General features: G+C 39.1%; 1 protein-coding gene across 4 annotated transcripts; it reads left to right on the top strand.

The window, feature by feature from the left end:
* The first annotated feature begins 32,165 nt into the window (after window positions 1–32,165).
* LOC132436011 (flavin-containing monooxygenase 5) lies at window positions 32,166–61,018 on the top strand. Of its 4 annotated transcripts, none has more exons than XM_060028376.1 (9): window positions 32,166–32,264; window positions 32,495–32,672; window positions 42,661–42,849; window positions 44,812–44,974; window positions 46,518–46,660; window positions 49,406–49,605; window positions 52,770–53,122; window positions 58,939–59,011; window positions 60,578–61,018. In XM_060028376.1, the coding sequence occupies exons 2-9, from the start codon at window positions 32,538–32,540 to the stop codon at window positions 60,921–60,923; spliced, it is 1,602 nt and encodes a 533-aa protein (XP_059884359.1). In that variant the 5' UTR covers window positions 32,166–32,264; window positions 32,495–32,537; the 3' UTR covers window positions 60,924–61,018. The 4 variants fall into 4 exon arrangements, with proteins under 4 accessions (XP_059884359.1, XP_059884368.1, XP_059884350.1 ...); XM_060028385.1 differs by having other exon boundaries at window positions 32,181–32,340; window positions 32,500–32,672; XM_060028367.1 differs by having other exon boundaries at window positions 32,181–32,340.
* The last annotated feature ends 2,661 nt before the right edge of the window (window positions 61,019–63,679 follow it).

The raw sequence follows: 63,679 nt of genomic DNA, 5'->3' as shown, positions 1-63,679 counted from the left end.
TGTGCCAAGCACTCTTTTGGCACTGGAGATAGAGGCCACTGATCTCATCTGTAGAACACTTAAGTAAATTATACTTATATTAAGTTTATAGTTTAAGCTTATATTTCAAAAGGAGGAGACAAGTAATAAGCAAATAAAATCAGGTAGTGATCAACGTTAAGGTGAAAGAGAAAGTCACTTAATGGGGCTACACTGATTTCCCGCCTGGGTATTTTCTCAAAACCTTAACATAGACTTGTGCCCTTTGCTGGCTTCTCTGGAGGGGCTTCTGTTCTATGTGGCTGCGCCTGAGTGGCGTTTGCATCCTGGTCTCTGTGTTTGACTTATTTCTTCCCCTCTAGGCTCTGTGGGTAGACTTATCCACTAAAGCAGCAATATCAACCACCTGCAGCTCAAACAAAAGGGTGTTCATTATTTTTAATTTAAAGTACATTTGTTTTTGTATATTACCAGAGATAAGATACTAGCTATAAGCTAAGTGTTCTGTTGGTATATTTAGTCTGGCATCTAAAGCACAGCTAGGTAACTGTATAAAGGTAACTGAGAGACTCCAAGTCAGCTAGTTGAGGTGATGCCTATAAGTCTACTCTGAATGCTGTATGAAAAGTCTATAGAAGAGAGCAGAGTGGAAGCAGGGAGACCAGTTAGGAGACTGTTACAGGTGTCTGGGCAAGAGATGATAGTTGTTGGGTCACTGTGGTGGTAGTGGAGTGGTGAGAGGTGGTAACATACTAGATATTTTTAAAAGGTAGAGCCGGGCTTCCCTGGTGGCACATTGGTTGAGAGTCCGCCTGCCCAGGGGACACGGGTTCGTGCCCCGGTCCGGGAAGATCCCACATGCCATGGAGCGGCTGGGCCCGTGAGCCATGGCCGCTGAGCCTGCGCGTCCAGAGCCTGTGCTCTGCAACGGGAAAGGCCACAACAGTAAGAGGCCTGCATACCACAAAAAAAAAAAAAAAAGGTAGAGCCTATAAAATACACTGATTCAGGGACTTCCCTGGTGGTGCAGTGGTTAAGAATCCACCTGCCAGTGCAGGGGACACAAGTTCGAGCCCTGGTCCAGGAAGATCCCACATGCCAAGGAGCTGCTAAGCCTGCGTGCCACAGCTGCTGAGCCTGTGCTCTAGAGCCCGTGAGCCACAACTACCGAGCCTGGGAGCCACAACTACTGAAGCCCATGTGCCTAGAGCCCGTGCTCTGCAACAAGAGAAGCCACCACAATGAGAAGCCCACGCACCGCAAGGAAAAGTAGACCCCACTCGCCGCAACTAGAGAAAGCCTGTGCACAGCAACAAAGACCCAATGCAGCCAAAGATAAATAAATAAATTTTTTTAAGTTTAAAAAAAAGAAACTGACAAAGTATCTGAGAGAAGTAGAGGAATAAAGGGTGATTTCAGGGATTTGGCCTAAGAAAATGGTAGAATGGAGTTTCCATTTATGGAGAGAAGACTGAGAATGAGGAGGTTTGAGAAACATGAAGAATTCATTTTTGGACGGAGTAGCATGAAATGGTTACTAGATATTCAAATATAGATTTTGAATAGATAATCAGATTAGTCTGGAATTCAGGGGAGAGATTGGAACTGAATGTATAAATATGGAAGTCCTCATTTTAAGATAGACCTTAAGCCTTGATACTAGATGGATCCCCCTAAGAGATGACTGAAACTATAAAAGAGACTAAGTCTTGGACAACTAATATTTAGAAGTCAAGAAGATGAGGCGGAACCAGCAGAAGAGACTAAGAAGAACAAACAGCCTGTGACATAGTATAAGAACTAAGAACATGGTGTCCCTGAGCCACGTGAGGCGCTTTAAGAAGTGAGTGATTGTGTCAAATGCAGCTAAGAGGTGGAGTAAAGGTCGGATAGAGAAATAACCACTGGATTGGGCAATATGGTAGTCATTGTTGACCGTGACAAGAATGATTTCTGTATACAGAAGTGGGTTTTAAAAATGGAATAGGTGGAAAGAAAGTGGAGACAAAATGTCTCACGCCTCTTTCAAAGAGTTTTGCTGTAAAAGAGAGCAGAAAACTGGGAGCAATAACTGAAAGGGGAAATAGCGTCAAGGGGAGGGTTGTTTTGCAGATGGGTGACATTAGAGCATATTGAAAGCTCAGGGAAAAACAATCGAGAGAAAAACTGATGCTGCAGGAGTGATGTCCTTGAGTGAGAGGAGGTGGGACCCAATGCACGAGTGGAGGGGTTGGTCCAGATAGGAGCATGGACAGTCCACGCATTGGAACACACAGAGGCACAGTGTATGTACAGAAGCGGTGGGGAGAGCACATGGAAGATCTCTTCTGTTTTTGTTGTTTATGTGAAGTAAGAAACAAAGTCATCAGATGAGCTTGAGGAGGGGGAGTGGGGTTAGAGGTTTCAGGAGGGAAAGGTGTGAAATAATTGTCTGGGGAAGTGGGAGAGTGAATTGACTGGAGAAAAGTGCCAAACAGCAGCAAGGGACACTTGAGGTTTATGGTTGCGAGACCAGTCCGCATAGTGTGTGCTGGGTGCAAGTGAGGAATAGTTAGAGAACTGGATTTTACCAGGTTGGATTCTTCCGGATGAATACAATAAATAGTGGTTATGCTAGCCACATTCCCAGTGTCTGGAATGGAGGTGAACAAGTCAGAAAATGTCCTTGCACTTACAGAGCTTAGATCCTGTGTTGGAGACAGACAAAATGGTGGTGGCGGTGGGGAGGCGGTGTACAAGTGAGTTATCAGGTAGTATTAGTGCTAACAAGATGGTAAAAAAAAAAAAAAAAGGGTACTAGATTAAGAGCAGGACTGGGGAGCAGCTCTGTATTGGATGGGTTGAAGAACATGTCACTGACAAAATGACATTTGAGCTAAGATCTGAATGATGAGAAGCCAGCTATGTGAAATCAGGAAGGAGCGTGTTCGAGGCAGAGAGACCGCAAGGGTGAAACACTGAGGCAGGGTTAGCAAGGGAGTAATAGATTCTTTTAATTGGTGAGGGTACACTTGAGAGGACCGATGTAGGGCTGAGGGAAAGAGAAACACTGAGACTGACGCCCAGGGGTTTCTGCCTCAGGCAACTGGATGGATGTTGACGCCACCACTGAGACAGAGAATATGGGAGATAAAAGCTGGGTTGAGGAAGAGAAGATAATTTCACTTTTAGATATGCTGAAAATTCAACTGTACCTAGAAGATTACCTGGCACATAATAAGTATTGCTGAATGTTTGAATGAGGTATCTGTAGAACAATTCTAAAATCCAGGACCTATGATGGTGATAACCTTGAGGTACAGAGAGGATATTTCACAAATGGGTAAACGAAGGTGCAGTGAGTTTAGGCAACTTGTCCAGTGTTTTCCAGTGAATCAGTGTTAACTTCCAGAATAAAGTATAACCCCAAGTCCTGTTTCATTCATTGCTCAGGTTATAGAAGCATGGTGTTCATATTAATTCTTTGATGACACCACAGAGAAGGTACACTCTCTGCCAACGGCAACCTGATAAGATTAATAGTATCCAAACCATGTCAGTGATGGGCTTTGGCCTATGCCAACCCTACCAAAACATGCATGATGACAGGTTAGTGGACAAGTTGTGTTTGCTGTCTGTTATGTCCCTGCTCTGTTGGGTCACAGCAGGACACTAGCTGGCAGCATCTAGTGAGTCAGATTTGGAGCTTAAGTAAAAGTTGTGACCATGGGTGAACATTTGTACAGACTTCTTTTGAGTACATGGACTTAGACCTTTGGGCTCAGGTTAGGATTACGTCAGTGCCCTATATCAGTGGCCTAGTGACTGCACTAGGATGAAAGAGGCTACAATCTTAAGAACCCCCTTCTGCTGTGGTTGACAAGAGCCCAAAGCCATCTCATGCCCTAACCCCACAAAGCTGGGTCTTAGGTTTGAAAAATGAGCACACCTGTTGCAGACATGTATTCCTGAGACACTGGTATAACACTGATGCAAGGGAGTTCTCCCAACTCCATCCCCCCAAACTGCTCAAAATTGTCATGCACAATTAATACTCATAATCAAAGAGTTTTAACAATAAGAGAGTGCTTCTGGAAGGCCTATGATACACAATAATTTATAATGAGGATAAAATAGCTACCCTATAATGGTGTTGTTAAAATTAAATGAAATAATTTTTTACAAGGAACTAAACACAAATTTGAATGTCCAGGGTATTGTGAAGGAACAAAAAAGTTAAGTTGGGAATGAGCCTGGTGATCACCTAAGTATCTACATCTTTCCAGTGGAGACACAAGAAATCAGGAATTATCTCTCATTGTTGAGGTCCCATTGTAACCTCATTTGCTCGGGGAATCCACAGGCAAATGTTCCATAGTGTTTTTCTCATATGTGTGGCCCATAGATATGGATTCTGAAGGTAAATAGAAAACACACACTCACACACAGAGTGTGGGATGTCTACTCAATGGTGGGTTCGTGGGGTCATGGATAGCCAGTTTTGGTAGATGGTATTACTGTTCCCAACTATTCACTTTCTCCCCTGTAAGATGACTGTACATCCAGCCCTTAACTAATATGACTTCAGTTCCTCCCAATATGCAGGGTCCATATGATTTGCTTTGGTCAGTGGAATGCAAGTGGATGTGATGTACTCAATGTGAGCTAAAGCTTTAACTGTGCTTGCTTAGATTGTCCCTACCCTTTGCCAAGAGAGCTACAGAAACCAAACAGGGGCTGTGCTGGTTAAACTCTTTGCTAATCTTTCCATGTCAGTACAATAAATTCACCTCATTCAAAATAAATTTTTAAAAATATACATATATATATATATGTCTATAGTATGGTGTCCCGTAATAGAGTCCTTCCCCATCTTGATGAACATTTATGAAGTTATTTCAAATTTTTCACTATTAATGCCACCTGACACTTGAACTCGATGTGCCAGGCCATGTGCTGAGCACTTTACACGTATTATTTTCTTTGTTCCTCACAACAATGACACAGGGTAGGTAATATTCTATTCCTCATTTTACAGATGAGAAAATTGAGCCACAAAAATATTAAGTTGCCTGAGGTCAGAAAAGTAGTTGGGGGTAGAGTCCACATAGTCCGGCTCCAGCACCTAAGCTATACCCCAAACAATGCTACAATAAACATCTTTGTTTATACACATGTGTAACTATTTCTGTAGGAAATCCTGGAAGGGAATTGGTGGTAAAAGGAACTCACAGTTTTGATAAACTTGTTCCACATGAAGGCTTAATCAGTTTATCTTCCACCCACAGTAGGTGAGCATGCCCACTTCCATCACTTTTCCAATTCTGAATATGACCAATCTTTTTGTTTTGTTTTCCAATCTGATGAGGAAAACAGATATAATATTACCTAAAGTTTCTTTGGTTACATGTCTGATTGAAGATCATTTTATAAACGAATTGGCCGTTTTTAGTTCCTTCTATTTGAATGGACTGTTCATATCATTTGCTTATTTTTGTATTGTCTTTTTTTAATAGTTGTGTGAAGCTCTTCACACATTTTGAATTTTAATCTTTTGTTGAATTCCTTATTTATTATTATTTATATACAGAAGTTTTGAATTTGCATGTGTAAGACTTCTCCTTCACTGTTCTTGGATTTTAGACTCTTACTTATTATAAATGCCTTCCTTTTCTCCCAGACTATACAAATATTTCCTTATATTTTCTCCTAGTAGTTCTCTAGTTTTGTTTTTTATATCTATCTCTGGAATTTGATACAATGCAGAGTCAGGACTTAACTTTACCTTTTTCCCCAAATAGATAACAAACATTATTTATTGATAATTCATCCTTTTTTACAATGATTAAAAAGCAGCATCTTTATTACAAACTAAATTCCTTTATGTACACGAGGCTATCTTTTTACACAACTATACCACACTGTTTCAATCACTATACTGCTACTTTGTTTTTAAATATTTCTTTTCAATGTTTGTCTTTCTTTTAATTTTTTAAACACATTTTCTTTTCCAGTATTCAATATAAATTTGAGAATCAACTCATCAAGGTCCATAAAAATTCAACTGAAATTTTGATTGGATTGCCTTGACATTACCAATTAATGTTGGGAGACTGGCAAACTTAATAATTTGTACAATACTAAGATTTCCTACCTGGGAACAAGATATTCATTCAAGTCATATTTTATGTCTTTTAGTCAGGTTTTATTGTTTTCTTCAAATAGGTCTTGCATATTACTTTTTTGTTTATTCTTAGGAAATGTTTAGTTTTTCCTGCTATTGTTTTTCTGGTGTTTTTGTTTGTTTGTTTGTTTTTATAATTTTTATTTGAGCTGCTACTTTTTCCATTGCACCTGCAAAGATAGGGACTCATTTTTTTTTCTTTTTTGGCTGTGCCGCATGGCTTGTGGGATTTTAGTTCCCCAGCCAGGGATCAAACCCAGGCCCTCAGTAGTGAGAGTGTGGAGTCATAACCACTGGACCACCAGGGAATTCCAGGGACTCGTTTTTTTTTTTTTTCTGGCTGTGTTGGGTCTTCATTGCTGCGCACAGGCTTTATCTAGATGCAGCGAGCAGGGGCTACTCTTCGTTGTGGTGCGCAGGCTTCTCATTGTGGTGGCTTCCCTTTTTGCAGAGCATGGGCTCTAGGCACACGGGCTTCAGTAGTTGTGGCATGCGGGATCAGTAGTTGTGGCTCAAAGGGTCTAGAGCGCAGGCTCAGTAGTTGTGGCACACAGGCTTAGCTGCTCCGCAGCACGTGGGATCTTCCTGGACCAGGGCTCGAACCCGTGTCCCCTGCATTGGCAGGCGGATTCTTAACCACTGTGCTACAAGGGAAGCCCCCTTTCCTGCTATTGTTAATGGGATCTTTTATTCTCTTACTTTTTTAATTGATATATAGGAAAAAACATCAATTTGTGTATGTTGATCTTATATTCTGCCCCTTTATTGAACTGTCTTTTTAGTACAAATAGTTATTCAGTTGATTCTTCTAGATTTTTAAAATTTCCACTTATAAAAAATATTACTGCATGTTACTATGACCTTTAGTAAATGGCTTAAAAGGTAAAATAAATGTGTTTCCAGAGTAAGAATGAGTCAGTAATGCCTAACAGAACCATAGATAACCATTAAAATATACTGGCATATATGGGGCCAGGGAGCATAAATAGCAACTATCTTATTTTACTGCACTACCAGCCATAAAATTGTAGGCTATGTGGACTTTCAGTTTGACCCAAGATGATGAGTCCAACCTCTAATGTTACCGAACCCACATCCGACTGCTCACTGTTCAAAAGCCAATTCTCGAGAGACAAGTGTTGGTAGGAAGGAAAGCTTGCTTTATTTCCAAGGCCAGAAATCAGGGGAGAGGGTGGACTCCTGTGTGAGAACCAACTCCCAACTGCTGCTCAGAGGAAGGGGCTTTTAAAGGGGAATTTCAGGGCTGTATAGGCAGAGGGAGGGAGCAGAACAGCACAGTCAGCTCTGACAGTCATCTGGAAACCGGTAATGTGGTGGTCTGATCAGTGTCACCTTGGTTGTTTTAAGTACAGTTAATCTTTAGTTCCAGAGTTTGTTCCCATTTCTTTGAGGCCAGTTCTCGGAACTGTGGCAGCTTATGTCATGGCTTCAATTTGGTCATCATGTAGTCATCCTCCTCCACCTGGTGGGGGCTTTGGTATCTGCAAAACAGCTCACAGGACATGGCTCAGAATATTGCCTATAGCCCTTAAGGAGGAACTAAAGGTCCTTGACTGTGCTTAATGATTAAACTATAATTATTTGGTCTCCTTTGACTGTTTTCCTTGGTTTCTGCATTTCCTCACTTCTCTGATCAAACCTATTCTTTGGCTAAAGATTTTCCACAGACAAAAGGCAGGCTGAGGACAAGGGGTGGGGCAAGGACCATAGGGTCCTGCTCCGTTTCACTAATATATCTCAACTTATTTATCTATTAAGTATTTTTAAGTTTACACACAGCAAATTCACTCTTTTTCTGTTTTTTGGTTTACTGCTTTATGAGTTTTAATAATGCAGAGATCCTTATAACCACCACCACAAGAAAGAAAAAGAACAATTCTAACGCTCCTTAATCAGTCTCTCAACCCACCCCTAATCCCCAGAAACCACTGATCTGTTTGCCATTACTACAGTTTTATCTTTTCCCGAATGTCATATAAATGGAAATATACATTATGTTACATTTTGAGACTGACTTCTTCCACTTAGCATAATGCATTTCAGATTCATCCATGTTCTTTGTGTATTAATAGCTTATTCCTTTTTACTGATGAGTAGCATCCTGTTGTATGAATACACCACGGTTGTTTATCTATTCATCTGTTGAAGGCGATTTTGGGTTGTTTTCAGTTTTTGACAGTTACGAATAGTACTGCTATGAACCTTTATGTACAAGTTTTTGTGTGGACATGTGTTTTCATTTCCCTAGACTAAATACATAGAAGTAGCATTGCTGGGTCGCATAGGTATTTGTTTAACTTTATTAGAAACTATCAACATGTTTTCCAGGATGATTATTCCATTTTGCATTCTCACAAGCAATGTAGGAGAGTTCCAGTTGCTATAGATCCTTACCAGCACTGGGTATTGTCGTTATTTTTTATTTTAGCCATTCTAATAGGTGTGCAAGAGTTTCCCATTTGGTTTTCATTTTCATTTCCATAATGACTAATGGGTTCATCATGTGTTTTTTGCCATCCATATATCTCCTCTGGTGAAGTGTCTGTTCAAATCTTTTGCCCACTTTTTTTTTTTTTTTTTTGCGGTATGTGGGCCTCTCACTGTTGTGGCCTCTCCCGTTGCGGAGCACAGGCTCTGGATGCGCAGGCTCAGCGGCCATGGCTCACGGGCCCACCCACTCCACAGCATGTGGGATCTTCCCAGACCGGGGCACGAACCCGTGTCCCCTGCATCGGCAGGCGGACTCTCAACCACTGCACCACCAGGGAAGCCTTCTCTTAATGTCTTTTGAGGAGAAAAAGGTTTAAGTTTCAACAAAGTCTAATTTATAAATTTGTTCTTCTATGGATTATGCTTTTGGTTTTGTATTAAGAAATTTTTGCCCCACCCAAAGTCATTTTCTCCTATAAGTTCTTCCAAGAGTTTTATAGTTTTACATCTTACACTTAGGTCTGTTATCCATTTTAAATTCATTTTCTATGTGGTGTGATATATAGGTCAAGGTTCACTTTTTTTTTGCATACGGATGTCTATTTTTTCCAGGATCATTTGTGCAAAAGACTGTCCTTTCTCCATTGAATTGCTTCTGTACCATCATTAAAAATCAATAGACTGAATTTGTGAAGGTCTATTTCTGGAGTCTATTCTGTTCTACTGATCTATGTATCTATCCTTTCACCAATACCACTGTCTTCTTTACCGTAGCTTTATGATATATCTTAATGTGTAATGTGTCTTCCAACTGTGTTCTTGTTTTTCAAAATTGTTTTAGATACTTCAGTTTCTTCACATTTCCATATGAACTTTAGAATTACCTTTTCTATATTTGCAAAGAATTCTGCTGGGATTTTAATAGGGATTCCATTAAATCTTTATATCAACTTAGGGAGAATTGACATCTTAACTATATTGAATTTTTCAATCAATGAAAAGGGTATGTCTCACCATTCATTTAGGTCTTCTCTGCTTTATTTCATCAACATTTTTTGATTTTCAAAATAAAGATCCTGCATGTACTATTATAATTATACCTAGTGCTTCATTTATGAAGATCTATTGGTACCGTTTTTAACTTTTGGATTCCAATTGTTTATTACAAATAAATAGAAATGCAAGTTGATTTTTGTATGTTAACCTTTTTTATACTGTGACCTTGCTAATCACTTGTAAGTTCTAGTAGCTTTTTGTGTAGATTCCTTGGAATCCTCTACATGGATAAAGGTGTTCTCTGCAAGTAGGGACATTTCTTCCTTTCAGTTTAAATACCTCTCATTCTTTTTCTTTAAAAAAATTTACTTATTTATCTATCTATCTATCTATTTATTTATTTGGCTGTTCCGGGTCTCAGCCGTGGCACACAGGATCCTTGTTGCAGCATGAGGGATATTCAGTTGCAGCATGCGGGATCTTCGTTGCCACATGTGGGATCTTTAGTTGAGGCACGCGGGATCCAGTACCCTGACCAGGGATCGAACCCAGGCCCCCTGCATTGGGAGCGCAGAGCCACAAGTACTGGACCACCAGGAAGTCCCAGTTCTTTTTCTTATTATACCATCTAAGATTTCTAGTACATTTATGTCTATAAATTGGAATTAGTATTTTGTAGAATATGAAGTAAGAATCAAGCTTTGTGGGTTTTTTTCCACCCAGCACCATTTATTGATAAGCTATTTTTCCAAGTGCTTTGCATTGACAACTTCATCATAAATCAAATGTCTTTATGTGCATGAACCAGTTTCTGGATTCTCTATGGTGCCCTATTCATCTACTTGACTATTCTTACACCAACACAACACAATTGTAGCTTAGTACAGCAAGTCTTCCACCTTGTTTTTTTTTTTAAAGAAGAGAATTATTGAAAAAAAATTTTTTTGATTCCATTTTTTTAGACGTTTTTTAAATTTCAGAGCAGTTTTAGCTTCAAAGTTAAATTGATAGGAGGTACAGAGACTTCCCATGTACTCCCAGCCCCACACAGGCATAGCCTACCACATCATCAGCATCCTCCACCAGAGTGTTACATTTGTTACAATCAAAGAACCTACACTGACACATCATTATCTCCCAAAGTCCATACTTTACATTAGGGCTCACTCTTGGTGTTGTATATTCTATGGACTTGAACAAATACAATATAATAACATAAATTCACCATTATATTGTCATACAGAGTATTTTCACTGCCCTAAAAATCCTCTTTGCTTCACCGATTCATCCCTCCCTCCCCTCAAATCCCTGGCAACCAGTGATCATTTTACTGTCTTCATAGTTTTGCCTTTCCCAGAATGTTATATAATCAGAATCATGTACTTTGTAGCTGTATTAGTCAGGGTTCTCCAGAGAAACAGAACTAATAGGATATATATATACACATAGATAGATAGATAGATAGGTAGGTAGGTAGGTAGATAGATAGTAAGAGACTTACTATGAGGGATTTGTTCACTGATTATGGAATCTGAGAAGTCTCCTGATCTGCCATATGCAAGCTGGAGCACAGGAAAGCCAGTGGTGTAGTTCCAATCCCAGTTTGAAAGCCTGAGAACCAGGGAAGCCAATGGTTTAAGTCATAGTCCAGTCCAAAAGCCCAAGAACCAGGAGCGACCATATGTGAGGGCAAGAGAAGATGGATGTCCTAGCTCAAGTAGATAGCAAATTTGTCCTTCCCTCACCTTTTCGTTTTATTCAGGACGTTAACGGATTGGGTAATGCCCACCCACAAGGGTAAAGAGTGATCTTCTTTACTCAGTCTGCCAATTCAAATGCTAATCTCATCTAGAAACACCCTGGAAGACACACTCAGAAATAATGTTTTACCAGCTACCTGGGCATACCTTAGCCCAGTCAAGTTGACACTTAAAATTAACCATCACAGGTGCAGGTCCCGTCCCTATTCTTTTGTCTCTATTTTTTCTTTTTTCTTTTGCCCTACCCAGGTACGTGGGGAGTTTCTTGCCTTTTGGGAGGTCTGAGGTCTTCTACCAGTGTTCAGTGGGTGTTCTATAGGAGCAGTTCCACGTGTAGATGTATTTCTGATGTATCTGTGGGGAGGAAGGTGATCTCCGCGTCTTACTCTTCCGCCATGTTCCTCTAAGTGTCCATCATCGGATGAATGGATAAAGAAGATGTGGCACATATATACAATGGAATATTACTCAGCCATAAAAAGAAATGAAATTGAGTTATTTGTAGTGAGGTGGATGGACCTAGAGTCTGTCATACAGAATGAAGTTAAGTCAGAAAGAGAAAAACAAATACTGTATGCTAACACATATATATGGAATTTAAGGAAAAAAAAAAGTCATGAAGATCCTAGGGGTAAGACGGGAATAAAGACACAGACCTACTAGAGAATGGACTTGAGGATATGGGGAGGGGGAAGGGTAAGATGTGACAAAGTGAGAGAGTGGCATGCACATATATACACTACCAAAAGTAAAATAGATAGCTAGTGGGAAGCAGCCGCATAGCACAGGGAGATCAGCTCGGTGCTTTGTGACCATCTAGAGGGGTGGGATAGGGAGGGTGGGAGGGAGGGAGACGCAAGAGGGAAGAGATATGGCAACATATGTATATGTATAACTGATTCATTATGTTATAAAGCAGAAAGTAACACACCATTATAAAGCAATTATACTCCAATAAAGATGTTTAAAAAAAATTAACCATCACAGTAACCTTTTCATTTTAGTTTCTTTCACTTAGTAACATGCATTTAAGTTTCCTCCATGTCTTTTTATGGCTTGGTAGTTCATTTCTTCTTAACACTGAATAATATTCTGCTCTCCAGATGTACCACAGTTTATTTATCCATTTGCCTACTGAAAGACATCCAAGTTGCTTCCAAGTTTTGGCAATTACAAATAAAGCTGCTATAGAGACTTCCCTGGTGGCCCAGTGGTTAAGACTCCATGCTCCCAAGGCAGGGGGCTAGGGTTTGATCCTTGGTCAGGGAACTAAGATCCCACATACTGCAACAAAGCCCACGCACCACAACTACTGAGCCTGCACACTCTAGAACCTGCACGCCGCAACTAGAGAAGCCCACATGCCGCAACAAAGAGCCCACGTGCTGCAATGAAGACTCAGCGCAGCCAAAGTAAATAAATAAATAATTTAAAAATGAAAAACAAACAAATAAAGCTGCTATAAACATCTGTATCAACAAAAGACTCCAAAGAGCTAAAACAACCTTGAGAAAAAAGAACAAAGCTGGAGGCATTACACGTCCTGATTTCAAACTACATTAAAAACCTCTACTAATCAAAGCTGTATGATACAAGCATAAAAAACAGACACATAGACCAATGGAAGAGAGTGGACAGTCCAGAAATAAATGCATACATAAACAGTTATCTAATCTTTGACATGGGTGCCAAGAATATAAAATGGGAAAAGGATAGTACCTTCAATAAATGGTGTTGGGAAAACTAGATATCCACATTGCAAAAGAATGAAATTAGACCCCTATCTTATACCACTCACAAAACTAACCTGAAATGGATCCAAGACTGAAATGTAAGACCAGAAATGATAAAACTCTTTGGAAAAAACATAGGGAAAAGCTCCTTGACATTGGTGTTGGCAATGATTTTTTTAGGCCATCCAAAATCGCAAGCAACAAAAGCAAAAATAAACAACTGGGACTACATCAAACCAAAAAACTTCTGTACAGCAAAGGAAACAAGGAAATGAGAAGACAACCTACAGAATGGGAGAAAATATTTGCAAATCATATATCTGATAAGGGGTTGATATCTAAAATATAAACTCATGTAACTCAATAGGAAGAAAACAAATAATCCAATTAAAAAATGGACAAAGGATGTGAATAGATATCTTTCCAAAGAAAATATACAAATGGCCAACAGATAGATAAAAAAGGTGCTCAACATCAATAATTATCAGGGAAATGCAAATCAAAACTATGATGAGATATCACCTCATACCTGCTAGAATGGCTATTGTCAAAAGAAATATATGTAAGAAATAACAAATGTTGGCAAGAATGTGGCATAAAGAGAACTCTTGTACATTGTTGGTGGGAATGTAATTTCATACCACTATTATGGAAAACAGTATGGAGGTTCCTCAAGAAATTAAAAATAGAACTGTGATAAGATCCAGAAATCCCACTTCTGGGTATGTACCTGAAGGAAGCAAAATCAGTATCTGGAAGAGATATGTGCACTTCCATATTCATTACAGCATTATTCATGATAGTCAAGATATGAAAACAGCCTAAGTGTCCACCAAAAGATGAATGGATAATGAAACTATGTTATATAGACATACAATAGAATATTATTCAGCCATAAAAAGGGAATCCTGTCATTTGTGACAACATAGGTGAACTTAGAAGGCATTATCCTAGGTGAAATAAACCAGAAGAGAAAGATAAGTACTGTATGCTATCACAAATAGTAGGATGTGGAATTATTATATGTGGAATCTGAAAAAAAAAGTTGAACTCATGAAAACAGAGTAGATCAGTGGTTACCAAGGGCTAGAAGGTAGGGGAAATGAGGAGATGTTGGTCATAGGGTGTAAAATTTCAGTTATAAGATGAATAAGTTCTGAGGACCAATATACAGCATGGTGAGTATAGTTAATAATTCTGTATTGGATACTTGAAATTTGCTAAGGAAGTAAATGTTAAGCTTTCTCACCACACACACACAAAAGGTAACTATGTTAGGTGATGGATGTGTTAATTAATTTGATTGTGGTAATCATTTCACAATGTATAAATGCAGAAAATCATCGTGGTGTACACTTTAAATATATATAATTTTCTTTGTCAACTATACCTCAATTAAGCTGGGTGACGGGGCGTGGAAATCTGAGTGCAGGTTTACATATGGACATAAGTTTGAACTCCGTTGGGAAATACCAAGACTCACGACTGCTGATGGCTGGATGTATGTAAAGTTTGTAAGAAACCTTCAAAGTGTCTGTACCATTTTGCATTCCCACCAGCAATGAAAGAGTATCTGTTGCACAATAACCTTGCCAGCATTTGGTGTCATCAGTGTTCTTGGTTTTTTGTCATTCTCATAGGTGTGTAGAGTTATCTCACTGTCACTTTAATTTGCGTTTGCCTGATGACATATGATGTGGAACATCTTTTCATATGCTTTTCAGTCGTGAGTCTTAGAATTTGCCATCTATATATCTTCTTTGGTGAGCCTTGTTCTTTTTCAGGTGCCTTGGCTAAGATTTTAAAATCAGCTACACACACACAGACACACGTGTACACACACTACACATTGAGATTCTGATTGGCATTGCACTGAATCTGAAGACTAAATTGCAGTGACCTGACATCTTTGCAATATTGACTTATAACGCATAAACATGGTATCTCACTCCATTAATTTAGGTCTCTTTAATTTCTTCCAATATTTTTTTCCTACTTTCTGCATAGAGGACTTGTATATCTTTGGTTAGGTTTATTCCCAGGAATTTGATATCTTGATATGGTATAAATGGTAGAAATTTAAAATTTAAAAATTTTCACTTCATACTCTTTTTAAAAGACTATTTGCTGTTTAAAACAATAATACTGTCAATGTATTATGGGGTTCATAACATGTTAAAGTAACATATATGACAATGATAACAAAATTCAGGAAAGATAAATAAAATTATAATTATACGGTTGTAAGGCTCTTACGTTGTTTGTGAAGCAATTAAGTACTAATTCAAGATAGTAATAAATTAAATATGTATATTGTAATCATTAGGGTAACTACTAAATCTATCAGAACTATATGTAAAAAGACAACAAAAGAGGAAAAATGAAGAACTAAAACATACTTGACTAACGTGAAAGAAAGCTGGAGAAGAGGAACAAAGAGACAAGTAACAGATGGAACAACTTAAAAACACAAGTATGATATACTTAAAGCTAACCATATCAGTAATCACAAAAAATTTAAAGGGACTAATGACTCTTTAAAAGAAAATGATTGTCAGACTTTATTTTAAAAGAGAGCCAACAATATCCTGACTACAATAGATACACCTTAAACATAATTGATATAAATAGAAGTAATTGGAAATAAAACATGGGAAGAGATACTCCGTGGAAACACTAACCATATGAAAACTGATATGGCTATATTATTAATGGTCAAAGTAGATGTTAAGGAAGAAGTAACAGAGAAAAAAAGAATACTCATAATAATTAGAAGATCAGTTCCATAGGAGAAATACATAATCCTAAATGTATATGCACCTAATAATATAACTTCAAAATTTATGAAGCAAAAAATTGACAGAACTGTATGGGAAAGACAAATACAGAATTAGAGTTGGAGATTTTAACATATCTCCTCAGTAATCAATAGAACAAGCAGACAAAATATTAGTAAGGATATAGGACATTTGAGCAACAATACTAAGCAACTTAACTGACACTTGTAGAAAATTATACTCAACAGCTGTAGGTTGCGCCATCTTTTCAAGTGCATATGGAACAATAAACAAAATATATCATATGCTGAGCCATAAAACTAGCAATCAATTTCAAAGGATTAAAATTATACAAAATATGTTCTTTAACCACAGAAAAATTAAACCAGAAATCACTAACAATAATATATCTGTTACCAAACCAAAACGTGGGTCCACTTGCCTGGTGGGTTGTGGTGAGGGAAAGTGCAGCATTTATTGTAAGGCACCATATAAGGAACCCGGGACAACTAGTGCTTAAAAAGCCTGACTTCTCCAACAGGTTTCAGCAAGGCTTTTTTTTTTTTTTTTTTTTTTTTTTTTTTACATCTTTATTGGAGTATAATTGCTTTACAACAGTGTGTTAGTTTCTGCTTTATAACAAGGTGAATTAGTTATACATATATATATGTTCCCATATCTCCCTCCCTCCAACCCTCCCTATCCCACCCATCCAGGTGGTTATAAAGCACCTAACAGCAAGGCTTTTTTTTTATTTTAACATCTTTATTGGGGTATAATTGCTTTACAATGGTGTGTTAGTTTCTGCTTTATAACAAAGTGAATCAGTTATACATATACATATGTTCCCATAGCTCTTCCCTCTTGCGTCTCCCTCCCTCCCACCCTCCCTATCCCACCCCTCCAGGCGGTCACAAAGCGCCGAGCTGATATCCCTGTGCCATGCGGCTGCTTCCCACTAGCTATCTACCTTACGTTTGGTAGTGTATATATGTCCATGCCTGTCTCGCGCTTTGTCACAGCTTACCCTTCCCCCTCCCCATATCCTCAAGTCCGTTCTCTAGTAGGTCTGTGTCTTTATTCCTGTCTTACCCCTAGGTTCTTCATGACATTTTTTTTCTTAAATTCCATATATATGTGTTAGTATACGGTATTTGTCTTTTTCTTTCTGACTTACTTCACTCTGTATGACAGACTCCAGGTCTATCCACCTCATTACAAATAGCTCAATTTCATTTCTTTTTATGGCTGAGTAATATTCCATTGAATATATGTGCCACATCTTCTTTATCCATTCATCCGGTGATGGGCACTTAGGTTGTTTCCATCTCCGGGTTATTGTAAATAGAGCTGCAATGAACATTTTGGCATTTTTAAAGGTAAGGTAAGGGAGGGGCATCCCAGTGTATGTGATGAGGTCCTGCCGAATTCTCTGATTGGTTGATGGTGAGGTAACAGGGCGGTGTCACAGGGGTTAACATTATCAATCCTCAGGCTCCAGTAGGTCTGCGGGTTATGTGCTCACAGTCATCAAGTAGTTAATTTCATCCATTTGATGGGGGGTTTAGCATTTATAAAACAACTCAGGAACTGTGTGTCAGATACAATCATCTAAGTACAATACTTCAGAGGAGCTAAAGCAGAGGATATAGGGAAGAGGCCTGTCAGGGGAAGGACCCATAGGATCCTGTTTGGTTACATATCTAGAAAATCCCAAATCATCTGGAAATTAAGTAACTTACTTCTAAGTAACTGATTCATCAAAGACGAAATTACAATAGAAATTAGAAAATATTTTGAAAGTAACAGTAATGAAAATACAGCATATCAAAATTTGTGGGACACAGCTAGAGTAGTTCTTAGATGTAAATTTGATGAATTAAGTATCTATCTCAACAAGGTACAAAAAAGAGAAGGTAGAAAGAAAGAAATAAAATCAGAGATTAATGAAATAGAAAAGAGATATAAAACAGAGAAAGTCAGGGACTTCCCTGGTGGTGCAGTGGTTAAGAATCTGCCTGCCAATGCAGGGGGCACGGGTTCGATTCCTGGTCTGGAAAGATCCCACATGTCACGGAGCAACTAAACCCGTGCGCCACAACTATTGAGCCTGCGCTCTAGAGCCCGCGAACCACAACTACTGAAGCCCTCACGCCTAGAGCCCGTGCTCTGCAACACGAGAAGCCACCACAATGAGAATCATGTGCACCACAGCAAAGGGTAGCCCCCGCTCGCCCCAACTAGAGAAAGCCCGAACACAGCAACGAACACCCAATGCAGCCAAAAATAAATAATTAAAATAAAAATTAAATAAAAACTGAGAAAGTCAATGAAGCCAAAAGATGGTTCTGTGAAAAGATTAATAAAATTGATAGAATTGATCAAGGAAAAGAGTAAGAGAGAAAAGAGATACATCTAATATCTAGAATGACAGAGGCAACATCACTATAGATGCCACATACATTAAAAAAATAATATAAGGGTTCATGAACAACTTTATGTCAATAAAGTTGACAACCTAGACGAAATGGGCAACTTTTTAGAAAAACACAACTTACAGAAATTTTGAATAATCCTGTGTCTTTTACTGAAATTAAGTCCATAATTTATAACATTCCAACAACAAAAACACCAGATCCAGATGGCTATCCTGATAAATGTTACCAAACTTTTAAGGAAAAATATGAACAATTCTACACAAAATCTTTCAGAGAGGCCAGCATAACCTCGATACCAAAATCTATCAAGGACATTACAAAAAAAAAATTACAGAGTAATATCCCTTAAGAATACAGGTGGGAAAAAAGTCCAAATGAAATACTAACAAATCAGATATGGTACTATGCAAGAACCATACACATCATGGTCTTGTGAGTTTATTCCAAAAAGACATAGCTGGCTTAACACTTAAAAAGTCATTCAATATAATTTTAACAATGTCATCATCTTAAAAGATACAGAAAAAGCATTTTATAAAATTCAAAACCCCTTCATAATAAAAACTATTAGTTGACTAAGAATAGAGAGAAACTTCCTCAATTTGATAAGATTATTTACCTAAAACATACAAATAATATCATACTTAATGGTGAAATAGTGAATGCTTCGCCCTTACAAGATAAGGATGTCTGTTATCACCACTTATATTCAACATTGTATTGGAGTTCCTGCCAGTGCAATAAGGAGAGAAAAAAATTTTTTTAGTTGCAAAGGAAATAGTAAAACTAGCTTTATTCATAAATGACATGATTGTGTACATAGAATATCCAAGGAATGTACAAACTACTAGAAGTAATACGTGAATTTAGCAAGGTCATGTGATACAAAGTCAATATACAAATATCAGCTATATTTCTTTATACTTGCAGCAAACAATTGAAATATGAAAATGTAAAAATAATACCATTTACAATAGGCTTTAAAAAATAATAAGGTACACAGGACTAAATAAAATGCAGAAGATTCTACAGTGAAAATAATAAAACAAGGAGAAATCAAAAAAGACCTAATAAAAGAAGAAATAGCCTATTTCATGGAGTAATGTTTAATTGTTACGATGTCACTTCTCCCCAATTGGTCTATACATTCAATGCAATCCTAATCAGAATCCCAGCAGGCTTTTCTGGTAGAAATTGATAGGCTAATTTTAAAATTTAAATGCAATTGCAAAAAAACCTAGAAAGTCAAAATCATCTTCAAAATAAAGATGGAGGATTTATGCTACCAATTTTCAAATTTTACTATCAAGGCAAGTAATTAATACAATATGGTATAAGCATAAGGATAAACAAATAGATCAACGGAACAGAATAGAGTCCAGATATAGGCTCACACATATATTGTTACTTGACCAATGAAAAAGACACCAATGCAATTTGAAGGGAAAGAAAGGTCTTCGAATAAATGGTGTTGGAAGAATACAGCATCCAGATTAAAAAAAAAAAAAACCTTGACTCTTATACTCATACCATTCACAAAATAATTAATTTCAAATGGATTGCAGGGGGGCTTCCTTGGTGGCGCAGTGGTTGGGAGTCTGCCTTCCAATGCAGGGGACATGGGTTTGTGCCCCGGTCCAGGAGGATCCCACGTGCCGCAGAGCAGCTGGGCCCGTGGGCCATGGCCGCTGGGCCTGTGCGTCCGGAGCCTGTGCTCCGCGGCAGCAGAGGCCACAGCGGTGAGAGGTCCGAGTACAGCAAAAAAAACAAACAAAAAAAAAGGATTGCAGGGGACTTCCCTGATGGTCCAGCGGTAAAGAATCCACCTTCCAATACTGTGGACGCAGGTTTGATCCCCGGTCAGGGAGCTAAGATCCCACATGCCATGGGGCAACTAAGCCCGAGCACCACAACTACTGAACTCGTGCCTCAAGGAGAGAGCCTGCGTGCCGTACACTACAGAGCCCATGCGCCCTGGAGCTTAAGCGCCACAACTAGAGAGAGAAAACCCACACGCCACAACTAGAGAGAAGCCCACATGCCTCAGTGAAGATCCCGCATGCTGCAACTAAGGCCCAACAGCCAAAAAATAATTTTTTTAAAAAATGGATTGCAGATCTAAATGTGAAATGTAAAATATAAATCTAGCTGGAAACACAGGAGACTATATGAGCTTGGAATAGGCAAAGATTTCTTAAATAAGAGCAAAAAGTACTAACCGTAAAGGAAAAAATGATAAAGTAGATTTCATCCAAAGTTAAAACTTCTGCTCATCAAAAAACACAATTAAGAAAGTGAGGGACTTCCCTGGTGGCACAGTGGTTAGGAATCCGTCTGCCAGATCCTAGAGGGGAAGATGGCGGAAGAGTAAGACGCGGAGATCACCTTCCTCCCCACAGATACACCAGAAATATATCTACACATGGAACACCTCCTACAGAACACCGACTGAACGCTGGCAGAAGACCTCAGACTTCCCAAAAGGCAAGAAAGTCCCCACGTACCTGGGTAGGGCAAAAGAAATAAGAATAAACAGAGACAAAAGGATAGGGACGGGACCTGCACCAGTGGCAGGGAACTGTGAAGGAGGAAAGGTTTCCACACACTAGGAAGCCCCTTCGCGGACGGAGACTGCGAGTGGCGAAGGGCGGTGGGGTAGGGGGGAGCTTCCATGCCGCGGAGGAGAGCGCAGCAACAGGGGTGCGGAGGGCAAAGCGGGGAGATTCCCGCACAGAGGATCGGTGCCAGCCAGCACTCACCAGCCCGAGAGGCTTGGCTGCTCAGCCGCCGGGGCGGGCGGGGCTGGGAGCTGAGGCTCGGGCTTCGGTCGGAGCTCAGGGAGAGGACTGGGGTTGGCTGCGTGAACACAGCCTGCAGGGGTTTACTGCACCACGGCTAGCCGGGAGGGAGTCCGGGGGAAAGTCTGGAGCCCGCGAAGAGGCAAGAGACTTTTTCTTCCCTCTTTGTTTCCTGGTGTGCGAGGAGAGGGGATTAAGAGCACTGCTTAAAGGAGCTCCAGAGACGGGTGCGAGCCGCGGCTAAAAGCGCGGACCCCAGAGACGGGCATGAGACACTAAGGCTGCTGCTGCTGCCACCAAGAAGCCTGTGTGCGAGCACAGGTCACTATTCACACACCCCTTCCGGGGAGCCTGTGCAGCCCGCCACTGCCAGGGTCCCATGACCCTGGGACAACTTCCCCGGGAGAACGCACGGCGCACCTCAGGCTGGTGCAACGTCACGCCGGCCTCTGCCGCCGCAGGCCCGCCCCCGCACTCCGTACCCCTCCCTCCCCCCGGCCTGAGTGAGCCAGAGTCCCCGAAGCAGCTGCTCCTTTAACCCCGTCCTGTCTGAGCGAAGAACAGACGCCCTCCTGCGACCTACACGCACAGGCGGGGCCAAATCCAAAGCTGAGCCCCCGGCAGCTGTGAGAACAAAGAAGAGAAAGGGAAATCTCTCCCAGTAGCCTCAGAAGCAGCGGATTAAAGCTGCACAATCAACTTGATGTACCCTGCATCTGTGGAATACATGAATAGACAACGAATCATCCCAAATTGAGGAGGTGGACTTTGAGAGCAAGATTTATGATTTTTTCCCCTTTTCCTCTTTTTGTGAGTGTGTATGTGTATGCTTCTGTGTGAGATTTTGTCTCTATAGCTTTGCTTTCATCATTTGTCCTAGGGTTCTATCTGTCCGTTTTTTGTTTTTGTTTTTCTTTAAAAAACTTTTTTTCTTAATAATTATTTTTATTTTAATAACTTTATTTTATCTTTATTTTAATTTCTCTTCTTTCTTTTTTCTTTCTTTCTTTCTTTCCTTCCCTCCTTCCTTCCTCCCTCCCTCCCTCCCTCCCTTCTTTCTATCTTTCTTTCTTTCGTTCTTTCTTTCCTTCCTTCCTTCTTCTTTCTTTCTTTCTTTTTTCTTTCTTTCTTCCTTCCTTCCTTCCTTCCTTTCTTTCTTTCTTTCTTTCTTTCTTTCTTTCTTTCTTTCTTTCTTTCTTTCTTTCTTCCTTCTTTCTACTTCTTCTCCCTTTAATTCTGAGCCGTGTGGATGAAAGGCTCTTGGTGCTATAGCCAGGAGTCAGTGCTGTACCTCTGAGGTGGGAAAGCCAACTTCAGGACACTGTTCCACAAGAGACCTCCCAGCTTCACATAATATCAAATGGCGAAAAACTCCCAGAGATCTCCATCTCAACAACAGCACGCAGCTTCACTCAACGAACAGCAAGCTACAGTGCTGCACACCCTATGCGAAACAACTAGCAAGACAGGAACACAACCCCACCCATTAGCAGAGAGGCTGCCTAAAATAATAATAAGTCCACAGACACCCCAAAACACACCACCAGACGTGGACCTGCCCACCAGAAAGACAAGATCCAGCCTAATCCACCAGAACACAGGCACTAGTCCCCTCAACCAGGAAGCCTACACAACCCACTGAAACAACTTTAGCCACTGGGGACAGACACCAAAAACAATGGAACTACGAACCTGCAGCCTGCGAAAAGTAGACCCCAAACACAGTAAGGTAAGCAAAATCAGAAGACAGAAAAACACACAGCAGATGAAGGAGCAAGATAAAAACCCACCAGACCTAACAAATGAAGAGGAAATAGGCAGTCTACTTGAAAAAGAATTCATAATAATGATAGTAAAGATGATTCAAAATCTTGGAAATAGAATAGACAAAATGCAAGAAACATTTAACAAGGACCTAGAAGAACTAAAGATGAAACAATCAACAATGAACAACACAACAAATGAAATTAAAAATACTCTAGATGCGATCAAGAGCAGAATAACTGAGACAGATGAACGGATAAGTGACCTGGAAGATAAACTAGTGGAAATAACTACTGCAGAGCAGAATAAAGAAAAAAGAATGAAAAGAACTGAGGACAGTCTCAGAGACCTCTGGGACAACATTAAATGCACCAACATTCGAATTATAGGGGTTCCAGAAGAAGAAGAGGAAAAGAAAGGAACTGAGAAAATATTTGAAGAGATTATAGTTGAAAACTTCCCTAATATGGGAAAGGAAATAGTTAATCAAGTCCAGGAAGCACAGAGAGTCCCATACAGGATAAATCCAAGGAGAAATACGCCAAGACACATGTTAATCGAACTGTCAAAAATTAAATACAAAGAAAGCATATTAAAAGCAGCAAGGGAAAAACAACAAATAACACACACGGGAATCCCCATAAGGTTAACAGCTGATCTTTCAGCAGAAACAGTACAAGCCAGAAGGGACTGGCAGGACATATTTAAAGTGATGAAGGAGAAAAACCTGCAACCAAGATTACTCTACCCAGCAAGGATCTCATTCAGATTTGATGGAGAAATTAAAACCTTTACAGACAAGCAAAAGCTGAGAGAGTTCAGCACCACCAAACCAGCTCTACAACAAATGCTAGAGGAACTTCTCTAGGCAAGAAACACAAGAGAAGGAAAGACCTACAATAATGAACCCAAAACAATTAAGAAAATGGGAATAAGAACATACACATTGATAATTACCTTAAATGTAAATGGACTAAATGCTCCCACCAAAAGACACAGATTGGCTGAACGGATACAAAAACAAAACCCATATATATCCTGTCTACAAGAGACCCACTTCAGACCTAGAGACACATACAGACTGAAAGTAAGGGGATGGAAAAAGATATTCCATGCAAATGGAAACCAAAAGAAAGCTGGAGTAGCAATACTCATATCAGACAAAACAGACTTTAAAATAAAGACTATAAAAAGAGACAAAGAAGGACACTACATAATGATCAAGGGATCGATCCAAGAAGAGGATATAACAATTGTAAATATTTATGCACCCAACATAGGAGCACCTAAATACATAAGGCAAATACTAACAGCCATAAAAGGGGAAATCGACAGTAACACATTCAGAGTAGGGGACTTTAACACCCCACTTTCACCAATGGACAGATCATCCAAAATGAAAATAAGTAAGGACACACAAGCTTTAAATGATACATTAAACAAGATGGACTTAATTGATATTTATAGGACATTCCATCCAAAAACAAAAGAATACACATTTTTCTCAAGTGCTTATGGAACATTCTCCAGGATAGATCATATCTTGGGTCACAAATCAAGCCTTGGTAAATTTAAGAAAACGGAAATTGTATCAAGTATCTTTTCCTACCACAACACTATGAGACTAGATATCAATTACAGGAAAAGATCTGTAAAAATGCAAACACATAGAGGCTAAACAATACAGTATTTAATAACGAACTGATCACTGAAGAAATCAAAGAGGAAATAAAAAAATACCTAGAAACAACTGACAATGAAGACACGACGACCCAAAACCTATGGGATGCAGCAAAAGCAGTTCTAAGAGGGAAGTTTATAGCAATACAATCCTATCTTAAGAAACAGGAAACATCTCGAATAAACAACCTAACCTTGCACCTAAAGCAATTAGAGAAAGAAGAACAAAAAAACCCCAAAGTGAGCAGAAGGAAAGAAATCATAAAAATCAGATCAGAAAGAAATGAAAGAGAAATGAAGGAAACGATAGCAAAGATCAATAAAACTAAAAGCTGGTTCTTTGAGAAGATAAACAAAAATGATAAACCATTAGCCAGACTCATCAAGAAAAGACGGGAGAAGACTCAAATCAATAGAATTAGAAATGAAAAAGGAGAAGTAACAACTGACACTGCAGAAAGAAAAAAGATCATGAGATTACTACAAGCAGCACTATGCCAATAAAATGGACGACCTGGAAGGAATGGACAAATTCTTAGAAATGTATAACCTACCAAGACTGAATCAGGAAAAGATAGAAAATATGAACAGACCAATCACAAGTACTGAAATTGAAACTGTGATTAAAAATCTTCCAACAAGCAAAAGTCCAGGACCAGATGGCTTCACAGGCGAATTGTATCAAACATTTAGAGAAGAGCTAACACCTATCCTTCTCAAACTCTTCCAAAATATAGCAGAGGGAGGTACACTCCCAAACTCATTCTACGAGTCCACCATCACCTTGATACCAAAACCAAACAAGGATGTCACAAAGAAAGAAAACTACAGGCCAATATCACTGATGAACATAGAGGCAAAAATCCTCAATAAAATACCAGCAAACAGAATCCAACAGCACATTAAAAGGATCATACACCATGATCAAGTGGGGTTTATTCCAGGAATGCAAGGATTCTTCAATATACACAAATCAATCAACGTGATACACCATATTAACAAATTGAAGGACAAGAACCATATGGTCATCTCAATAGATGCAGAGAAAGCTTTCGACAAAATTCAACACCCATTTATTTAAACCCTTCAGAAAGTAAGCATAGACAGAACTTTCCTCAACATAATAAAGGTCATATATGACAAACCCACAGCCAACATTGTCCTCAATGGTGAAAAACTGAATGCATTTCCACTAAGATCAGGAACAAGACAAGGTTGCCCACTCTCACCACTCTTATTCAACATAGTTTTGGAAGTTTTAGCCACAGCAATCAGAGAAGAAAAGGAAATAAAAGGAATCCAACTCGGAAAAGAAGAAGTAAAGTAAGGTAATTATCACTGTTTGCAGATGAGAAAACCATAATTCAAAAAGAGTCATGTACCAAGATGTTCATTGCAGCTCTATTTACAATAGCCAGGAGATGGAAACAACCTGGGTGTCCATCATCAGATGAATGGATAAAGAAGATGTGGCACATATATACAATGGAATATTACTCAGCCATAAAAGGAAACGAAATGAGCTATTTGTAATGAGGTGGATAGACCTAGACTCTGTCATACAGAGTGAAGTAAGTCAGAAAGAAAAAGACAAATACCGTATACTAACACATATATATGGAATTTAAGAAAAAAAAATGTCATGAAGAACCTAGGGGTAAGACAGGAATAAAGACACAGACCTACTAGAGAACGGACTTGAGGATATGGGGAGGGGGAAGGGTAAGCTGTGACAAAGCGCAAGACAGGCATGGACATATATACACTACCAAACGTAAGGTAGATAGCTAGTGGGAAGCAGCCGCATGGCACAGGGATATCAGCTCGGCGCTTTGTGACCGCCTGGAGGGGTGGGATAGGGAGGGTGGGAGGGAGGGAGACGCAAGAGGGAAGAGCTATGGGAACATATGTATATGTATAACTGATTCACTTTGTTATAAAGCAGAAACTAACACACCATTGTAAAGCAATTATACTCCAATAAAGATTTAAAAAAAAAAAAAAAGAATCCGTCTCCCAGTGCAGGGGACACAGGTTCGATCCCGGGTCCGGGAAGACCCCACATGTCACAGAGCAACTAAGCCCGTGCGCAACAACTACGGAGCCTGCGCTCTAGAGCCTGCAAGCCACAAGCACTGAGCCTGCGTGCCACAACAACTTAAGTCCACGCGGCTAGAGCCTGTGCTCCACAGCAAGAGAAGCCACCACAATGAGAAGCCTGCTGACGGCAACGAAGAGTAACCCCCACTCGCCGCAACTAGAGAAAGCCCCCGCGCAAAGCAGTGAAGACCCAGCACAGCCAAAAATAATAATAAATATTTTGAAATAAATATATCTGCAAAGAATTTTTAACCAGCTTGTACAAAGAACTCTTACAGGGGCTTCCCTGGTGGCGCAGTGGTTGAGAGTCCGTCTACCGATGCAGGTGACACGGGTTCTTGCCCCGGCCCGGGAAGATACCACATGCCGCGGAGCGGCTGGGCCTGTGAGCCGCGTCCGGAGACTGCGCGGCCGGAGCCTGCACGGCCGGAGCCTGTGCTCCGCAACGGGAGAGGCCACAACAGTGAGAGGCCCGCGTACGGCAAAAAAAAAAAAAAAGAACTCTTACAACTCAATAATAAGACCACTCAGCTTTTAAAAAATAGGCAAAACGTTTTCACAAACACTTTGCAAAGAAGATATACAAATGGCCAAGAAATTAAATGGAAAGACGCTCAACATCATAAGTCATCAGGGAAATTCAAATCAAAAACACCATGAGATAATACCACACACCCACAAGAATGACGAACAGTACCAAGTGCTGAGAGGCTATGAAGCTACTGGAGCTTTCATATATTTCAGGTGAGTGTATAAAATGGCACAACCTCTTTTGAAAACTTTTTGGCAGTTGCAACTAAAGTTAAACATAAACCTACCCTATGACCAAGCAATTGCACTCTTAGGCACACAAGAAAAATGAGAGCAGATGTCCACAAAAAGGACTTGTTCAAGAATAAAACACCTTCTTCATTACACCAAAAAGTGGAAATAACCCAAATATTCATCAATAGGAGAATGGATAAACAAATTATAGATTCATACAAATAAAAAGAGCAACCTACTGATACACGCAACTACCTGGATAAATCTTAAAAACACTACATTGTGTAACGATTCCAAGCACAGAGAGTATATACTATGTAATTCTATTTATATGAAGTTTGAGAACAAATAAAAGCATCAGATGTTAACTAGACTTATTTTGGTTATCATTTCACAATATACAAATATTCAGATGCACAAGTGTTGCACACCTGAAACTAATATGTTACATGTCAATTATACCTCAGTAATAAAAAACAAACAAAAACAAAAGGAAACAATGCTTACCTCTGGAGGTGGATATTGGTTGGGAAAGTGCACAAGAAAACTCTCTGTATGACACCTCTGCTCCACATCCATCATTACAGTCATTCTACCTCTGAATCATACCTAGAATCATCTCCTTCTCATGATCTCCCCTGTCCTCACCCTAGGACAAGTCTCAACTGTCTCTGATGTGCAGGCCACAAGAAGGATCCTGTGCCTGAGGAGTAAAAGGGAGGACAAGAGCCCCCAGAGACTCATCAGATATGAATGTTTTTCTTCTCAATGTGAATGAGCCATTACCACAAAACTTCCATTCCTACTGATCCAGAATTTTAACTGATTTTCTTTTGTGCTTCATTTGGTTTTTACAATATTTCCAGTGCCTTAACCATAAAAAATGATATTGGTTCTATGGGAAAATATATTCTGATTTTCAACAATTGATTAAAATTGTTAAAATTGATTAACTTTTTAGAACCCAGTCATTTCTTCATTGGAGATTTTCCTCTTTTTTTTATGGTATTTTTAAGTATCTCTAAATCTTTTTAACGGGTTTATATTCTGTATTTCCAATCATCTTTGAAAATCACGAAGGGCAGGCTCTTCCATTACTTGTGTTTGTGTGTTAGAGCATGGCTTGCACCACTGGATGCACAAGAAGCACAGCTGAAATGGAGCAGGACGCTATGGTCCTCCCCCCACCCCCATGTCCTCTGCCTGCCTTTTGTCTGTAGAAAAGCTTTAGTCAAAATTGAGCCTGTATATACTCACTTGCAAATCTGCAGTTAGCTTAAACAGAGAAAATTTGAGTCAAGGTTTAAAACATTTTACAAGTAATTTTAAAACAACATAAAACATATTTGCCAGGTGTAAAAGTAATTAATTACAAAACACAAAGTAGTAGAGCATTAAAATTACATTTTACAATATTAAGTTTTAAAAGTAATTCTTGTATTGTTCTGAAATTGTAAAACTGATTCAGTAGGGAGAGATTAATATTCAGTTTATAAAAGTATTCATCAGTTTTCCTATAACTAGGCATCTCTAACACATCCAAAATTATCCAAGTAATTCATTTATAAGTTAAAATTCCCACATGTAAAATGGTTGCATTAAAACACTCTTTTCAGAATTTTATTTTTAAAGGTATTATTATAGTATAAGTTCACATTTATAACTGAAAATCTTTTTTCTTTATTTATTTTTGGCTGCATTGGGTCTTTGTTGCTGCACGTGGGCTTTCGCTAGGTGCGGCGAGTGGGGGCTACTCTTCGTTGTGGTGCGCAGGCTTCTCATTGCGGTGGCTTCTCTTGTTGTGGAGCACGGGCTCTAGGTGCGTGGGCTTCAGTAGTTGTGGCACGTGGTCTCAGTAGTTGTGGATTGCGGGCTCTAGAGCGCAGGCTCGGTACTTGTGGCGCACGGGCTTAGTTGCTCCGCAGCATGTGGGATCTTCCCGGAACAGGGCTCGAACCTGTGTCCGCTGCACTGGCAGGTGGATTCTTAACCACTGCACCACCAGGGAAGCCCTATAACTGAAAACTTTTATGAAAGATGTCAGTCTTTAAAAAGTTACAGGTCCAAAGAATGTTGATACTAATATTAATTAGGGTTGTCTAAACAGCTGTAAAAAGCAAAATTAAAAACTCAATAGCACAAACAAAATAGCAATTTACTTATCTCTCATGTAAGAGTCCAAGATTAATAGAACCAGATTAGAAGATCCAGTCATTTAGGGCCCCAATCTGATGGTGGACCTACTTCAATACATAGTTCCCAAAGGTCTCTCTGGTTATCATTATTCTAGGCTACAGGAAAGAAGAGTGAGCAGAAGTCCAGGGCAAACCATTGCCTTTTAAATGGGTTAGACAGAACTTAGTGAGAACTTAGTCATATGGTCACGTGCAGCTGCAAGGGAAACTGGGAAATACTGTTGCTGTTTGGGCAACCCCATCCCAGCTACAGTCCTATAATTCTGTAATAGGAGGAAAACAGATTTTAATGAAGAGCTAGCATTGTCTGACACCCCTCTAGCCACTAGAATTCTGTGTTCATCATTCTCCTGTTATGCTCATCCCCACCCCAAGGGAGACAACTCCAAATTCCATCCAGGTGCTGCATCCAGCTCAGATTCTGGGATCTCTGGGTGACTTGCAATCATCTCCCTCAGACTCAGATTGGCTTTTTGTGGTCCAGCAACTCATTAACTCAAAGGAAGTCACTAACTTCTCCAACACCCAATAAACCATGGTCTAATAGAAACAGGATGATTATATGAGAACTTCTTGTTCTTTAGTATTCGGTGGCCCTTCCACTGCCATAAATCTTGGGGAGGGATAAGAAGAGAGGTTAATATTTTTGAAATCTCAAGGGAGATGCATTTAGGTAACTGGAAAAAACAAAACAAAACAAACCCCTGCTTTTTCTTTCTAGGAGAAAGTAGCCTTATACAGCAGAAAAGATATTTGGTGACAAAAGACATTCTATTTCATGGTATTTGATGGTGAGGACACTAGTTAAATAAGGGATTTCTGGAGCAAAGTGAGAAGAGAATCCAGAACAAAAGTAAATCGCAGCTTTTATTTTTAAAGAAAAATATGAACTTTTTGATTAGCTTGTCTTAAGATGACTATTGAGAGACTAATGACATTTTGATAATAAGAACCATATCAAAAAGACAGAACCACATCAAAAAACAAAAACACTTTTTTTAATTACTGAAAAATATATATAACTCTATCCTTAAGCTTCTTTCCCTTTATTCTCCCATTAGGATATGTTGATGTCCTGTGTTCCCCACTGTGTGTGTGCATGTGTGTGTGTGTTCATATAATTCAACCATATTTTGAACAGGAGACTTCCTGATGAAGCCAAATGATTTCCCAAACCAAAGATCTATTTTTAAACATATTTTAAAGTAGTTCAAATAAGGCAATAGCTAAAAGCAGTTCAACTAAAGTGTAAACTGTAAAGGCAGGAGCTAGGCAAAGAAAAGGGATGCAACAGAGAGATGAGAAATGGACAAAGGACTTGTGGCTAAATAAGTTGTAAAAATATTCTCATAAAGGAGACTATATATAGTGATTGAAGCCCAGGCCTGAAGCCAGACTGCCAGGTGTACCTACCTGTCTTTTCACTTACTTGCAAGTAAGTAACAACTTGATAGTACTTACTTGAAAGTACAAGTACTTTTTCTTACTTGATAGTACTTTCTCCATGGGGTTGCCAAGAGGATTATATGTGTGCATTCCCAAAAGATATGATCCATTCCCATTGTATCTTTTGCACCGTATAAGGTAAACCCTTGAGAAATAACCCATTGGCCTGGGAAGGATACTTTCGGGGTGAGGTCACTAAGTCAAAACCAGGTCAGTAAGTCAAAACCCAGTGCTGGAATTATTGGCATCACATCATCTTCAGCAAGGTTGACTCAGGGGGTAGTATAAGGTGCACAGAGATGCATGGCATCGGTTACAACCCAGCTCTTCCAGAACCCCTTACACCTGTCAAAATAGACTCCTGGGTTGAATAAGCCCTGATTCTGACCCAGTATATGAAATCCTATATCCATTACATTGGTCTTTGCTGAATGATTTGAAAATTTTGTTACATTTTAAAAGTGGATATTTTATGTTTGTAATCACACAGGTAGCTGTGTGAGGAAAGTTCTTTTTCACAGTATTTTTATTTTTTTGAAATTATCTGTTTGTGTATCAGTCTTCTCTACTAAACTATAAGCTCCTCTAAGTAGGAAACTTAATCCCCTCACTCCCCACTGTGCCCCAGCGCCCAGCTCAGTGCATGGGTATTTTAAAGTAAATTTCTTCCCGTAGCACGGAACCAAAGATCCGATTTGTGGGGTTGGGGGTTGGCTTGGAGAGGTGGACGAGGGCCCGGGATGTGTTCTGACAGATCTCCTGAAAGACATGTTCTCCGCTTAAGCTTTTCAGCAAGACTTGCTTCAGGGTTGTTGGTGACAGTTTCCCTTCACCAGTAGGAGTCTGTCACTGTAAGACAACACCAGGAAGTTAAAAGTGAATGGGAAGGGTGGGTGATGGAGATTCCGGCCCCTAGGGTCTCCCCTGAGAGTAGCTGAGAGTGCGAGCAACTGCAGGTGAAAAACAGAGAGGCCATAGGGTTAATTATTTCTGCCCAGAGCAGGTTTGGCCCACGTTTTCTCCCCTCTGTGGGGGTAATGGGCGCTGCTGAGTGGGCGGTGTGTTGGCTGAAAGGAGGTGGAGCTGAACAGCCCCTCCACATTGGCTATTGCTGCTGTTTGTACTTTGTTGTTTTACATTTCTTTGCAAAGAGCTGAAAGTGCAGTGCCCTCCAGATCGCAGCTGAAGGATCTGCCAGTGTTGGGGCAAAGGCAGCGAGGTCGGGTACCACAGCAGAGCTCTCAGCTCTGGGTCTCAGCTCTGGGTCTTCCAGGCACAGGGCTCACTCATCCAAGGTGTAGTAGTTCCCGGTGGTCCACGAGGACACTGGAATCTGGGTTCCCCAAAGGCACCTGCTGCTGCAGAATTTATCTAAATGCTACGTTCAAGCTCTTCTTTGAAAGGTGTTAACTGATGTGTGCTTTCTGTCTTTTGTCATCCTTTCTTTAGGACAGGTTACACTGACCCAGCCCGGTGAAGATCTCTGGAGACCATGACCAAGAAAAGAATTGCTGTGATTGGGGGAGGAGTGAGTGGGCTCACGTCTATCAAGTGCTGCCTGGAAGAAGGCTTGGAGCCCGTCTGCTTTGAAGGGACTGATGACATCGGAGGGCTGTGGAGGTTTCAGGTAAATCTTGTTCCTTAATGCTTGGAGCTCTCGCCAAGTATTGAACCATTGCATAAGATTTTACCTCATGTCAGGAAGTATGATGGGCTTCACAGTGATTAAACCTGCCAGACTTCAACCTGCTGACCTCCTCTCAGCAGCCATCACCTCAGGTTCTATGCAGGTTCCTCTTTCCCTATGCTGGCAGCAAAATGGGACGCAGGTATCACTCGTTTTGTCCTTTACTGATGTCTGTGAAAATGGCACAGAGATCATTTTCATTTACAGATCTTCCTTGATTTACAATGAGGTTACATCTTGATAAGCCCATCGTAAATTGAAAATATCCTGTTACAAATGTGTTTAATACACCTAATCTACCTCACACCATAGCTGAGCCTAGCCTACCTTAAACGTGCTCAAAACACTTACGTTAGCCTACACACAGGCAAAATCATCTCACACAAAGCCTATTTTATAATAAAGTGTCGAATAGCTCATGTAATTTATTGAATGCTGTAGTGAATATGAAAAACAGAATGGTTGTTTGGGTGCAGAATGGTTGTAAGTCTATCAGTTGTTTACCCTCCTGATCCTTCCAGCTGACTGGAAGCTGCCACTGCCCAGCATCACCGGAGTATGTTACAAAATATCGCTAACCCAGGAAAAGATCAAAATTCAAAACTCGAAGTGTGGTTTCTATGGAATGTGTATCGCTTCTGAACCATTGTAAAGTCAAAAAATCACAAGTTGGGCACTGTCTGTAATGAGTTTTGCCGCTATCCAGAAAAGGGTAACAATCTTGGTAGGGGGGTGTAGCAGAATGGCAGGCATGTAAAGTGGTTGCTCTTGGTCTGCGTTCATCGGTAAGTGATCTAGAATACTGCTTACAACTCCTTCCAGGAATCCCCCTTTTCAATCTCTTCTAACCTTACTGTTTTTTTTTTCTTTTCTTTCTTACCTTCCTTCCTTCATTGCTTCCTTCCTTCTTTACTTTAAACAATTCTCTAATGATTCTAGTGCTTGAATAGGATATAAACTCTGGCTGCCTTCCTTGCTTTGCACTTTTCCTTCACTTGAGAAATCAAAGCAGTAGTCCCGTCTTCAGAGAAGGGCAGAGGGCACCTGCAACTGGGTTTTCTTGTCCTTGCACAGACTCAGTTTTAAAGTTGAGTTGCTTTAATATGCACACCGAGTCCTGCAACTTGTTACTAACAGTTAAGGTATCTTCCTACTTAAATGATAGTTAAGCTTATTATATGTCAAAGAATATCACCCTCCTTAACTGATCTCCAAAGCAACATCCATTGGGTTTGCTTTTCAACTCACTTTTTAAGCCAGTGTTTTAAGTGTATTAAGGTGTCCAGATTTGTTTCATATTTCACAAAACGAACACGGTGCTGGCCAGCTACTTAAAAGTGGTTTCATTCGTTCATAGCATTCCTTAGTAGAACAGCAGTACAGTTGTTTTGCATCTGGGCTCCGTCATGGGGACTAACTCTATTTGACAATCGTCCCTATTCGGATCTAGGGTGGATACTCCTTAGTACACCATGCATGCCTCGGTCATAATCAGTCTTGGGCATGGCTGAAAAGACTGTTAATTAATATTTTGTAATAAATAGGAAATTTTACTTTTGAAATCCAGCCACAGCATGGTGTAGAGGTTAAGAGCACGTCTGGGTTCAAATCCTACTGTGACCTTGGGGAAAACCATTAACCCTCTCTGTACCTCTGTGTTGTCATCTTTAAGAAGGAGATAATATTGGCACCCACTTCATAGTTATTGTGGGGATTAAGTGAATGAATACTCATGTCATCACTAATAACAGTGGCACAATAATTGCTAAACATCAGTTATTATTCAGTTGGCCTAGAGTGTGGCCCACACATTTGGTGTCTGGTAAGCATCCTAGCCAGGTCTGGCAACTACTGACCAGGCATGAAATTAGTGAAGGGTCCACCATCCTACCTGATTATCAGGTTTTACTTCCAAAGTGGTTTAAACTTCCTCTCTGTTAAAGACCCAATTTGGAGTGTTTTCTGATTATACTCTTGGCAAAACTTCAGCACCTTATAAACTGCTTTCTTGAAAATAAATAAGCTATATTTCATCATAATGCTCTGACTGCTGTTAAGACAGACCACATCTGTGTCTATTACATTATATACAACATACATATATTTTACATATATTATAAAGGCACACACAAACACCACTATATTTCTAGAGCCACGGGGGATGCCTGGCATATATTAGGCACCAAATATATTTACATTTTATAAATGAATCCTAGAGAAGCAAAATATCTTGGGTGACTGCTTAGAATGCTTGTGAAATAGAGACCTTCATTCTCACATATTCCACAGTTACACAGTTGTGGAGCCTGAGGTATTATAAACATCCATTAATTGCAGATTAAACATGTTTTACATGCTGATGCTGGTTTCCTCAAGAATTGCCTCAGATCTGCTTTTCTGTGACCCCCTTGCTTGTTATTTGGAGCCTTCCTCTCCCCCATCCTACCTCCCCTAAATTTTCTGTAATTCATTGGGGGTTTCATATATAGGATCGTCCCAAGCACTTTGGAATTCCACCATTGCTACCAGGTGTCCAGTAAGCCACTGGCAACTCAGGGCTTCCATTTTCTCTTTCTTGTAACAGGTCTCAGGGACTCAATATAAATTTCTTTCTTCTTGATCTCCTCATTAAAGTTAGACCAGACTGATGGTGAAAAGTCGGTAGAAATGTGAGACATATCACTTTAATTTTCACACTACAATATTACTTTATGAACGAAATAGCTTAAAATGATAAATCTCTTATGAAATGCTGAGGTTTTAATGAGCATGTATTGCTGGAAAATAATTTTTAATATTCTTTAGTCAATCTGAATTTTAAAAATCCTTAAAGCATACCAAAGCAGTGCTTCTCCAACTTTAACGTGCACATGAATCACTGGAGCTTTTGCTGAAGTGTACATTCCGATTCATTAATCTGGGGTGGTGCCAAGATTCTATATTTCAGGCAAAGCCCCAGGTGATGTTGATGCTGCTGATCTGATAACTACAGTTCACGTAGTGAGGTTCTAAAGTGTATATGTGATACAAAGGTACCATATGGATACAATATAATGTAAAATGAGGCATATTTAGTACATTTTAATTTAAAATATAAAATTAAGTAATAAACACCCTTAGATGAATGGGTGTTTTTAATTCTTAAATATATCAACCCCCCCCCAAAAAAAATACAACTGAATGGATACAAAAATACTTAAAAGAGGGCAACTGTAGAGCAGTGGCTGTCAGCTTTGGCTGCAACACTGAACAATCACTTGGGGAACTTTAACAAACTTTAACAAATACTGATATCAGTCCATCCAGATTCTGGTTTTATTGGCCTGGGGTGCCAATAAAGCTCTCCACTAGCTATTTCTAATGTGCAGCCAACATGGAAACCTTTGCCCTTCAGCTTTTACCCCAGCTTTCCCAGGTGATTAAAGAGGATGACATTGCATCTTTAAAACAAAATCGATAACAGTTCATTGAACAAACATTTCTGAAGTTCAGACTTTGTTAGATGGTGTGGAGATACAGAGTTATATAACCTCCTGCCACTGCCCTCAGGCATTCTGCAGTTTAGCTAAGGATGTATGGAGAAAGGACTTATGAGGTGGATGGGATAAACTCTGGTGTCCTGAGCTTTCCGGGGCCACCACACGACCTCTTACCAGCAGATCTCAACCTTGTCTACACATTAGACAAGAAGCAATTAAAACAGGGTCTCTGGGAGTAAGGACCAGACATTAGTATTTTAGAGTTCCCCAGATGAGTCCAGTGTGAAGACAACGCTGAGAACAACAGTCCTAAGACAGCTTCTGTCCCACGGGATTCTGAGAGTCTGTCAAAGGAACAGAAGATCCACACTGTTCTCACTCCTCCCACTGAAGGGGAGTCATTTTTCTCCTTTCTTCTGCCCTTACTATTGCCTCCAATCCCTTCAGTTCCAATTACACTACCCTACGTCCCTTGTTCTCTAGTTTCTCATATGAACTTCCTACTCAATGCGAGTCATGTGCTTAGGCAGGAATCAAGATACATCTCTAGAGGGCAGATTATTCACTGATGGTAGGAAATACTAAAATGCAGAAGCAGAAGCTTCGTTTTCCACTCACTGACCCAGTACTGCTCTGCCCTCACTCTCTTTTATAAAGCAGTGAGTTGACAGTGATGAACCCTACGTAGGGTCCAATCAGTGTTTAGAAGGGCTTGAAGGTTTTTGTTGACACACAATAACACTTTGTTGTCTTAGTTGCTTGAAAAAGAATACAAATATATGATTATTGTCACAGGGGTAAGATCTGTGATTCATTTAGCTCAGTCATCCCAACACACCTGCTGTGGAAAGCATGGGTCTACTCCTTGTACTAAACTTTGAACCCTTGGATAACAGGGACAGACTTGTATTTTTTAGCATTAATATAGTGTTTTTATTACAGAGGGACTTCAGAAATATCTACTGAAAGAATGAATGAAGTTGAATTTAAAAGTTAGGAATGTGTCTACCCTTGCCCCTCAAACATCTTGGTTCCAAAAGGACCCTACCACTCATTAATTTAATTTTTTTTTAAAAAAACGTGCTATATACAAACAACATGTTTAAATAAACTTTGAATTTTGGAACTGTGTTAGATTTACAGAATCATTAGGAAGATAGTACAGAGTTCCCATATAACCCATGCCCAGATATTATTAACATCTTACATTAGTTTGATACATTTGTCCTAATTAATGAACCAGTACTGATACATTATTATAAATTGAAGTCCATGTTTTATTCAGATTTACTTAGTTTTTTTTCCTAATGGCCTTTTCCTGTTCCAAGTGTTCCCATCCAGAACACCACAATGCATGTAGTTGTCATGTCTCCTTAGGCTCCTCTTGGCTGTGACAATTTCTCAGACTTGTTTTTGATGACCCTGACAGTTTTGAGGATTACTGGTTAGGTATTTTATAGAATGTCCCTCAACTGGGATTTGCCTGATGTTTTCATCATGGTTAGACTGGAGTTATGAATTTTGGGGAGGAAGGCCTTAGAGGTAAAGTGCTATTCTTATCACATCATATCAATGGTACATACTATCAAACTTATCACAATTGATTGATGTTAACCTTGCCGACCTGGCTTGAGATGCTGTTTATCAGGGTTTGCACTGTAAAGTTGTTCCTTTTTTTCTCCCTTGTCATACTATACTCTTTGCAAGAAAGTCACTATGCACAGTCCACACTTAAGGTCAAAGTTGGCTATTCTAAGCCTCTTTTCTTTCCACATAAATTTTAGAATCAGTTTGTCAATATCTACAAAATAGATAGCTGCGATGTTGATTGGGATTGCGTTGAATCTACAAATCAAGTTGGGAAGACTGACATCTTAACAATACTGAGTCTTCCAATCTATGAGCACAGCATATCTTTCCATTTATTTATATCTTTGATTTCCTTCTTCTGTGTTTTATGGTATCTGCATATAAGTCTCATACATATTTTGTTAGATTTTTCCTAAGCACTTAATTTGGGGGGTGTTATTATAAATAGTACTGTATTTCAAAGTCCAATTTTTCATTTCTGGTATATAGGAAAGTAAGTGACTCTTGTATATTAACCTTGTATCCTGCAACACTACTATAATTGCTTATTAGTTTCAGGAATATTTTTTTTAATTCTTTTTAATTCTTTGGGATATTGTACAGTCATATCATCTGTGAATAAAAATCATTTTATTTATTCCTTCCAAGGCTGTATACTTTTATTTCCATTTCTTATCTTATTACATTAGTTAGCATTTCTAGTACAGTGTTGAATAGAAGTGGTAAGAGAGGCTGTCCTTAACTTGTTCTCAATTTTATGGGGAAATTGTCCATTTTCTCGCTATGAAGTATGCTGTTAGCTGCAAGTATTTTGTAGATGTTCTTTATCAAATTGAAGATATTTCCCTCTATTCCTAGTTTGCTGAAGGTTTTTAACATGAAGGTGTAGTATAAACAACATTTCTACAAAAATAAAAGAAAAAATCATACCTCCTTAATAAATCAATTTGTTTTTCCTACTTTCAAGTTTTATTGATTTAAAATAAATAAAATATACTCATATAACAGGGGAGACATTATACAATGTGTAATTATATAAATATGGGTAGACATAGGTATACAGTTGCCCTAGGCATACATAATATTATATACTCGGTGATTAGAATGTGACTTGCATTTTGTCATATTACTTTTTCCAGTTAAAGTTATATCATAGGCCATTTTCAATGTTTCTACACAGATTTCAAAATAATAGTTTTAAGTATCTCCAAATTCAATCTCTATAATTCACTCATTAATTCATTTCAAAGCATTTATTAAGCATCCACTATATATGAGGTACTGTTTTGATGATAGAGCTACAAAAAATAAGACACAAATCCTACTTTTGGGTACCTCATAGTCATGAAAACAAATGCAGAATATCACGTGTTCTAAGTTGCCTTGATGGCAATATGAGCGGAGAGCTTTGGCAGCTTGGAGGTTGAATGGGGCATTTAACTCAGTGGAGAGAACAAGAAATATTTCTCCAAAGAAGTGACATTTGATGTGACTCTTGAATGATAGATAGGAATTTTCCAAATGAAGAAGCTGTACTGTAGTGTTACAAAAGTTTGAAGTTGTGAAAGAGTCTGGAATGTTTCAACAACAATTTAATGACTCAGAAGCTTGAAATTAACTGAGGAGAGCACTAAGTGAAGATACAAAGGTGGATTGGGATAGATTGTGAAATATGCTGAGTTTCAAAATAAGAAATTTGCTTTTCCAAATGGAATCAGTTGAAGCCCATTAAGCAGTGGGGTGACAGGATCTGCTTTGAATTTAGCAGGATACTTAAGGAGTGGTGTAGAAGGTAAATTCTTCATCATATTGAGATACCATAATTTTCTAAACCCTTTTCCTATTGGGGGAGGGGGGCATTTTAAGTGGTTTCTAATTAACAGATATTTTAAATACTATAAAATGAATATCTCTATGCATTTGGTTTTATATTATTTTCAATTTTCCTTACAACAAATTTTTGTGAATAAGATTAAAATATCTTATTCAACTGTTTTTAAATGAACTTTGATGTATTTCATTAGTTTGTTATGCATTATGTAAATTTACTTCCTTTTTCTATATGCACCTTTCTCAATATAATTCAACATACATCTATTAAATATCTACTACGTGCTATTTATAATTTTATATGCTGTGGGAAAGAGCATGAATACAAGTAAAGGGGCCTACAATCTAGCTGGGGAGATAAGGAATAGACTATAAGACATTATGGAGGTCTTTGAATCCTAAGCTGAAAAATATACACTAGAGAAAATGGGGCAGCATCCAAAATTTTAATTAGGGCAGAGATACAACCATACCCTAGAAAGAACACTTTGGTTGAAATAGGTAGGATAGATTGGAAGAGACTTGTAAAAACACCATTAGCAGCCAAAGGGAATGAGATCTTGACGTATGGAGCAGAGAAATGGGAATGATCAATTCAGGATTCTGAAACTGAAAAATTCTTCTCTAAAAATGGGAGGAAAATCATCTCTAATGTGGGCAAAGCCAGTGAACACTCTCCTTTGTGGCCATTCAATGTTCAGTAACATCCATATATCTTTTTCTGGAATAAGAAGAGAAGAGGGGGCCCAAATTGGTTAAGGTAATTTTCCATAATCAAAACAATTTTTAAAAAATATAATAGAGTTGAAAAGTCATGGTTTGTGATATCTCAGTGACAGACTAATATAACAATCTGGGTAGATACTGCTTTATTTTATGTGATCACTACAACAACCCCATGAGGTAGTTAGTAGAAGTTTTTGAGGAAGCAAAGAAGTTAACCTTGCTGGGGAAAGAATAGTGAACTGGGGTTTGATATCAGCTAGAGCAATGCTTCTCTGCTTTCAGATGCATCTGAAACACTTGAGGATCTTGTTAAAAGGCAGATTCCGATTCAGTAGGTCTGGGATGGGGCCTAAGATTCTGCATTTCTAACAATCTTCCAAGTGATGCCCCTGCTGCTAGTCCACAGATGCTACTTTAGGTAGCAAGGATCTGGAGCAGTGGTTCTCAAAATTACAGTGAATTTTGTTGGGCATTAAATGGTTCTGAGACCAATTCCAATGTGTGTGTGCGTGGTCCCCAGACACCAGCAAACAATTCTCAAACACTAACAGGATGTCCAAGGATTCAACTCAATTCTGATGCCTATCTAACCAGAGACAGTGTCAGATTCCACAGATCGAGGGCTCAGTTCCTCAACCCCACTTTAGACACCAGTCATAAGTCCTGGTTATTACCTGGGCTTCTGACCAACCAGCTACAGATTGGAGGTTCCAATGACCCCTTCCTTGGATTTGGACTTCAGATGCCAGTCTCACGTCCAGGTTGTTTTTTACCTATACTTCTGACCAACTGACTATAAATCAGAAATTCCCATGATCACCCCCATCCCCACCCCTTGGTTTGATTAATTTGCTCACAGAACACAGGAAAACCATTTACTCACTAGGTTACCGGTTTGTTGTAAAAGAATATAATTTAGGAACAGGCAAATGAAAGACATACATAGGGAAAAGGACACTGAGCTTCCATGCCGTCTCCAGGCACACCGCTCTCCCCTAATCTCTTTGGTTCACCAACCTGGAAGCTCCCTGAACCCCACTCTTTTAGGTTATTATAGAGGCTTCATGACATAGGCATGATTGATGATATCACTGGGCATTGGTTATTGATTCAACTTCCAGGCCCTGTCCCCGCCCCAGAGATCAGGGGATAGGCAACTGAAAGTTACAACCCTCTAATTACAGGGTTTGCTCCATTGGTAACCAGCCCCCATCCTTAGTTGCTTTCTAAAAGTCAGCATATTAACATAACAAAGGGTACTTTTCATCATTCTGAACACTTCGGAAATTAGGAGAGTTTTGGGAGCTCTGAGCTAGGAACTGTGGAGAAAGACCAAATATATATGAGAAATATATTTTGACCATCTGGATGAGCAAATATATATTTCCTATAAATCACAATATTGCAGGCATTTAGCTTATTTCATTTTTATGTTATAAATAATGCTATCATTAACATCCTTTAACATAAATCTTTGTCTACAATGCTGAATCTTTCTTTAAAAGGCTAAGTTGCAAGGATTTCATATTCTTGTCACATTGCTGTCCAGAAAACATTGTACTAAGATCTCATTTCACCTCATTTTTGCTAACACTGAGTAATTGTCTTTTAATTTAGTAAAAACGAGGTAAAATGAGAACACATAGTGGACAGGATGTAAGTTAGTACAGTGTTTCCTGGAGAACAATGTGGCAAGCGTATGAAACTTTTGAAACTTCCCTAGGCTTTGAAATATATATACTATTTAAAAGACTATTACTCAGATGGGCAGTCTCACTTGGAGTCTTATGTCATGGCAATCAGGTGACAGCTGGGACTGGACGTGTGCTATGACCCCTCTGCTCACATATTTAGAACGTCGGCTGGGATAACTAGAACTTCTGGGGGCTGGCTGCACATCTCTCTATCCCAAACATGCTCTTCATGTGGCTAGCTCAGGCTTCTTCACAGGATGGTGGTCTCAGGGTAGCTGGACATCTTATGTGGCTGCTGATTTCCACCAGAGCAAGCTTTCTAAGAGACCCAGACAGAAGCTGCAAGACTACCTATCACTTAGTCTTGGAAGCCATTCAGTATCATTCCAACTGCATGCTGTTGGTCAAAAGCAAGTCATAAAGACAACTTAGATTCAAGGGGAAGAGACTGCACGAGGGCACAAATACTGGGAGATGTGAAGGGTTGTGGGGAGGGGACTTTTTTTTAATTGGCATTTCTTTCAGAAAACTTTTTCAAATGTTTGTTGGCTGTTTATAAACCATGACCTTAATTCTCAAGTTGCTATGAATGCTTTTTATTTACTGCAGGAAGAACCTGAAGAAGGAAGGGCCAGTATTTACAAGTCAGTGATCATCAACACTTCTAAGGAGATGATGTGCTTCAGTGACTATCCCGTCCCAGATCACTATCCTAACTTCATGCATAACTCCCAGATCCTGGAGTATTTCAGGATGTATGCCAAAGAATTTGACCTTCTAAAGTACATTCGGTTTAAGGTAGGGAATTTTGTGGGTATCTCTGTGTTCGGAGTTTCAAGTAAATGAATAACTGTTCTCATTTACCAGTGCTTATGTATAGATTGGTTTGATATGCTCATGTATCTATCCTATCCAGACAGATTCTACTCTATGTCTTCTCTATGTCTGAAAATATTCATGGAAAGGTCCCTCTTCTATGTATTTTGACTGCAGATCCAGGAAGCCACCTTCATTTCATTGCCTTCATTCTATATCATTTGATTACAATAAAACAATGAGGGGAACTGACAGGCATGGGAACTTCAAAACCTTCTGTTTCCACAACTTGCTGCTTAGCCCTTTTATACTTTCTGAAGTACTTTCCAGTGCATTATTTATGTGATCACAACAACCCAGTGAAGTACGTATTGAAAAGTTATGAGGGAACAAATAAGTTAACTCTGGTGTAGAGGGAGGAACACTGAATTGGGAAGCAAAAACTTGAGTTTTAGTCTTTGCTCTACCACTAATCAACTTGTGACTTCAGACAAGTAAGTTCCTCAATGCCGATGTGTCTTAAGTTTATTTGTAAAACAAGATTATTGTACTAGATCACTTCACTGGTTCCTTCCTGCTGTAAAGTCTTCTGTGATATTCCTATCATTCTAAACCATGACCATAAAAGAATCAATACTTCTGACAGCTGGCAAAAAGCCCAAATCTTCTACCTTCTGATCATTCTACTAAATCATGCCTTTTTCTGTTTAATGACAATATTAAAATGGCAATATCCAGTGACGACTTCCAAAGTCAGTCATTTACAGCCTAGTGGTCCTTCTCTTCACTTCTTTAAACACTTACTGTGTTTAAACACTTTAAACAAACAGGTTTGTTACCATACTAAGCAGTGAAGACAGAAAAACAAAAAAAAAAATCAGTGATTTCACAGTCTAGTTAAGGAGATAGAAAAATGAAGAGAAATTTCATTGTAAACATAATTATAAAAATAAAGAGTTAGAGTGATAAATGCCACTGAAATCTATACATTGCAGCTCAGAGGAGGGACACAGCCCATCAGGGCATGAGGCATCAGACACCAGGGAAGTTTTCTTAGAGGAGATAATACCAAGCTAAATGTTGAAGGGTGAGTTTCTCCAAATGAAGAAAGAGTAAAAGGATTATTCAGGCAGAAGCACCGGCCTGTGTAAAAGTAAGAACATGATAGAGAGGAACTATAAGTAGTATATGATGTCTCAGGTATACAAGAGGGGTATCTCTGTTAGTCAACCAAGACATTATGGCATAAACCCTAGAAGCACAGGAACACATTCTTAATGTTTCCTTAACCTGGGTAGAGTAACCTATATTTATTATTATTTTTTAAAGCTAAAAATTGTGCCACTGACTATCCCATCTCACACCTTCTTTCTTTATAGTTACTTGTAAAATGGGCATTTATGGGAGTCAGAGAGGTTCATTTACATAAAATATGAGCCACTGAGATGTTTCTCTACTCTATTAGGAAAGGGAGCCCTCTAGCTCAGTCACAAGTTTAAGGCCAGACAGTGAGAACAGGACTTGCGGTAAGAAGGCATCAGAGGGTCTCAGGATATCTGGGGGTATGGGGAGGAATAGGCATTTCGTGCATGGAGTGTCTCAGAAGCACAAGAGAAGCCCAAACTTTATTCAAGTATCACATTGCCCTAGGGTATGGTCCAGAGAACTAGTAATTTGCACTTTTCTAGAAGCAGTGGAGAGTGCAACATTAGTCTGCCAACTCTGTTTTATTTAGCTTGCTTCGTGGAAGTTTTCTCACTCTGACCACAGCCCCAAACAAAAAAGTTCTGATTTGTGGAGTATGAAAATGAAATACCCCTGCATGAGGCCTGTTAGGCGGTAGCAGCCCTTTGTTTACCCTCTGCAAGGAGAGTCCTGTCAGGGAAGACGTCCACTATATGGGCTGTGGTTATAGTGCCCTGTGGCTACCCCTTTTCTCTTTAGACCACTGTGTGCAGTGTGAAGAAGCAGCCTGATTTCTCCACTTCAGGCCAATGGGAGGTGGTCACGGTATCTGAAGGGAAAAAGGAGGTGAATGTCTTCGATGGAGTTATGGTTTGCACTGGCCATCACACCAATGCTCACTTACCCTTGGAAAGCTTCCCTGGTAAGTAGCCTACAAGGAAGGAAGACACTTGAACTATGCCTGTGACCTGATCCCTAAAGAATGGGAGGAATGTGGTCTGAGTGATTCCTATCTTGGGATGAAATAAAGCTTATCCTAATTCTGCATATTCTTCTGAAAAGTGATGGCGTAACTTGTATTAACGCTATTTAGGAGGTAGAGATACCAGTAATTTGGGGGACTAGAGGAAAATTAGAAGGCTCTATATTTAGTTTTACAATAATTTTAGTTTTTTAAGGATAAAAGTTGATCTGCATTAGATTGAATGATGGAATTTTTCTTTTTTAATTTTTATTGGAGTACAGTTGATTTATAATGTTGTGTTAGTTTCTGCTGTACAGCAAAGTGAGTCAGTTATTCATATAAATATATCCACTCGTTTTTAGATTCTCTTCTCATATAGGTCATTACAGAGTACTGAGATGAGTTCCCTGTGCTATACAGTAGGTATTTATCAGTTACCTATTTTATATATAGTAGTGTGTATATGTCAATCCCAGTCTACCAGTTAATCCCTCCCCCACACCTTTCCCTCCTGGTAACCATAAGTTTGTTTTCTACATCTGTGAGTCTATTTCTGTTTTTTAAATAAGTTCATTTGTACCATTTTTTTTAGATTCCACATATAAGCAATATCATATGATATTTGTCTTTCTCTGACTTACTTCACTCAGTATGACAATCTCTAGGTCCATCCATGTTGCTGCAAATGACAGTATTTTGTTCTTTTTTTATCGCTGAGTAATATTCCATTGTATATATTTACCATGTCTTCTTCAACCTGAATGAGGGCTTTTTTAGCAATTGAGGAAATATTGAGTTTCTAAGGAAGAAAATAATGCTTAAAGAAAGAGCTTAATTAACAGTCTTTGACCTGGATTTTCATTCTTTGGGGAAAAAAGCACTCTATGTATACTTTAGAGTATATAAGAACATATGTACTCCAATTGGAATGGAAGTAGGTATTTACAGATGATGAAAAGAGGGGGTGGGGGATGGGCAAAATAGGTGAAGGGGATTAAGAGATAGAAGCTACCAGTTATAAAATAAAACAGTCACAGTGTTGTAATATACAGCACAAGGAATATAGTCAAAAGACTGTAATATTATAATAACTTTGTATGTTGCATAATCTATATAAATATCAAGTTACTATGTTGTACATCAGAAACTGATATAATATTATGTCAACTATACTTCAATAAAAGAAAAATAAACAGGATGAAAAGACAAAAGAGAATGGAGGTTTTCTGAAGCAGTTTGGATTTGTGAGTCCACAGGTCCAAAATACTAACAGATCCTGAGTTAAGCAGACTACTTATGATAAGGAAATCACAAGGTTCCACTCTTAGGCTACGGGAAAAGGAAACAGGCAAAATATTCAGAAAGGCAACAGTGCACCTGAGTAAAAGCAGAACATATGGAGAATATATGCATAAACTCTACACACTGCAAAAAAGTGAATGATTTAACAAATTATATCAGATAAACCATCACCCAATAATTATTTTCCCTTCTCTTGTAGGAATTGAGAAGTTCAAAGGACAGTACTTCCATAGTCGAGATTATAAGAATTCAGAGAGTTTCACTGGAAAGAGAGTCCTTATAATTGGCATTGGGAATTCTGGAAGCGATCTGGCTGTGGAAATTAGCCACACAGCCAAGCAGGTTTGAATTAGTAAATTATTTACTTTGCTTCACCAAGGAAGCTGCAGGTGGACCCAGCAGAGTGTACGGATACCTGCACACAGCCCATCAGTGCCAATGGCAAATGCAGGGCTTGGTTTCACTGCCTCAGTTGGCAACATTATGATTGATGATGTGATGGAGCCAAGGTTACAAGTTAGATTCCCATCATTCACTTGGCCTCACACTAAGGAATTTGGACATGACCACAAACTGTGCTCATAATCTCACTCAGCTGTCTCTTCAGTGTGCTTCTGGCTCTGAAGAAGCCCAGGTGATTGCTGGGAGAGCTTGTTAGAATGCAGCATTCAGAGTGTGGATCACCTGTTGGCCAGTAGAAGTGATAATGCTCTTATCTGAAGGAAAGTGTACTCAGTCATTGAAAGCTTTTCACTAATAGGATGTTGGAGGAATTTTCCTCTTCACTCTTCATCACTTCCCGAATGGAAAAAAGAAGTCTAATCCTTCTAGAGACAACATGGGTATCAGTATGAAAAGCATCCACATTGTAGCACAGGCAAGCAGCTCTCCCCAGCCTTTGCATACAATTAGGTAACACAGAATAACATTCACACTAAAGCAATTTCTATGTCCTTGAGGTTTTTTGGTTTATTTGTTCTGTTTTTTGTATCATAGCTTTTGAACTGTGAAAAAAGTATCTTAATTATAAATTCCTAGAAAAAGACATCATTGATATATTTTGTTATTCACGTCTTTATTGAATCGTAACTTTGTTGGCAATAAGTAAATGCCTGATTGTTCTTCAGTAACTTTAATTAAGCTGTGCTTCTCCACAAATTGTTTTAAAATTATTATTTTTTTTAGGGTTGGCATTTATTTTAATTTATTTTTTAACATCTTTATTGGAGTATAATTGCTTTACAGTGGTGTGTTAGTTTCTGCTGTATAACAAAGTGAATCAGCTATACATATACATATATCCCCATAACTCCTCCCTCTTGTGTCTCCCTCCCTCCCACCCTCCCTATCCCACCCCAAATAGAAGTTTAATGCCACAACTTTGTGAAATGAACTTTACCCACAAACTCCATTCCATAACACTTCTTCTCAGATCTATCCCCATCTATCACCACAAAACTAATTTTATATATTACTCCATGAATTAATTCAACAAGCATTTATTAGGGAATAGGTATATAAACAATAAAGGGTATGGGTGCTATGATAAAAGAATGTACCAGGTATGTGGTGGGGACCGAAGGCATGAGCTTTCTTTAATACCATTGGCTTGTTAAATGGTCAGTTATAGAGGAGCTGGGCCTTACAAGCACTGAGGAATTGTAAATTGCCAAAGAACAAGGCAGGAAGAGCGGGTGGAGGTAAGGTGGTTGTGTCTGAGAAAGCTTTGTGACCTATGTATTATTGACACTATTTTATACATAGAGAACTTTTTAAATGAAGCTCTGAGCATTTATATTACTCATAACCTATATTTAAAAAGTTATACACACTGCACACAAAACCATTTGATTTCTAAGACTACACACAGGCTCTTTCAACGGTGACATGTAAAAGTGCTTATTTATGATAGCAGTTAAGGTCACCTTGGGTGAGAATGTATGTATGAAGTACATGATTATCCCTCTGTAGACAGGTCACCTTTTAACATGAGGGCTTAGACAAGAGACCATAAAACAATGTACTTATATAGCTTACAACCCTGGAAAATATCTCCAGCGAGTTTTATAATCTAGAGGAAGTGATGCTTTTGCCAGGTAGTTGAATACCAAACTTTTAGTACGTGGACTTTAGCCAGCAGATAACACAGAAAGACAGACCAGTTCCCTGTTGTGCTACTTGCAATCTTCAGTTTTTCCCTTAAATAAATGATGAAACATTACTTAAGCACAGACTTCAGAGTCAGTTAGACTTAGGTTGGAAATTCAGCTCTATCATTTAGTAGCTATATGATCTCAGGCAAGTTATTCATCCTCTCCATGCTTCTCATCCATAAAATGGACATAACAATACCTACTTCAAGAGGTTGTTGTATTGATCAAATAAAAATACAGATAAAGGACCTAGTACAGTGACTGACAGGTTACAATTCTCAATAAAAGGAAGTGATGCTGATGATAGGCTGGGGACTAAAGGATGTATATGCTCTACCTCCCACCTTGGAGAAAACACATTTGGAAAGATAAAAGATAAGAATATATAATATTAAATATCAGTATAGATGATACGTTTTTTCTAATACTGCAAACAATATCAAAGGCAAAAAAAAGACAGAAGATTTCAGATCAAATGATGTCCAGTTGCTTTCAGCTTTACAGTTGCATGATTTTAAATGAGTTGGACAGGTGACAAGTACTAGAGAAGTTCAGAAGATGGAGAGAAAGTTATCAGCCAGAACAGTCAGTGGTATCTTCATGGAGGAGGCAGACTTGATCTGGATCTGAAAAATGAATAGGCTTTGGAGAATGAAGGGGATAAGGGGCTTTTCAGGGAGGCATAATGACATTAAACAGAAATGCACTGGTGGTTGGGAGCAAGACATAGTCTTGGTCAGTGACTACACCAATTTAATTGTAAGCTTAGTGTTTGAGAAGAAAATGGCAGGAAATTTAAAAATATATATATTGCCAGGGAATAAAAAGCCAGACTAATGAGTTTGAAGTTCATCTTGAAGAAACTGGGTTCCCATTCCTTCAGAGAAATAAGTCAGAGAATGGCAAAAACAAACATTTTTTCCCCATGCCTCAGGTTTTCCTCAGCACCAGAAGAGGGGCTTGGATCTTCAATCGTGTCGGAGATTATGGATATCCTTTTGATGTGTTATTCTCTTCTCGATTTAAATATTTTATGAAGAAGATTTGTGGTCAAACATTAGCAAATATATTTTTGGAAAAAAAGATGAACCAAAGGTTTGATCATGAAATGTTTGGCCTGAAGCCTAAACACAGGTATGTTCCCAGGCTGGGAGGTGGGCAGTAACAGCCAAGGCAAAGAATAAGGACTGTTCACATAGGCTAATAGTAGGGTTACCTCTATGTTTACATTAAGCAAGTCCACAGAATCTGAGATTAGATTTCTACCTTTCCCCCACAGAAGTCCAAGATCTACCGGTCTGTAATTTTCAGGCTATAATTCTCCTTGGCATTAACCATTTTATCATTCCCCGAGGTACCAGTTCTTTTTACATGATGCCCAATAGCAACAACAAAATGGTAGTAGCGGGCAATGCATCATTCATTCATTCATTCATCCAACAAACAACTGAGCATCTGTTATGAGCCAAGCATTATACTGGCATGAGAATACTGAGACTAAAGACCTAATAGTAATAGTAATACTAATAACACTGTACCTTTTTGAGGACTTAATATAAGACAAGCACGGTTTTAAATGAGTTACACGCATTATCTCATTTAATCCTCACAACAGCCCTATAGGTTGGTACTATTTTGATCTCCATTTTGCAGATATAAAAACTGACACTTAGAGAACCTAATTTGCCCAAGATCACACAAGTAATAAATGACAGACTTGAGAAATGGATATTTCCTTTAATACTCTAACAAGAAGATAGACAATAGAATATGATAAAGAAATGCATGGAGTGCTATGAGAGTATGAAAGATAGGAGTTCTCACACAGCCTAGAAGGTAGACTGTGACAGCATTTCTAGAAGCTGATTTTAAATGCTGTTTTCCCCTCCAGCTTTTAATTTTTTTAATGTTTAGATTTACTTGCTATAAAATAGTAAGTACAATGAGCACCCATATACCCTTCACTTAGATTCACCTATTATTAACGGTTTACTATATTTGCTTTTTCCCTCTCCCTCTCTCTGGAGATAGATAGATACACACATATATAGCTTCCATATATACATACATATATTCATAAATTTTTTCTGAAACATTTGAGAGTAAGCTGCAGTCAATACCACACTTTACCCTACATTCTTTAGCATATATTGCCTAAGAAAAAGGGCATTCTTCTACATAAACATAATTATCACAATTAGTAAATTTAACATTGATAAAATACCATTATCTAATATAATGCATATTCAAATTTTCCAAATTGTTTCAATAATATTTGTAGCTTATTTATTTATTTGTTTGGCCACACTGCATTGCTTAAAGTTTGCAGTCCTAACACTGGAACGCCAGGGAATTTCCTGTAGCTTTTATAGTTTTAAATCCAGGGTCCTGTCAGGTATTACACCATTGTATTTAGTTGTCATACCTCTTTAATCTCTCTTAATCTGAAATAAATCTCCATTTTCTTGACATGGGTTTTTTTTTTTTAAGAATTCAAGCCATTTGTTTTGCAGAAAGTCTCTAAATTTGGACTTTCATAGCTGTTCTTCCTTTATTATATTTAGGTTAAACAATTTTGGTGTGAGTATCCATAGGTTATGTTGTGCCTTCTTGGAGGATCATATCAGGAGCCATATGATAGCAGTTTATTGCATATTAATGATGTAAAATTTGACAACTTGGATTAGGTGGTCTACCAGGTTTCTCTTTTGTAAAGATTTTTTTTCCTTTGAAACTAACCAGTGGGGTGATACTTAGAGACTGTGTTCCCCAAACTCTCAGCCATTTATTTCACCCAATTATGGAAACTGTAGCATCCATAAGTTTGGTGATCACAAAATAAATTGAGGCTTTATAGAATAATAAGATATAGTCAAACAAACCAGGTAAGGAAGTAGCATTCTAATTATAAATACAAGGTCTTGGAATAGCAAAAAATACATTATGCTCTGAGACCTGAACATAGTTTGGTTTGGCTGGACTACAGGCAAAGATGGAAGAGTGACTGAGTATATCTCCTGGTTCACTGGGCAGATATATGAAAATATTTGTGTGCTCTGCTAAATAAAAAGTTTAGAATGAAGACAGCCCACAGCCACTGAAAGATTTTAAGCAGGTGAGTGACACAATAATAAATACATTTTGGAACAATCACTCCAAAAATGATGTAGAAGATAGACTGAAAGGGGATGGAGCAGGAGGCGCTAGAGACAGCTGTAATGGCCCAGGTGAAACAGCATAAGTAAAACTATCCTGGGGGTGTTAAGAGGAGAAAGCGTGGCCTTGGTGACCAGATGTAAGACTCACAGTTTTGTGGCTTGGGCAACAATGTGGATGGTAGTACTGTTAGTGAACAGGAGTAAGTTTGGAGAGAAAGATGAAATGATGAGGTTGGAATGAGAACAGAATCTGTACCTAAAGGTTTGCATCAAAGAATTACTAAATGCAGCAAACCAGTAATACTGTTTAAACATATCTTGTTCCTAAGAAGAGGACAGCTCTGTCTGAACATGATGGGCTGAGGATTCTCAGAGCCTGTTAACACAGGGTCCAGGATTCACACTGCTTTTAGAAAGGTCCAAGATTCTGCACCTTATCCTATGTTATTTCAAGGAAACACTACTTACCATGCCTAGAGTATCTCAAGGGAGTTCATAAAAAAACATTTGATATAAATCCTAAAATCCTAGGCTGTGTGACCTTGGGCAAGCCACTTAACTTCTTCAGGCCTCAGTTTCCTCGTCTATAAGACCTGGATAATGACAACTGTCCTGCCTCCTTCAGTGGGTTTGCGTGAGACTCAAATACGTTAATGTATGTAAAAACAGTTTATAACTGTAAGTCACTATACACATGCAATTTATTATATCTTTTGGAAAATGATGGTCCAAGCCTGGCTCTTGGGCCTTTGAAGAGGAAAAGGGATTCAACAGAATGCTGATAGTCCAGTTCTGCAGATTTCTTGACATATGGGTAGAAGCTACTAGACTGTGGCCTTATATCACTGAGAGCATTATCAGTCCTTGAGAAACTATGCACGTACTCATCAAATAAAACAATCCTTCCCTCACTTCTCCAACAGCTTCTCTTTCAATGCCATCCAGGGTCCAGCTTGTACTCTGAGATCCTTACCTTTATCAAGCTGGTATACATTAGACCTTTCCCAAATTTCATGAATAAAGGGAGACTATTGGCATATTGATTAACCACCTCAATCAAAATAGAATTTTACTTACATGGTAATGATCTTTCCCTCTCATGATCTCTCTTGATTTCTCCTTCTTTATCATCATTCACAGAGCTCTGAGTCAGCATCCAACGATAAATGACTTTCTGCCAAATTGTATAATTTCTGGCTTGGTGAAGGTGAAATCAAACGTGAAGGAATTCACAGAGACAGCGGCCATATTTGAGGATGGCTCCAGGGAGGATGACATTGATGCTGTTATCTTTGCTACAGGCTATAGCTTTGCCTTTCCTTTTCTTGAAGATTCTGTCAAAGTAGTCAAAAACAAGATATCCCTGTATAAAAAGGTCTTCCCTCCTAACCTAGAAAAGCCAACTCTTGCAATCATAGGCTTGATCCAGCCCTTGGGTGCCATTATGCCCATTTCAGAGCTCCAAGGACGCTGGGTCACTCAAGTATTTAAAGGTAAGTGACCATGCAAGATGACTACCGAATTACTTAGTGGTTTGTTTAATTATGTTTATGTTCTTGCTTATAAATAGCTGAGACAGCATGTATGATTGTAACAGTGCCTGGTACAAAATTAGTGCTCAAAAATTAATTTTTGAGGGAATATAAAGTAGTAACTTATAACCATGGACATATAGCAGAATCTACTAGGAAGTTTTCCAAAAATAGGCATGCTTTGCCTGGTGGTGTTTATTTAATAAGTCTCAAGTGGGGCTTACATAAAATTGTTGAGAAAATGTTCCCCAGGTGATTCACACATGCACTCCAGATTAAAATCCACTCATCTAGATTTCAGACAACTGATACATATTTGTGAAGCAAAAGAATTTAATCTTCTTTCATTATAGTTAGAGAAAGTCACATATAGAAGTGCTGTGATTTCATTTCAGACAAAAATTAAGAGCTGGTTAAAGACTAGTCCAGAATGAAGAAGATTCAGCCACTCAAAGTCTTACTTTCCCCCCTTTATGTTCCCTCTTTCAGAAAGTTTTGGCTAGGAAAACATGAGAAAAAACTTTGGGGTTTGGGATAGTAGGCTCAATATGAATCAGCAGAATGATGTGGCTTCCAAAAGACTTAACTATATCTGTCATCATTAAAAAACTGTAATGTCCTGGAATTTACTACTGTTCTTCCCTGAACTGGTGAGACCACACCCACAGACATTTTAAAAGTGAAACTGGAGTACATTAAAAGGAGAGAGACAAGAGTGGTTAAGGGATTTGAAAATGTGCCATTTGAAGTACAGCTAAAGGAGCTGGAGAGGTTTGGCCTGGAGAGGATAAGATTTAGGGGAGATATGGAAGTTCCCTTCAGATACCTGAATAGATGCCCCATGGCAGAAGGTTTTTTATATTTGCTTAGTATCACTTCAAAGGGTTGAACTAGAAACAAGGAGTGAAACTTTGAGGGTTTGCACAATATCAGCTTAACATTAAAAATAAACTTTTGCCAGGCCAATAGGAAGTAGATTCAAGCCTCAGAATAGGGAGAAATCAGATGACTTTTAAGGTTCCTTCTAACAAAGAAGTTCTTTGATTCTATGGTTACTATAATAAAATTTGCTACCATTACTTATGTTTAATTAAAACTGTTCAAAGTTCTTGTTGAGGGACTTCCCTGGTGGTCTAGTGGCTAAGACTCTGCATCCCCAATGCAGGGGGCCTGGGTTTGATCCCTGGTCAGGGAACTAGATCCCACGTGCCTCAACTAAAGATCATGCATGCCGCAAAGAGGATTTTGCATGCCACAACTAAGACCCGGCACAGCCAAATAAATAAATAAATATTTTTAAAAAACGTTCTTATTTAATTACAGATTCTTCTTCCCTAGTGAAGGTCCTCATGGTAGCAGAGAAAAAAGAAGCAATGATGTTAGAGTTGATAGATAAAAAACTTTTCCAAATTTCCCCAAAGTTCTTTCATTTCTTTCTTTCTTTTTTTTTCTTTTTTAATTTTTTGGCTGTGCCGTGTGGCATGTGGGAATCATAGTTCCCCAACCAGGGATCGCACCCATGCCCCCTGCAGTGGAAGCATGGAATCTTAACCACTGGACTGCCAGGGAACTCCCAAAGTTCATTTCTTAATTCCTTTTAATTCTATCCAGTAGATCATGTACTCCTTGAGCACTGGACCAGCAATACAATGCAAGTAACCGGTTAAGTTGGCTTAATTCCAGTCATATAAAGTGGATCTTTTTTTTTTTTTTTTTTTTTTTTTTTTGCGGTACGCTCTGTGGCCTCTCCCGTTGCGGAAAACAGGCTCCGGACGCGCAGGCCCAGCGGCCGTGGCTCACGGGCCCAGCCGCTCCGCGGCACAAACCCACATCCCCCGCATCGGCTGGCGGACTCCCAACCACTGCGCCACCAGGGAAGCCCGCTAAAGTGGATCTTTTAATTGGGTCAATAAAGTAAGAGGAAAAGGTTGCTTTAAAATAGGCCACAGCATCTTAGTAAACTTTGAACAAAAACGAGACTCTTTTCCAGGACCAAGTGAACCATTGAGAGGATTAGGGCAAATGAGTATTTGGAAGATTCTGCATTGTGACTGTGGGATTAGGGGATCTTAGGGGAAATGCACAAAAAGCTCAGTTTCCTCTGCTAGCAAATCTTAGTGCTAATCCCTCTAGCTCTCTTCTTAACACTTGGAAGGAAGGAATCATCAGAGAATCCCTATAACTTTAGCAAATTTCCAAAAGGAACCCTGAGTTTTTTGTTTTACTGTCTGCCTACCAAATCCTTGCCTTTCTCAGCCCAGAATTTTACCTTCACTGTGCCAATTTTAAGACCATTCTTTCACACCTGCCCAACTCTGCCTGTCCTCTTCCCTGGCCTGTCCTTTCCTCATCAATCCCCATTTCCCTACTTCCTTTGTTCTCTAGAATTACTATTCTCTTGTCAAGAAAATATTCCACCCTTTCCTAGAACACTGAACCCACTTGCTTGCCTTGACAGAAATCTAGTTTTCTTTTGTCTTGCTTGTAGCCCTCTCAAGAGCCCTTGCAAGTGTTCCACTTTCATTTCGTAACTTTCTTCCCTTGAAAACCGTATGAAATGATACCAATTCTCTGGATCACAAGGAAGCATTATGTCATAGCATGGCATTCACGTTCCTCCACAAATTGGATACAGGCTGCTTTTCAGGCCCATCTTTTGCAGGTCTTTACCATCCATCCTACAATCTTCTAGATGCACTGAATGACTCACCCACTATGCAGCAAACACAACAGGTACTCTTATACCCTGTGCCTTTGCTTCTGGTGTTCTCTCTGCCTGGTATGCCTCCCCTTTACTTGTTACTTGTGTGGAAAAAGCCTGTTTATTTCCTCCCTCTCTGTAGTATATTGAAAGCTCTTTAAATAAAAGAATCATGTTTATTTGCCTTTGTCTTCCAAGACTAGACCAGTGCCTAGCACATGGGAGGTAGCTAATACATCTCTATTCAATGACTACAAGTTTAGTTTTGGAGGTATTCTAAACTCTACAGTAGAAAGTTCTTATCTGAGGATCTCAGCTTATGAACTATCTTCCCAATTTCCAGTCATGGTAAAGGCTGGACTGGACTGAAAGAGCAGAATGGCAGCCACACCTCCTTTCTCTTGTAACATAGTCTTTACACTTAAAGTGCAGGAACTAGTCAGGATTACATAAATACAATCTGTCTTAGGCCCGAGAGCCAACTGAAAGACTTAGTTCCACAGAGTTACAATTCAGGCTCACCCCCTTTGAACCTTGCCTTGGAACCCTTAGGAAATCTCTGAACTTCAGTTCCACACTGTTCTTCAACAACATTCTTCAGCTAACATTTACTGGCCTCTTAGTATATGCCAGACCCTCTGCTAGGTGCTGGAGATACAAATATGACCAAATAGAAAATTCTTATCTTTATGGAACTCAGAGTCAAGCAAGGGAGACAAGTAAACAGACATTTAATGTGTTCATTCAGCAGGTATTTACTATATCCTAAACAAGGGTCCCATAACAATATAGAGGAGCTGGCTATGGGAGCAGAAAGGAATAAGTACCCAATTCTCCCTACAACTGCAAATACACTGTAAAAAAGCAAGAGTTTACTAAGAGGACAATGCCATCTTGAACATAACAGAGAAGAGAACAATTAGTAATATTTATGCAAAGTTAGAGAAAATGACAAAATAAACCAAGTCCTGAGAACTACAAGGAGTTCAGAATTCTGGAGAATAAAGTATTATAGGAATTAAAGAAAATGAAGCTGGAGATATTTATAGAGGCAAAACCAAGAAAAATCCTTAGGTGCCATGCAAGAAGTTCACATTCAATGTAGGCAATAGAGAACAATTGAAGGATTAACTGGCAGAGGGGGAGTCAAATCAGATTTGTAACTCAGAAGACGTATTAGAGGGAAATGAAATGGGAAATAGGTCAGTTGCGAGCCTGTGACAAATGTCCAAGAAAGACATAATGAGGGCTTTAAACTAAGGTAAAGGAATACGAGAAATATTTGAATGAAATTTCATTGGTGAATTTGAAAGGATTTGGAGGGAATGTAGGTTGGAGATGAAAGCCAGAAAAAGAATCTGCTCAGGGTTGTGGCCATTGATGTAAACTGGTAATATAAGAGGAGGTGCAAGATAGGAAGGAGGGAGATACATATGGTAAAAATGACATGTGCCTGAATGAGGAAACACTGCAACAACAGTATCAATGAATTAAGAACTGTACCACCGGATACAGTACACATCTTTATATATTCCTATCTATCTACCTATCTAATTTATAATGATTGTTTGGTTGTGTTTTTGTTGTTTTTTGTTTTGTTTTTTGGATGGATTGGCTGAATCACAGGCAAGAAATCACCTCCTCCTCCATAATGTTTCTACTTAAGAGAAGTAAAAATTATGGTTGTACCATGAGAAATAATTTGGAAATCAACTCTCAAACTGTGCTTCATGAGCATCTTAAGACCTGTGATTAACTTCAAATGAAGCATTTCAGTGATTCCTCATTGACTTACGAACATACATAATAATTCCCAAGGCTAAAATGAAAAGAACACATGGCAAAACACAGAAGGCTATTTCTTGAGGGTTGAATTTGGGTCTCATGTTTTAAGAGGGACACACCAGGATAGTTACTAGAGTGAGCCCAGAGAAAGGCAACCAGTGGGGCAGAGAACATGAAAGCTGTTATATGGGGAACTGTTAAGGCTTTAAGGCTGATAATGGGAAGACTTAAAGAAGTTATGACAGTTGTTCTCAAATGGTTCAAACGCTGTCATTTGTTAACACTAGACTCCTTGGCTCCAGAAGGCAGAGCTAAGTCCACTGGTGCCAGCTGCATGGAGCCAGGTTCTGGGGTCAATGAAAAGAATAATGTTCCAGCAAGTAGAGCAGCCAAACAATTAAATCATCTCCTCAGGTGATGAGATCCCCATCACCAGAGATATTTAAGGAGGAATGAGATAACCACTTGAGAGTACTTGTAGAGAGGACTGTATTAGGTAAGATATATTCCCATTCTAAAATTACACGTTCCAGAATTTTGTGGAGTAACACTTTAGAGTTGGGTGTGGCTAAAGTTTTCTACATGGCATAGTGCCTGTAAATCCGGGCATAAAGCTAATCATTTAAATTGAGAGTTGTCTATGTCAACTTAAATACTATTCTACCTTTGTCTAGCCATGTCCTTGGTGTTAAATTCCTGCTACTGGAACTGTTCATTGGTGCTTAAATTTATCTGTTAAGATTGGGTATTATGAGTTGCCCTTGACCTTACCCCTCACTCTCAGTAAATAAAAAATTTAGAAGGTAAGGCTTATCTTCCATGGAACTGTAGGCATACAACAGGACTGAGAGTTTACTTTTACTTCCTTCTCCCTGTGGTATAAAGCCTCTTTGATAATAAGAGTACAAGTACAGGTGTGTTTCCCATATTCCCCCCGCCCTTTTACTTTGTACCTCATTTTCCATATACTTTTAAGGCCATTTATCATTTCCTCATGGCCAGATTTCATTTCCCAATTGAAAGACTATGTTAGGGAGGAGGCAGCTTTTGGTTGGAAAGCAGATTAGGAGAAATATCTTACAAAGACAAAGCAGAAAAGAGTAAGCTACTGAGGTTAATATTATTATATTCTGGTGGTGGTAGGGTAAGGTGACCAAGTGAAGGTGTAACCTCCTTGGTACAGACAACTAACCTGTATTCCTTTGAATTTTCCATAGCATGGTAATTGTTAATAGGGTTAGTGTTCATACTGAGGTAATTTTACACTTAAAATTTTGATTTTTCTCTTTAGGGATAAAGACATTACCCTTACAAAATGAAATGATAAAAGAAATAGCTAAGGTTCAAGAGGATATGGCCAAAAGGTAAGAGTTCTCCCAGGAAGATAGGTGGTTAATTTTTCCCACTTAGTTCTTTTTCTTCTCTTTTGGCTGCATTGGGTCTTCGTTCCTGTGCATGGGCTTTCTCTAGTTCTGGAGAGCAGGGGGCTACTCTTCTTTGCGGTGCATGGGCTTCTCATTGTGATGGCTTCTCTTGTTGCGGAGCACGGGCTCTAGGCACGCGGGCTTCAGTAGTTGCAGCATGTGGGCCCTAGAGCGTGTAGGCTTCAGTAGTTGTGGTGCATGGGCTCTAGGGTGCGCGGGGTTTAGTAGTTGTGGTACACGGGCTCAGTAGTTGTGGCACACAGGCTTAGTTGCTCCACAGCATGTGGGATCTTTCTGGACCAGGGATCGAACCCATGACCCCTGCATTGGCAGGCGGATTCTTAACCACTGCACGACCAGGAAAGTCCCCCCACTTACTTCTTAATAAGAGCAATGTTGTACTGTATTTATTGTCCTCGTGTTTGTTTAAGGATTTAGATTATATTTTGAAGGAAAAGGAAATCATAGTTTGTGACAATAGAATAGAGAATTACCACCAAGTGGTTTGAATGTGGATGGGAAAGGAGAGAAAAGCTTAAGAAAATTCTATGTTTAGGGCCTAAAAGAAAAGTCAAGTAGGAAAAAGCACATGGAGAGAAAACCTGGTACGTTATTTTGGCAAGGATTACATGAAGAGATACTAGAGCTGCCAGAGGAAGGAAGGGCAGCGATGAATTAATGAGAGGTAGATATGGTTAAATTACAAATCTGTAGGTAGATTTACAAATCTGCAGGTAGATTTACAAATTTGCAGAGGCCACTTTGCTGGCTGTCATGTGACAGCATACTTAGGTCACAGTGGCTCTTAGTATGAGTAATCTATAGGATCTGGGAAGGTGGTACCAGCAGCCCGTATTTTAGTGCTTGGGTGGACACATTTAGCAGTCTGAATTTCAGAACTTGAGCTTATTCACTGCTGATTTTTATTTGAACAAAGTTGATGTTAATAAAGCTCCTAGATTTTTGTGGAGAAGTCAGAGGCACAATCATTCCATGCCCAAAGACGTGGTTTTCTTCAACTGATTATACCAGCATAACTCTCCCTTCTGCAAGGAGGAGAAAGACAGTTCTTACTTAACCCTGATACCCTTTCTAGGTGCTCTCCTATCTTCCTCCTTCCTTTCACTGCCAAACTTCTACAATATATATTCTACATTATATATATTGACTTGTAATCCTTTCCTCTTTGTTCTCAGCTTATCTATTTCTTCCACATCCTTCAACGACTTATCATAGCTCGATTTTAACTACCCTCTTCTACATTTCTATTTAGGAGTCTAATACCACATGATTTACCAAAAGTCTTACATTCTTCTCTGTTTCATGTGTATCTATCTTATCGAGTCCAGTGGACTATAAGGCCCTTAAGGATAGAGACAGTGTCTTTCTTCACTATTTTCTGCAGCTCCTAGCTCAATATTGAGCCAAGAACAGATAGGAAGCATTGATTAATTGATGGAGTGACTGAATTGTTAATAGGCATGGTTTCTGTCTTCTCTGCTTCAGGTATGTGGACAGCCAACGCCACACCATCCAGGGAGACTATATAGATACCATGGACGAGCTTGCTGATCTGGTGGGCGTCAGGCCCAATCTGCTGTCCCTGGCCTTCACTGACCCCAAATTGGCATTACAGTTATTTTGGGGACCCTGTACTCCAATCCAGTATCGGCTACAGGGCCCTGGAAAGTGGGATGGAGCTCGAAAAGCTATCCTCACCACAGAAGATCGTATCAGGAAGCCGCTAATGACAAGAGTAACTGAAAGCAACAATTCCACAACTTCAACAATAACAATGGCCAGGTTTATGCTGGCTGTGGCTTTCTTTGCTATAATTATGACCTATTTTTAGCTGTTCCATTGTCACTGTCCCAGTTTTCTTTGAAAGCTGGATCTGGAGATGCCTTCAGAACCTGACAAGATTGAACAACTCTCAGCTTCACACTGCCCAGAAATCTACTTTTATTTCTCTTTCCAAAGCATTAACCCTTTTTTCCTCTTTTCCCTACAGTGAAATCTCAGCTTTTCATTTGTACTGACTTACCTCCCTTACTCTTATGACCCATCACTTTTTCCTTCCAGTAATTCCTGGACTGTGAGCTCAGGTACTCTGTTAGTCATCTTTGTTTGTCCTTAGCAGAGTTCCTGACATGTGGTAGGTGCTTTCTTTTCTTTTTTTTTTTTTTTGACATGTTTATTGGAGTATAAATGCTTTACAATATTGTGTTAATTTCTGCTGCACGACAAAGTGAGTCAGCTATATGTATACATATATCCCCATATCCCCTCCCTCTTCAGCTTCCCTCCCACCCTCCCTATCCCATCCCTCTAGGTCATCACAAAGCATTGAGCTGATCTCCCTGTGCTATGCAGCAGCTTCCCACTAGCCATCCATTTTACATTTGGTAGTGTATATACATCAATGCTACTCTCTCACTTCATCCCAGCTTCCCCTTCCCCACTGTGTCCTCAAGTCAGTTCTCTATGTCTGCATCTTTATTCCTGCTCTGCCACTAGGTTCATCAGTACTGCTTCTTTAAATCCCATATATATGCGTTAGCATATGGTATTTGTTTTTCTAACTTACTTCACTCTGTATGACAGATTCTAGGTCCATGCACCTCAGCACAAATAACTCAATTTCGTTCCTTGTTATGGCTGACTAATATTCCATTGTATATATGTGCCACATCTTCTTTATCCATTCATCTGTTGATGGACACTTAGGTTGGTTCCATGTCCTGGCTATTGTAAACAGTGCTGCAATGAACATTGTGCTATGTGACTCTATTTGAATTACGGTTTTCTCAGGGTATATGCCCAATAGTGGGATTGCTGGGTCATATGGTAGTTCTATTTTTAGTTTTTTAAGGAACCTCCATACTGTTCTCCATAGTGGCTGTACCAATTCACATTCCCACCAACAGTGTAAGAGTGTTCCCTTTTATCCACACCCTCTCCAGCATTTATTGTTTGTAGATTTTCTGATGATGCCCATTCTAATAGGTGTGAGGTAATACCTCATTGTAGTTTTGATTTGCATGTCTCTAATAATTAGTGATGTTGAGCACCTCTTCATGTGCCTCTTGGCCATCTGTATGTCTTCTTTGGCCATCTGTATGTCTTCTTTGGAGAAATATTTAGGTCTTCTCCCCATTTTGGGATTGGGTTTTTTGTTTTTGTGTTACTGCATAAGCTGATTGTATATTTTGGAGATTAATCCTTTGTCAGTTGTTGTTTGCAAATATTTTCTCCCATTCTGAGGATTGTCTTTTCATCTTGTTTATGGTTTCCTTCGCTGTGCAAAAGCTTTTACATTTCATTACGTCTCAGTTGTTTATTCCTGTTTTTAATTCCCTTATTCCAGGAGGTGGGTCAAAAAGGATCTTGCTGTGATTTATGTCATAGAGTGTTCTGCCTATGTTTTCCTCTAAGAGTTTTATAGTGTCTGGCCTTATATTTAGGTCTTTAATCCATTGAGGTTATTTTTGTGTCTGTAGTTAGTGTGTGTTCTAATTTCATTCTTTCACATGTAGCTGTCCGGTTTTCCCAGCATCACTTATTGAAGAGGCTGTCTTTTCTCCACTGTATATTCTTGCCTCTTTTGTCAAAGATAAGGTGACCCTATGTGCATGGGTTTATCTCTGGGCTTTCTATCCTGTTCCATTGATCTATATTTCTGTTTTTGTGCCAGTATCATACTGTCTTGATTACTGTAGCCTTGGAGTATAGTCTGCAGTCAGGGAAACTGATTCCTCCAGCACCATTTTTCGTTCTCAAGATTGCTTTGGCTATTTGGGGTCTTTTGTGTTTCCATACAAATTGTAAGATTTCTTGTTCTAGTTCTGTGAAAAATGCCACTGGTAATTTGATAGGGATTGCATTGAATCTGTAGATTGCTTTGGGTAATATAGTCATTTTCACAGTATTGATTCTTCCAATCCAGGACCAAGGTATACCTGCCCAACTGTTTATGTTATCTTTGATTTCTTTAATCAGTGTTTTATAGTTTTCTGAGTACAGGTCTTTTGCCTCTTTAGGTAGGTTTACTCCTAGGTATTTTTTATTGTTATTGTTGTGATGGTAAATGGGATTGTTTCCTTAATTTCTCTTTCTGATCTTTCGTTGTTACTGTATAGGAATGCAAGAGATTTCTGCGCATTAATTTTGTATCCTGCAACCTTACCAAATTCACTGACTAGTTCTGGTAGTTTTCTGGTGGCATCTTTAGGATTTTCTATGTATAGTACCATATCATTGGGAAAGTCAATTTTAGGTCTTTTCCAATTTGTATCCCTTTTATTTCTTTTTCTTCTCTGATTGCTGCACCTAAGACTTCCAATACTGTGTTGATTAATAGTGGCAAGAGTGGACAGTCTTCTCTTTTTCCTGATCTTAGAGGAAATGCTTTCAGTTTTTCACCATTGAGAACGATGTTTGCAGTGGGTTTGTCATATATGGCTTTTATTATGTTGAGGTAGGTTCCCTCTATGCCCACTTTCTGTAATTTTTATCATAAATGGGTGTTGAATTCTGCCAAAAGCTTTTTCTGCATCTATTGAGACGATCATATGATCTTTATTCTTTAATTTGTTAATATGGTGTATC

This window comes from Delphinus delphis, chromosome 1 (genome assembly GCF_949987515.2).
Source record: "Delphinus delphis chromosome 1, mDelDel1.2, whole genome shotgun sequence".
In the NCBI taxonomy this organism is placed as follows: Eukaryota; Metazoa; Chordata; class Mammalia; order Artiodactyla; family Delphinidae; genus Delphinus; species Delphinus delphis.
This window is presented reverse-complemented; position numbering and strand designations above follow the sequence as displayed.

Bases quoted from the DNA above. Each gene is read 5' to 3' on its own strand.
- LOC132436011 (XM_060028376.1), top strand. From the start codon at position 32,538: ATGACCAAGAAAAGAATTGCTGTGATTGGGGGAGGAGTGAGTGGGCTC. The intron at 32,673-42,660 runs GTAAATCTTGTT...TATTTACTGCAG, and splicing joins GAGGGCTGTGGAGGTTTCAG to GAAGAACCTGAAGAAGGAAG. The intron at 44,975-46,517 runs GTAAGTAGCCTA...CTTCTCTTGTAG, and splicing joins ACCCTTGGAAAGCTTCCCTG to GAATTGAGAAGTTCAAAGGA.